The 72,089-nt window shown below is 35.4% G+C and overlaps 1 protein-coding gene across 2 annotated transcripts; it reads right to left on the minus strand.

Moving 5' to 3' along the window:
- Positions 1 to 6,692: 6,692 nt before the first annotated feature.
- LOC117406866 (T-box transcription factor TBX15-like) lies at positions 6,693 to 32,419 on the minus strand. Of its 2 annotated transcripts, none has more exons than XM_059029110.1 (8): positions 31,945 to 32,419; positions 25,929 to 26,136; positions 22,516 to 22,617; positions 20,594 to 20,765; positions 17,898 to 18,065; positions 15,709 to 15,773; positions 10,464 to 10,561; positions 6,693 to 8,556 (listed from the first exon to the last, which is right to left on the minus strand). In XM_059029110.1, exons 1-8 carry the CDS (start codon positions 32,120 to 32,122, stop codon positions 7,775 to 7,777), a joined length of 1,773 nt encoding a protein of 590 aa, XP_058885093.1. In that variant the 5' UTR covers positions 32,123 to 32,419; the 3' UTR covers positions 6,693 to 7,774. The 2 variants fall into 2 exon arrangements, with proteins under 2 accessions (XP_058885093.1, XP_033867116.3); XM_034011225.3 differs by having other exon boundaries at positions 31,921 to 32,419.
- Positions 32,420 to 72,089: the final 39,670 nt, after the last annotated feature.

Consider the following 72,089-nt stretch of genomic DNA (forward strand, 5'->3'; position numbering starts at 1 on the left):
CATCTTGTTATTGTGCTCTTGAAGGAAGGAAGGACAGTTGCTATTTTGCTTGAAATTAGTTAAGTCAAGGTATTGTTTAATTTAAAAAGCATGCTCTGCTACTTTTTATACTCACATACACACATGCACACAGCAGATTTATTACAGACTAGCAGATCTATAGAGAGATAAATAGGCAACATAACTAAATTAAGTATCCGTAGCAGCACTGAACTTGCACAGTCACATAAACCATATTGCCTAGTTACACTCCTCGACAACCATTATGAAACAGGTTTATTGTATGCATGTGAGGCTCACAGACTTTTTGAATACACATTCACAAGATTATTTATGTATCTAAATATTGTGAATTATGCATTTATGATAGACGGGCTGTTTTCGCTGTTAAGTACAGATCATGGAATTTAGAAGACTTAAAACTATAAGAAACCTATGTCTACTTGACTTCATTTTTTTAAAATTTTTACCTCAGAGTTATTTATTGAGTGTTTATTAATGAATTTATTTAGCACAGATTTTTTACTTTTGTTTTTGCATAGTATTTTCTTACTGATACATTTGCCGCCGCCTAATCAGGATACTGATAATCGCGATGTCTGCTTAAATGAGATGCAACTCTGTGAGACGGTTCTTCCCAATGCTATTTATGTCGTTTATTTGGGACGTCACTTCATTTAATTGGGATACAGTATTTTCAAATGATGAATGGAGTTTCGCGTAGTACAGTGCAGTGAGTATGTGAGTACAGTACGTGATTACACTGTGACTTACGTAAATTGTGTAAACCACGTTGAACTCGTGAAGGAGCTGGAGTCTCCTGTGGTTTGTCAGGCTGCTGTTGCAACGAAAGTTAGTGTGTCAACATCGCAGGTACCTCGACTTGTGATAAGATGTGATTTCATTCTTTTTCATTTCATTAATTTTGTTTCGGAATAAAAACAAAAAAACAAACAAAAAAATGACTTGTATTTATAATGATATATTTAACATTTAATCAAAATGTGATGTGATTTTATTATTTTTCTTTCATTTAGAAACAAAAAAGTGTGACTAATGTCGTCTCAAATGCCTCTCATTTAATTGAGACAGCCACTTATTTGGGATATTTTTAATTCTCCCGAGGCATTTAGTGTTTCTGATACAAGTTGTAAAACGTTCATGTTTGGTTAATAGTTAAACAAGCTCTTTTCTTACATACGACAAGTCCTTAACACATGATTAATAACAAAAGCCCTATCTGACTGATCCAGTAAGATGCCTTACTCAATGCATATGATTTTCAGCATGAACCTCTATTGACACGCATTAGAATTTGGAAGTTCTGCTCAGCCCTCAATGATGGGCGTGGCAGTGGTCATAGGAATCAAATTTAGCTGCTTTTAAATTAAAAATTAAAAAATTCAAGCCATTTCAGCTTGAATAGGGAAATTTATCAGAGGGACTAGAAATCATGGCATTGCTGCCAACAGCTTCCACGAAGAGCCTAATTTCTGCAATTTTTCTTTTTTGATAGAAGCTTTGAGAATCAGGACAGATTGCCAGTTCCCAATGACATACAGTAACGGTGCTGTGGTGCCTTTGTCGACATCTGTCACCTTTGTCCCATCTTTGTTGGATACGATAAAGTCTTGAGTCTGCATGGTCTTTTAAAGCTAAATATTGTCTCTTTCCATTAATACTTTTGATTCTATAGGCTAGCTTGCTGCACTGCCCTATCCTACATTAAATGCATTGGAAACCAATGTACAAAGTTTGCACATTGTCTAATGTTTTTGACAGTGCATCCATATTTAAATGGACAGTACTGGAAATGGCAGCTCAGCACTATTAGTTAGTGTTTAAACCTGTATGCTACCCAGAGTGCCAAGTGTTGGGTTGTGCTCCACTCACCTGGTGCTGTCAGTAATTTCTGGACCCTCTGCTTTAGCCTCAGCTGATTCATTGAGGGGAATGTTAGTGCTGATGGCCCCCTGGGACTGGCCACTTCCAGTGTGGGCAGTGTATGAGCCTTTTTATTTCACCAGCCTTTTCTCTTTTTGCCACCTCTTTTGACAATCAACACCGTCACACTTTATTGCACTGACAGTGGTGACAGGGTCAGAAATCAGCTGCCAGATTATTAGCAAGGACAATGGTGGAATTTACAAGATAGTGGTACTGATGAGTGTGTCTACACTTTATATATATATATCATTTTTATAAGAGAAAGAGGATTACGTTGCATTTACTGTTGCTTAATAAATATGGGCTGGACAAAAAGAGCATTATAAATTGGCTCTATATTTAATTTCCTAGCCACACTTTTTTTTTTCTATTTCAAAGGTCATGAGCACAATAAGACACACGTGAATGTGTGCGTATCTATTGAGACAACACACTTCTCTGCTATTGCGTATTCATTTGCACATTTAGTAATTAAAATATATCTATTGATCAGATTTTTTCTAAGCCAATTTGGTTCATGTGGATTGCTGAATCTGACAAAGGGATACAGCTATTGTAATATCAAGAGCACAGTGTCTTGGTCAATAACATACTGCACATTGTCGATTGTGCTCTACTATATGAAATCAGATGTGTTCTCTATACTTTGACACCATGGTATGAAAGCGCATATAATTTAATTTCAACAATCTGATTCAGCGTGAGGAAGTCCAGTCCAAAGTCCAGCCACCTACAACGTTCAGTCTTATACCAACCCTGTTTATGCGCCACACAAGATTGACAACCAAAGCAACAACAACAACACAAAGTAACACAAAGCAATGAATTTGGCAGGGACACCTCCCTCAGTGAAGAATCCAATGAACACCCCCAGCTGACAGTGTATGCCTCCATAACACAACCAGCCAGAAACTACTGGGACCAGCAGGACCGATACCCCGTAAATTAGCCACGTTGTTCTAAGGGGGATAGGCGTCAGGATCGCTGTAGTGTGTTCTGATGTGGGAATTGGTAGGGCTGTTGCTTTGAGCAATTGAAGTTCTTTTAATCTAACAGCTTCTTTACAGACCAGCTTGCGGTCTTGAATAATAAGCTTATTGTCTGAATATGTAATACGTTTTAAAGACTTTTTTTAGAGGTTCTTTAAAAGTTCATAGTTCAAGAAAGGAGTTTACACAGCTTAGTTTTACAAAATGTCTATTTTGTTAAACTGTATTGTTTTTTTTTCTCCATTCAACTTACAGCCGCTGTGTTTACATTGACAAATCAAAGAAACCATATTTGAATCAAATTTTATGATGTAATACTTATCCCTTAATCTGTATGAACATTTTATATGGATTTAATACATACCAGAATGAGACACACAGTCACTTTAATATAATATTGTTAAACAAAGTAAGTAGGAGCAGATGGTTACAGGGGCGAATACATACATACATACAGAGATTTTCTTTCTGGTCTCTTATTTATACAGAAATACACTCGATACTCAAATGCACTGTTTTTTTTTTTTTTATCAACTTTGGTATACAAAGAGCCAGTATCTTAACGGTGGCAGCGTTTGGATCTGCCACAAGTTCATTTGAAGTTGCAGGTGAGAAACAAAAAGACCAACATAATAAAAAGTATACAAGGTAGTTTCCTCCTTTCACAACCTCTTAGTAATAATAATAATAATAATAATAATAATAATAATAATAATAATAATAATAATAATAATAGATCATAAGGCTATGCCTTGTTGCTCATAATATTTTCCTCACTTTTGCTACCGATTGTGATTTAAAGCAATGACATATTGTGATCTAGTGGTATTTCTTGTACAGCACTGTCGCTGGTGAAATATCCTCTACTCTTTGAAATACTCTATACAGGTTATCTGATTGAAAAACAGTTTGAACTGTAGTGTGAAAGTTTTGAAACCTTGAATGAAAAATTAGCCGAGTCCTTTCCTCTTGTAGACACCTCGAACAGCTGGGCACAGAGGGGTTCCCCCAACATCTGTATACCATTCAAAGGAGAGTCAAACCTCTTTTCAAGTGCAAATTTCCTCAGCAGCATGGTTCCACAGAGCTGAAATGCAATCCAGGTTTGCAGTGGACACAAGGTCATACCTTCTAGACATCAAGATGGTGGAGTTGATTCAGAAGTATTATGTGCCAGGATACAAGGTGCAATTGTATAGCACTAATAATCTACAGCACTTCTGCATCAGCCACCCTATTTTAATTTACAGGTGGAAATTGCTCTCCATGCAACCTTCATTTGTTCTTTGTACTCAACAGGTACTGTTCATTCAAGAGCAAGTTGTGTTGGACGTGTTATATCAGTTCAACCTGCTCAACTGAAAATGTGCCAAACTAAAACTAATTTTCTAAAAACACTCTACTGAGCAACTCAGTATAATCATGGCTTTAGCCAATGTTTTTATCCTGAAATATAACAAGGTCTCTCCAGAGTTAGAGGAAGTTATGTATCATGTTTAATTTAATATAACATTGTTAAATATACTATATTCATCACTGACTGGTGCATGCCTTGTCATGTGATAACAAAAAAAAAAGTTTGAATTATTGCCCTGAAAGTTATTCAAGTAGGCAAAAGACCACATAAACATGAAACTATGAAAGTAGTGTAAAATTAGATTATCCTAACTCACTCGTTATCTCATGCTAATCACACCCCCTTAAAGAGCAAGTTGGTAGGGATACATAAATACAGGGTTTTATTATGTTGTTCAGCTTCTGTTATTTTTTGTTTCAATGTTGAATTCTGGAAACTATTTGTACTTTCACTTGTTTGCTGCACCAAGGTCTTTTTCAAAGGTCAGAACATGCCTGTCTTTATTACGACAATATACCTTCCCATTTTTAACAAGTTTTATCTGAAACACCACAAATCCCTTTATATCTTACCTACTATACAGAGACTTCTAATATTTGTGAATGAGAGTTTGTGAGAGCCCCACAAATGTATCAGTCACATTATCATAGTTTAACCTCCATAGTGATGTACATACATTTTTTTTTAATTATAAAGAATTTTACTTCACCTGAAAATGTTTTGTGCCATCTTTTGCCGTTCTCTCGTTTTCCCATTTCAGAGAGACCCGCCTCTTGCACAGTTACCTGACTGAATCCTTTAGTTGTTTTTTGATTAAAATAAAGGGAAATAAAATTGCAGCCATCAAAGTGCTACTTGAAATAACACAACATGATTTTAGAACTAGCTGTGAGAGCGGGCCTGTGCCTGTAAATTAAAGACTGTACAATATTTACCTGCTCAACTCAATAGAAGTAACCTGTCATTCAAACACTGCAACCTTGTCAGAGGAAGAGACTCTCAAGTTAGCTTTTTATTTTTAAATGTATAGAGATGATATGGTTTCTTTTAATCATGTTTGTTATGTGGAAACTATTTATTAAGAAGTGTGGTTTAAAGAGCCATGGTCCTGACCACAGTTGAGAATAAAATTATACATATAGGCTAAATAAAATATAAAAGATAATGTCTAGTCTTTGTATTACAATTGGTGTCATCGGGAAACACATACATAACATACACTGCTGCACGTGACGCCAGGCAGACTGCAGCCTAGCCCCCTGAGCAGCTGCTTTATGTAAAAGTTAGCTTGGGGAAACTCTTGAGTGAAATAATGAATAGATGTATCCATTGACTTTTATCAGGGTGCACCGTGCTGACCGGAAAGAATGAACACACTACTTCCAGGACTACTGGCAAAATGTAAACATTACACCACGATTCGGGATTGATCAGAGTTGCCTAAAGCAGTTAACAACTCCAAAAAAGTACCGAAAGTTATTTCAAGTGATCCAGGAAGATAGGAAAAAGCATAACAAAGTCCAATATGTTCCAGGTATTGTTATAACTTTCATAGATGTGACACTGGCTCTTTTAACAAAATGTTTCAATAATGATGCTCTTACCTCAAGATGGCAGAAAAGCCCACTCTTGCTGTGGCAATTTGTCCTGTTCGGACAGATGTTAATTTTGATATTATTTTATTTGTAAGTAATTCAGAAAAAAAAAAAAAAAAAAAAAACAAGAATCGATGGTTGTCAGAGAAGGATTTGAATAAAGATTCAATACAACAATAGCTGCAAATTGAGTTCTGGGATTCTAGTTAGTATTTTAGTTTAAAGAAAGTGTGGTTAGGAACTTCATAATGAACCTAAAATTGAACCTTGGGACAATTTTAGATTTGTTTTGCATTATGGTACTTGTTTGTGGTTTTAATGCGAGTCATTGGCACCACAAAAAAAACTGCTTGTGCTTGCATAATCTCTCACATTTCTATAAACCTTGGTCTATTAATCTACACCTTTGTAGAATGTTGCTAGCCAGTCAGAGTGGAAGTTCCTAATACCAATCACTCTATATGTATTTATTATATACTGTACAATGACAAAAATAATGGCATCAATTAAATACCACTTAGACCAGAGAATAAATAATTTGACCTTATTGATCACAAAAGATACCGTCCATATTAATTATACTTGAGTGTTATTCTCTTCCACTGACAAGATGACAGTATTTTGTTCACTGATTATCTTTGTTGAGAGCAACAGCATCTCTTCTTTGGTCTGCAGTCACAGGTCGACTCCCCCAGATACTTTTGAACAACTAGAACACCATCAGTCTTGCCAAGAAAATAAGTTGTATTTTATACATTGTTAATAACTCATTCAAATCAATCAGAATTATCAAAGTCATTCAGATCCATGCGAATGACTTAAAATGTTTATTGAGCATTGTTTTTGTGCTTTGCCCTTCTATATACAGTTTCTTGCATAGGCCTTTTTTATACATCTGTGTTTTTTTCTTTTTTTTTTTTTTTACATTTTACATACATCTTACTAGCCTTTTTGAATCTATATATTTGCATTAATGCTAGGCACATAAATACATTTATCTACAGCACATCAAAACTTTTATAATTCTGTCTCGTATTACTTTTTGCACACAACTTAAAGCCTTTGCTTTTACCAGGCTGTATTTTAGATAATCCCACAATGCATCTGGTGAAGCAAGAGTTTTAAATATTTCTGGGTACTGGGGAATGGAATGGCATATTTCGAGAATCAATCATATAATTTATCTTAATTACATGATCCTCTGTCTATCTGGTTTCTCAGGACAGTCCCTGTGCAATGCTACTAAATATTTCCATTCCCTTTCTCCCAGTTTTAAATTCAGAAGCTGAAATAGTTAATATACTTTCCACTTATAGTAGAATTATATTCACCCAGATATTCAAACAAGAAACATCTCTTTCCAAAAATGGCTGTGAACCACACTTTTCAATCTTCAGGATCCTAGAATTCACTGTTTGCTTTCTAAACCGAAGACATTTAGTCTATTCTTTTTTAGTTGGTGAGGGTTTCATTTAGAATGATCCATGCAGGGTGATAGTGTCATATATTTAGTTCCCAAGTTTAACAATGTGTCATAAAGGATTGTCCACTTTACAATGGCTCAGGCATGGACTTTTATCATGGCAACAGAAGCAGGTCTATTGTATTGCACATTTGTTGTTATCTGATCTTGCCTTTCCAGTTCCCGGTGGGCGCTGCTGCAGTCCATCACGAAAATTACTGTAAATAGACTTTCCAGCAACAGATTTTCTTCTTATATTTATTTTCATTTCTGTTAATTTAAAAGCGAATCTCTTCAAGGGTTTCAGACAAAGTAGAGGAAAGAGGTTCCTTTTCACCCCTTTGTGTTGCTGCATCACGTATAACAACCATGTTTCCTTCATTTGAGTACATGAAAAAAAAAAAAACCCTAACGACTATCTTGTTTACACCATGTGCACTGACATTTGTGAGGAGGGGCCTGGTACAGTTCCGTACTGACGGCTATCGCAGGCATTTGCGCTTTGCTGGGAAGAAGGGTTGCTGATCATGTGCATCCCATCCATCCCGGTTGATAGGTATTGCCTGTCTCCAAAGGGACCATTAGGGGAAGGCGAGCAGAGTATACTGTTCTGTGATGCTGTCAGTTTCTCTGGACTGGTGGCCAGTCTTGGAGTACCTGGGAAATTATACCCATAGATGTTGTACGGATTGTGCAGGGAGAATGCGTTGTAAGATCCCTGTTGCATGTGGCTTCCGCTGAACATGTGGGAAGAGGAGGAGCTGGAGGCAGAACCTCCTGCCTGCATGACATACTGGAGCTGAGAGGTGGGGAAGGAACCTAATTGGCCACTGTAGGTGTCCATCTTGCTGTTGCCAGGCAAAGCAGCAGGAGAGGCCTGCATTCCAGAAATTAAAGACGGAGTCCTCTGAGGCATGGCATTTTCGAAGGACTGACTGGCAGAAGTGCTTCCGGTTTGTAACCTGCCGTATGAGCTGTCCCCTAAGCCTGGGTAGCTTTGGAGGGCCGCCATGTTGCTCCTGGCACAGGCCGGGTATTCTGAGAGGTTGAGATTGCATAGCTGGCTCTCCCTGCAGCCCACATTAAAGGTGTTGGGTGCCAGGTGAAAGGTGGGAGGAGAGCAGGAAGGAGAAAGGAGATGGGAAGAGGCAGATGGAGATGGAGTACCAGTGCTGGATGTTGTTGGAGATGTTCCTGTGCTTCCCCCTGAAAAAACAAATCAAACATGAATATGTCTCCCGTCCATAAACATCAATTATCAGGAAATCCTATATGTAAGTCAGATTTTAAGATATGTGATAATTAACTCATTTATTCACGCATAATGGGGTATGTTGTTTTTAGCATGGGCCCAAAACCGAAATCGTATTCATATTCTTAATTTGTCCTTTTGCCCTGTACCCCTAAAGTTTACAAGCTGTGTCAGGGGAAGGACTTATTTTGTATTATAGTATAATTAAGTGTTTTGCAGGACTAAGCTAAGAAAAAGGAATAGGAACCTTTAAAAGTATTAAATCATATTGGCTATGCTTTGTATTCAATATGTCAAGTTTTTAGAACCTTGCTAGCATTGTGTGAAATGAGGCACATCTTTGTATTAATGAGATTTTGGCTGAGATTCATTTTTTTGTTTGAAATTTAGTTCAAACTCCTTCGTAAGTAAATAATTCAATCCATTCTTGGCTTGCCTTGCCCTAGCACCATGTGCATTCAATAATAACTATGTGCTGTGTTTTTGCCATGGGTAGGATATTGTGGTGATGTCATGTTGAAAATTTTAAGTTTTTCCTGTATTGTCATGTCTGAACAGAAGAAAGTGCTTTTGAAACTTCAGAAGTCCACATAAAGAGCCATGCACCAGTGTCGAGGCAATTCAGTCTCTGGCCTGCCAGCTTGCCACAAGTTCAAATTGGCTCAGAAGGGCATTCTGGCTCAAAACAGGTAACTGATCTATGCATATTTATCCTTACAAATGAATGTAAAAAATATTTGACTATTGAATTCTAGTCTGAATACCAAACAGCACAGTTTCATGTTCAGGTTTTGGCTATGGTTTTATGCACTATTCTTGGAAGTGTTTAGAAAACATTGCATGTCATTGTTGTATATTTACTGTTATTGGTAATTCAAACAAAAAACACAGCCAAATGTTTGGCTTGTTCAATAAAATGCTACTGTTGATAAAGCAAGGTAGGCTCCATAATGTGAATATTTTCTGTTTACCATGTATATATTCTAGAAATGCAATATGGAATATCAATATTAATGTTACATATTGCAGTGATTGTACTAGACCCGGTCCTGACAAAACCACTTGGGCATAAATTTCAATATAAATTGATCACACAGTTTAAATGGTGTGTGTGCGTGAGTGTGCGCGTGCGTGCGTGTGTGCGTGTGTTTAATTTTACTTGTATTTTAAGTTTTTGGTGATAAATACAATTATACACACTTCAAGGATGTCTCTGTTAGTGTCTTTTCTGCTATAGAATACTGTGAACTAAAACAAGTTTTGATTTAAGTTGAGAAGTCTAAGTTCTAAGTGTTAGTTAGTTTTTTTAGGTAAAGGGTAAAAGCTTACCTCCAAGGAAAAAAACAAAAAAAACAATGTAAATGTTTTAAAACCAGCAAGAAACAGCCCAGAACATCAATTTAGTTTTATATGTAAGGTCTTGCTCAAAAGTAGAAATAAACTCCATAATTCATTGACTGACTGGTGACACAGTCAACATAAAAACCAACATGTGCATAACCATAATCATATTTCAATTTTAGATATGCTGTAACAAACAGGATACAGTATTGAAGTGAGGTCACATAATATATTAGATATTATTTCATACCTATCTGTGACAGATGCCCTGCACATGGAAATGGAAATGGTGCACATACAAAATGTATATATTTGTATTAGGGCAGGAATGTTTGTTTAATAGTTTTGTTTTTATTAAAAATAAAAGTGTGCTCCTCTGTCCTGCCTTTGCTATTCCAGCTGCAAGCCTGCCTTGACTGCAATGCTAACTTTCCACACTATCTATTTATCTATCCAGGAGCTTTATACAACATCAATCAGTAATAAACAGACATTTTAACAATCCCATTGGTTTACACACCTTGTTGTTTCTGCATGGTGGTAAAATCCTCAAAGGTGAGGGTCCGAACTGGGGGTCTCCAAAAAGCATACGTCTCCATGATGGCCTCCAGGCCAGTTCTGTAGGACAGAGAGAGAGAGCGAGAGAGAGCGAGAGGGGGAGAGGGAGAGAGAGTCAGAGGCAGAGCTTTATCCAAAAGGGAGCAATTAACAGGCACAACTTTACTACATGCATAAATCTCCATTATGTTTTATATCTAAACAACTCCCAATTCCCTGTTCCATTTCATACTGATTTATATACTTTGCTGGTCACGTTACTGCAGAAAACACACACTTGAAATGTTTTCTTTTTTTTCATTCAGATGATAATTCACTGGCAATTTGACAAGTTGAGCTCCTGTTAGTTTTAAACGGCTGGGATTGTAATTAGGCAAATTATACTAGCCAATTAGACAAGCATATGCTGCCTCCGTAGACAGTCCCTAGTTTATACAATACACAGCCATGGCCAAAAGATTAGCATCACCCTATAGAATTAAACCTGCTGAATTATGTTATGTTAACATATTGAATTACATAACGCGTTGTAAATTTCCATATAATTAACGAAAAACTGAAATGTGACATTTCTAAATCTAACATGAAATACTGTACTACTATTATGGCTTCCGGTAGACTTTTGCAATACCATTCTGTAGTTTCTTTGATTACATGTTCACACACACACAGAAGTTCTGGCAGCTGTAGACCTCCTGAATAGGACCATACACGTATACATAGACTTAAAGAATAAGGATTGTTTTAAATACGAAGGCACAATAGAAACTATTAAAAATAAGAACGATCCAATTAATCTTTTATACAACAAAAAACATTTCTCAGTTATTGTATTTAAAGACAATGAAACCAGAAGAAAATCTGAATACTGTGGCATAATTAAGAAAGATAATCAAAATAAATCTAAAACAGTAAAAATAAACCAGTTTAAAATAAATAAAATGCAAAATACAGAATTAAACATAAATAGGACAGATAATTCAAAACAGAAAAATAGAAAATGATACCAAATACATTAAAGATAAGACAGAAGACATAGCATTTAATTTATCAAGTAAAACTTTAACCACATCCCAAAAAGCAGTATTGAGTAAAAGATTTAAGCTTATACCAACTAAAAAATACATCGATAAAGATAAACTGGCCACTGAATTAAAGGAGTGGGAGAGACTCATGAGATTAGCAGAATATTTCTTCAATGAAAACATCTCAGATTCAGAGGGTAATTATGAGCATGGGATTAAGGTTAATAGTACAAGCACATGGACTCCTCCGGATGGAAGAGATAAATGGTTAGATATGTATATTGAAGTAGTTAAACAATAAATTATAGTAGGACTAAAGAAAAAATGTAAACTTAATTTAACCAATATTGAAGAACAGGCTATGACTAAGTTGTTAAATAATGATGATATAAGTATAAAACCAGCAGATAAAGGCTCAGGAATAGTGATAATGAACACAGATGACTATATGAAATCTGTAGAATGTGAATTAAATAATACAGATACATATGAAGAAGTTAAAAGCAATAAGATCAATAAATCGGTAAAAGAGGTTAAGGAAATTGCGGAGAGACTATACTATAAAGGAATTATATCAAAATAATTTTAAAAAATACATGCAGCCACATAATGCAAGAACAGGCCTAGCAAGAGGAAATCCTAAAATGCACAAAGAAAATCACCCTATGTGAATGATAGTCAGCACGATTGATAATCCAACACACATAATAGCTGAAATAGCAGAAAAACAACTTAGGTCACACGTTGAGAAATTACCAAGCTATGTTAAGGATACAACACCTTTTTTAAAAAGACTTGAATCATTAAAGGACAACCTTCCAGAGAATACAATTTTATTTTGCATGGATGAAAATTCCTTGTACCCAAGTGTCCCTCGTAAAGGAACTTTAGAAGCTTGTCAAAAAGCACTAGTTAATAGACTAGATAAATCAATACCAACAGCAGAGGTGCTGAACATGATCAGCGTAGTTTTAGAAAACAGTTATTTTACATTTGTTGATAAGAATTACAAATAAAATGATGGTACAGCAATAGGATCTATATTAGGAATGCATTTTGGGGAAATGGGAAGAACAATTACTTTAAAAAAATTAGAAAGAGAACCTTTAGAATACATTTGGTTTGTAGATGATATTTTTGGGGTTTGGACACATGGAGAAGAATCTCTTTTCCAGTTTCATAAAATGGCAAATGAAATGCACAGTAATATTAAGGTGGACCTTCGATGGACAAGAAAAGAAATATAATTTTTAGATACCGTAGTAAAACTTGAAGAAGGTTAAATTGAGACTGACCTCTTCTGTAAACCTACTGACATGCACCAGTATTTGCACATGTCCTCTGCACATCAAATACACACTAAAAGGGCAATCCCAAAGGGTCTAGGAATAAGAATACGAAGAATATGCTCAAAAGAAAGTGTGTGTAAAACAAAGAAATGTATTAAAACAAATCTTTAAAAAAGAGGATACAAAGAAAGAATTATAGAGACAGAGTTAAGAAAAGTGGATAAACTAAAAAGAGATGATCTACAAGATTATAAAAATAGAGATAAAAAGGTAAAAGTCCCATTAGTAATGACTTACTCTAAACTTTTGCTTAATATTTCTAAGATAGTTTGGAATCACTGGCGGATTCTACATAATTCACAAAAATTGAAAAAAGTATTTCTTAAGGCCCAAGTTGTAGCATTCAAAATAGAAGCTAATTTAGGTGATATTTTAGTTCACAGTAAACATAAAAGAATAATTGACAGAATAGGTTCTACAAATACTTGCACTAGTACATGTAAACTGTGTAAATACATGGACAAAAGTAAAAATATAATTAAACATAAGAACAACACATATCCACTAAAAACTAATATCTCCTGTAAATAGCAATGTTGTTTGTGGAATAGCCTGTGGAAAATGTGATGAAATAAAATATGTTGGAGAGACTGGAACAGCTTTATATAAAATAATTCAGAACCAACTTTCATTAATTAGAAATAAAAAACAAAAAATGAAGCAATAGTACAGCACTTCGCCAAGACATGACATAAATGATGTAAAGTTTGTAGTATTAAAACAGCTGAAATTCGACAATGCGACATATAGAAGAATAAAAGAAAGTAAATGGATAAATAGACTGAACACGATTATGCCAGCGGGACTCAACAGAAAAGAATGAACTAATTAACTCCAATAAATATATAACATTTAAATTAATTAATTAATTAATTAATTAACACAATTCATTCAAAAGTTGTGCATGCTGATGCGCTGGGGAGGTTTTGGTTAGTTGAGCTGCCCACGTAGGCACAGTTACAGACACTAAACCTAAAGCCCCTAACGATAACAATAACAATTTTAAAAAATTGTTCCAGTTCAAATGAATGGAGGTGGTCACAACAATAACGATCATTGTAAATGATAACGATAGCTATCATTTTGCCTGTTACAACGATAACGATAAATGTTCCTGGCCAGTCAGGGCTGTATTAAATGTGACATCTTCACCTGCCACATATCATTACAGAAGATGGAAGATGAGAAGATGGAGAAACTAATCTTGGAGGTATATAATGTTATTGCTTTTTCCCCTTTGCTTATAGTGTGCAGTTTTTTCAAGTGAATGAAATCGAAAATATAATTAGGCAGAGGTGTATTTGAATTAAATTGCTCATACTGATGGTACTTTAGCAATACTGTGTTGGGACATGATGGCCTATATTCACAGAGCATTTTCCATAAATTCGCCATCACGTTTTCTGCATTTATAAAGTACCGTCAGTGTGAGCAATTTATTTCAAATACACCTAATAATTCTGTCATTTTAGATTATTTTTTCTGAAGGCTATTAAAATAAGCCGTATCTGCTGTGTTTATAGCCTTCAGAAAAAAAATAAAATAATGCTACCGAATTTGTGGAAAGCGCTTTGTGAATATAGGCCGGTGTGCCAAAGCAGTTAACTTTATTTTCGGGAGCAATGTGGAATCACAAGAACAAAACTTATTGAAAAAAATAAAATAAACTACTGCTTTATCTGTCCTCATGTATCCCATCCTTCTCCTGGAGGTGAGAGGCTCATCACCTTGGAAATGAGGTTAAACAAAACTAATGGCAATAGCAAGGTTCCAGAAACGTGATAATAATAATAATAATAATAAAGCATGTAACTCCACCACGCCTTCTGTTGATCAAATACAACAGGAGTATTTCTTCATGTTCTTCATCACTGTCCCTCCCTTGCTGGAAATACAAGTGGGCATGTACTAAAAAGTTGATTGGCATTTGCTATACAATATATCAGAGCCCTTTTTCATTCTGGTGTGACCGCTCCATAAACGACTTATGGTTATCGTTAAGGTTATCGTTCCAGGTGTGACCGGGGCTTTAGTGATATCCTTATCAACCATATTTTAGAACTTCCTGTATGGAAAATGGTCATAAAGGCTTTTTCAGTTCTATATGCCAACTGCATTTTAATATACTTTTAAAAGTATCAGCTTTTTTTATATATATATCTTTTCATCTGTAGTTTTTTTCTGCAATAAAATGTTCATAATAGTCCATAAATCAGACCCTCTTTTGTTTGAAAAATAAAAAAAAGATGTCTCAAATATCTAATATAATTGGATCCAGATGTATTTTCTTTCATATGCAGAGGGTATGTTTCAGTGCTTCCCTTGTTACTTGATAATTTACAGGCAAAGTAAAGGTCAAGAACTGTGTGTTATCAACCCAAAGATCTGATATTGCAGACAACACATACAGCATATGCCTAACTATGAAACAGTACTGTATACAGTAAAATACCATAATAATAATAATAATAATAATAATAATAATAATAATAATAATAATAATAATAATAATAATAATATCCATTACGTTTTACCATTACTTTCAGAATCATATGTATTATCCTTGATGGTAATCAAATTAAAAATATAATGTAGATGATTTTGTAAGGAAAGATGCAATCAAATAGCAAAAAAAAGAAAAAAAACAACAATATTCAATACATAAATTCATGATTAATGTCTGTATATGTAGGCCTACATACAGTATATGACAGTAGGGGCTAACTACTGTATAAATTAATACAAATCACATGGTAACGTTAGTTAGTACATTATTAGTGCTAATCTAAGTCTGTGAAACCAGCCGTTAGTGTCTGTGGAATATCACAATTACCTGTTTCTTCCAGAGTCCCTGAATCCTTTAGCAAAAGGGTTTCTATCAATTTTTAACCTGGTGATCTGCATGTAAAAGAGAAAACATAATATAAATATTAAATTCATACAGCAATTAACTATAATCACACATGCACTGTGTGACAGATACAAGCATTTTTTTTTTTTGTTCCTGGGTAGTAAGTGTTATTTCCTAATTGCTTATGCCTCAAAAGTATAGAAAATGGCTATTATTCCCCACAAACTTTGCTTTTGTGACCAGGACAGTGATATTTTGAAATTTACCCATTTTCCAGAACATTCCAGTTAGATTCAGTGCTGAGTAAACTTGGAGTAACTTCTAGAACTTTCTAGAACTTTCCAGTAATATAAATAGTAGTATAAATACAGGGGCCTTAAGCCCACCAGTTCAGTTTAGTTCCAGCTGCCTAAGTGGATATATATCTGCATTTTTCTGAGATGGCATCAACAGGCTGCAAGCATCCGGCAGACGCATTTTGCTATGTCTGTGGCCAATTTATCAAGACAAGAGCGAAAAAGTACTCCGTGGAAGCATCTGCTAAGATGTGTGAGGCCTACAAGGCATATTTTGGCATGCCTGTCGGGGATCAAGACAAACCCTGGGCACCTCATTTCACCTGCGAGCACTGCAAAAAAACTCTGGAAGGTAAGATGGACAATTGTTGCTCGGAATTTTATGTTATAAAATTTGTTAAAATTTTTAAAATTGTAAAAGTTTTTAATTTTAAAATGTTTTACAATTTTCAATGTTATTGAAAAAATATATCATATATGAAAAATGTTGCGAGAATCTCTTACACATTAGTCATGGGTGAAATAAATGTATTTTTGTAGGATGGTACAGAGGGGAAAAGAGAGCCATGAAGTTCGCTATCCCAAGAATTTGGCGGGAACCCACTGACCACTCAAGCAACTGCTACTTCTGCATGGTGGACCCTTCCAAACGTCGGACTGGCAAGAATGCACCTGCTATCACGTATCCGGACCTTCCTTCATCCATCGCCCCGGTGCCACACTGCCATGAGCTCCCCGTACCCACTCCTCCGGAGAGAGAGCAGCCGTCTTTAGAAGAGAGCAGCAAGTCAGAGAGCGAGGAAGACGTTGTAGATCCAGATGACAATTTCAGAGGTGGAGCTGAGGAGAGAAACCCATACTACCCCAACCAAAAAGACTACTCACTTCTAAATCTTTTGTAGTCATTTTTGTATTACTTTAGTATAAATACATGTTAATTTGGATTCATATGTTGTTTTTTTCTGACTTTATGTGAACGAAAAGACACAAATTCGCCCATTTTCTCATTGGAAATAGGTAAATTTCAAAATATCACTGTCCTGGTCACAAAAGCAAAGTTTGTGGGGAATAATAGCCATTTTCTATACTTTCGAGGCATAAGCAATTAGGAAATAACACTTACTACCCAGGAACAAAAATTGTGTTACATAGCGTATGGTAGCAGGGATAGTAATTTTCTTAATTTCCCATTTAACATGCAGAGAAAGTTTCTGCTTGGCTTGGCTGAGTTGAAATAATTGCATTTGATGAAACACTGTACATCATAAACGCACGAAAGGAGCAATAAAGTTTAAATCACATCTAACACCCCCCCCCCCAAAAAAAAAGAAAACACCCATACATTATATTATAAAACGTAGTTCCAGATTTAAACTTAAGTAAACTCTTTGAAAATATGAATCAATAAAATAATTTATATGTCTGTGCATCTCTCAGTGTGTATGTGTGTCTGTCTGTCTTACATACCCTGAGGCCATATTTTCAAAGAGTTTACTGTAGTCTTGAATAAACTCTTTTTAAAAAGAGAAAAGCATCTATTGACTACAAATTTAGCATCACACGTCTAAGTAATATAACTGAAGACCTCTTAAGCACTCTCAGGTTGTTTATTTCTGAGTTTTGTACGTTACTGTTGTATTGTTATCTTTCAAAAAGTTAATTAAAACAAATAGCTATTAAAGAGAGCAGTGATGTCTCTTAGAGACTGGATATAAGGATTTTTGCTATTAGGATATTATTACTTTTATATGCATCTGCTGCTTTTTTTAGGGCTTTTTGCGAAGAGTGTAACTTTACTTCAGTGCAATACGAGGTTCCTTCTTCCCTGCTGCTGTGTCCAGAGGTGATGTAAACAGAGACTCTGCAATACCTCACCTGTTGGTTCTGGTAAGCAGTCACAGTGGTGAACACGGTCTCTGGAAAGCTGAATGTTTTCACCCCTTCTCCTGCAGGGACAGGTTTAGTTGGCGAGAGGTCGCTGCTAAAATCCTTCCGAATTACATGAACCCGTGGCTGGTACTTGTGCATGGAGTGAAGAATTATCTGAAATCAAAAACATATAGATCTGTAATAAATGTGGACAGATATGGATAAGCAGCGCCATTATGTTTTCAGTAGTATTTAAAGCTGAATAACATCGTCAGTGTACACAATCAAAGGCTTTCACACCAGTGCAGTCATGTTAGATCTGGATGCTTAAACTTTCCCTGGAGTCTGAACTCTGGTTTTAAATAGTGGCAAAATGAGCGCAGGCCCTTCAGTGCCAGTGGAGACCTCAGGGTCAAAGAGAAAGACATTTTTAAAGCAGTGCAAAAATAGTGACATCAAATGTAATATAGCAGACACTCGGCTGAACAGCTTGCCCTGAGGGACTCCCAATTTGAAGCTTATTCCTCAGCTCAACCTGTAATAAAATGAAGACAATTCTGTATGGACATTTTACTGAACTAGTCCAAAAAGAACCGGATGATCTGAGTGACTGAAGCTTCAAGTGGACTGGTTTTAGAGAGTTATTTTAGCTAATTTTAGCTCATTGCACTCACATGAGTAGCTAAGCTGCATTTTAGTCCAACGGCACACGCTATCAGCCTGATTTTCAGTAGGTAATTCTTCTTTACAGGGAAAATTGAGGTTGTAATGCATTTGCATGGCAAAGGTCTTTGCAACTTTAACAGTATACGTAGACATGCAACTTCTATTTATGATCACCTGAACTGAAACAAACACACACACGACCTGTAGAAAACATACATATAAAAACGGGGGGAAAGGATATTGTGCAAGCCTGTGCAAAACTCTTATGTTCAATGTAATTTTATAGAAGTACAGTCAAGCAGACAGTGATTACATGATAAAGCCTTTGAAATGGCAATTTATTTTGTTCAATAATATTTCAAACATCTCCCACTTCTCAAATATTTGTAGTGGTTCTATATTAAAAAATGCAAAAGTAATGTCTGGGCAAATGTGTAAATATGTAATGCTACCAAAATTAAAATGTTGCCATTATAAATGATTGAGGTCCTGTTGAAAAGTGCACCTGTATTTTGCTTCACTTGGTTTCAATGCAAAATTCATATCCATGCATATTTTTCCAAATTAGCAAAAGTGAAATGTATTTAGGCCACGTTTTGGAAAAAAAATGCTTTTGCTACTTATTCTGACAAATTAAGCAGTATACGTATGGTCTATTTGATGTATGGAAAATCAAGTTTGAACTGTAAAACATCCAGACTTCTGTGCCTCCTTATTTTCACATATAGGTCATGAGTTAAGTTCTGCAACATACACAGTAAAAAGTTACAAAGCTTTCCTTGTTTTAGTGTAGTAGTTTATTCATATAATTAAAATAATGAAGGGTTCTTCCTAAATAATTTGCAGCAGCGTTTTAAGGGAATTTGAAAGGGTCATAATAAACATCAATAAGCCGTTTTAAGGGAATTTGAAAGGGTCATAATAAACATCAATAAGCAAGAGTCCAGATTTCTCTGCCTTGGTTTTATGTAGCAGAGAAACCAATCTGACATAACTACAGTATATGATTCTGGCTCGTGAATAGGTCTAATATATAGAAAAACAATGAATAGCCATTAAAGAGTAAGTAGCAGGGTTCTGAAAAATATAGCGTTATACATCCTCACGTGTTGCTACAACTGTTTAAATAACGTACCTGTACACTTTATTTTCATTGTTAACATTCTGACAACTTTGTACACTTTCAAAGCTCTTTTCAAAATGTCCTTGGGGTTGAGATCTGTCCTCTAAATAACTGCAGGACAAATGATTAAAAACAAAACAAGTGCTCTGGGTTTTCTGTTCCGTACCACATCATGGATCGTTATTGCTGTGTTACCTGTTTGACAATGTGGGCAACAATCCTTACACTATCAGTGCACTGGAGCGGACATTTTTTGAGAGCTTTGAAACAGACTTTAAAGTTATGTGTAAAAAGTTATCAGGATGTTAACAATGAAAAGAAAAATTACAGGTATGTTATTTAAACAGTTGTAGCAACAGTGTAACGCTATATTTTATGGAACCCCATAACTTCCGCTTCAAGGTGCTTCTGAAACATAGATTTTGAAGGCCATTTTCCCAGTGTCACTTCATCTTTAAAAGTCACTTTACTGGAATATAAACTAAAATGAAAGAAAAGTCAAAGGGCCGTGGCTGCAGACCTAGTTATTAAATGACTGCATGTAATAACTATGTCTCTTTCTGCTTCAGATACCATATGTGGACCTCTGTTTAGAGTTAATCACAAGACTCCAGGTCAGGATCATTAAGGAAATAATGCAAATAAACTGAGTTTGGGCACCCGTAAATTATTTTAAATGAGACTGAAAATTCCCTGTATACAGAATAGACAGAGGTGATTTTCATATGTGCAGCAATCATGAGATGTATTTAATGTGTATGAAAGCATAAACAAACCAAAAAATCACTATCTATGATAAACCTCGACTGGGCAATATCTATCTAATATATATATTTTTTGGGGGGGAGGGCAGAATGCCATTCTAATCTTTGAATCATCTCCTGCAAGCTGACCAATAGCGGCTTCGACTCACATGTCCTTGATCGTCCAGCTCATTGTTGGTCAGCTTGAGTTTGTCGAAGCTGACCACCTGTCTCATCCAAGTATCTCCTGAGGCCAGTGAGTCGGGATGGATGTAAACCCGAGGAGGGACTGGGGAGTCTGCGTTCCCTGCAACCATCCACTTTGAGCTGTGATACACGTACCTGGCAGGGGAGGGGGGGGATTCAATAGAGAAATTACAACAACTGAGGCACTCAATGCAACGGTTGTATAAATCCCATTTTCATCACAAGATGCAATGTCTTTGTTTTGCAGTGTGAAACTTTATTTTAGAAACTTGCATGATGGAATGATTTGTGTATTGATAGAATAGTGGGAAAGGCCCGGGCGTAATGTCTCATGCAACAATAAATACACAAGCAACTTTTTTTTTCTTTCTTTTTAGAATTCATGCAATGTAATTTAAAACAAATAAAACAGATAAATACATTGCAATCACATAAACAGCCTTGCGAGCCTTATTCTAATCCATTCAGGATATGTATATTTAGAAAAGCTGTTCAGTTCTTATGGAAACTTACAGCTGCCGATGAGGATACAATCATGTCAGCTGAAAATGGGTTTAGTATAAACTTAAAACTTAAAACGCTACCAATAAAGCATTGCTAAGTTCTTGCTTGAAAAATCTAAAAATGTAACCTTTACAAAAAGCACTACTGGTGTTCAAAACTGAAATGCTATTGACAGTAGGCCTACAGTACAGTATATCCTTCCCTGCCAATGCAAAGTGTTCCTCCGCCACGTTATAAGAATGGAACACCACCAAAAATTGCAAAGCAGCTGTTTGACTTTAGCTCTGGCCCTGTTTATAGTTTACCCACTTATCTTTTTGCTTCAGTCCCAGCCATTGCTAAAGGGTAAAACTCACAAAACCCTCACTTCATTTTTTTGTTTGGTTTTGTTATTGCTTGGGTGCATTAAATGCTCTCCTGCTGAGAATCTCAAGCATTTCCATAATTTCCTGTTTAGAGTTCTGTTTATGGTTATGGTCTGCATAGCAGGGAAAGTGTTAAAGGAGAAACCTAACCCTGAAACAGAACTGGAAATTTGATTATCCTCTTTCATCTTCCATAAATCTGCCATCTGGCACAAGCACAATCAATAAAGACAGGCGTTTATATGACACTCTCCTAGACAGATGGAAACTCCTGCTTCCTTATATACACATGCAAAACACGCTGTCCACTCAGGGCGTCTTAATGAGCAGGTAGCAATCCCCCAATATAGCCATGCCAAGACAGCATGTGCACTTGAGCACACATCTTTGTGACTTTGTAAGCAGACTTAAATGTGAATAATTAAGCATATGAGCAGAAGTGTACATGCATATCTGCAAGATCATGCTAATGTACGTAAAAGTGTTTAAGCAAAAGGGCAGGCATTTTTGTCCATGTGCAGCCTTGTGCTTTTGTGCAAAAAAGAGATACTATAATTGTTGTAAAGGTACTCCACGGTAAAAATAAATACATAAATGTATCATTAGAACAGAAGAGTCCATATCACACAATCTCCCATTTTAGAGATGATTACATATACACCTCTGCAAGCATTATAAGACCATATTCATATACACATATATATACATTTGCCTTATGAGAAACTTTTGGAGAATAAAGTTGGTAATTGACAATAACCTGCCTGAAAAATGTAATGCTATCATGCTCAGAATAAGAAATAATCCAGGAAATGAACAGTATGTCCAAGTCATCATAACTGTATTTCATCTTCTTCCACCATTTGCCTGAGAGCCTTGCCAGCCTACAATTATTAGTTCATCACAGTTTGTTTTTGATCAACTTTAACATCATTATATAAATATAACTTAATGAACACTTGATTTGGACTTCATTGCTTTATAACAGGTTTGAAGTACTGAAGAATAGGTTCATTTACCTATATCTCTTGTTGTCCACTGGAACTATATCCATGGCAATGTAGTATTGCTGATGGGGATCTAGGCCCAGGATTTTGACTCTCATCGCTGGAAACATACGCCTGTGAAAAAACAAGACAAAACATAAATAATGTAATATTTGGTTTAAAATGTGATTATATTAACATCGAGACAATAAAATTAATGAAAAAAAAAAACAGCAGCTTATAATTAGATGATCCGATCAGAAAACAAATGTAAGGCTATTAAACTATCAAAAAAGTGTAATAACAAGAACAAACAACTGCAGGAAGGTGAGAGTACTTAATTTAGCGGAGTTTATATGTCTGTTATACGCCATTTCAGTTATTTAATTCCAATGAAAATCTGTCCTCGCAAAGACCTAAAAACCACATGCTATCAAGTGTGTCTCAAGTCTCGAGATGTACAGGATTCATTATGCAATGCTGAGTAACTTATTTGTGTGGCAAGACATGTCACATTAAATGCTGAGTAAACTATAACTTATTTTTCCGGAGAAAAACAATGTTAAATTAAATTCAAAGCACACCGATTTCACTGAGAAAATTATATAATTGTGTTTTTATTTTATTTTATGCTTCATAACATTTTATATTTTGATATTTCGTGATAATAACATGTTAATCGGTGAAATTAAATAAATAAATAAATAAAATACATAAATACATTTTTTAAAAACGGTTTACTTCGCCGATTTTTTTTTTTTTTATTTTTTTTTTGGATCAAACCAAATATATAAATATATTTTTTATGGATACTTTTTGACAAATATAGGCACTTTTATCAAAAAAAAAACAAAAAACTTTAAGGTTCGCATACCCAGCATCTGTATAGATAGATAGATAGATAGATAGATAGATAGATAGATAGATAGATAGATAGATAGATAGATAGATAGATAGGCAGATAGATAGGCAGATAGATAGATAATGCCTATGGATTTAACAGGCCGTCCATCACTGAATCAATATGAGGGGCAAATTCAACATTATCACCGTGACCGTTTGCTTTTCTAATAGGCAGCGCTTATAACCTACGTTTCAAAACTGAACCGGTGGTGCAGGTATAACAGGTTATCCTTACCCCGCTTCAAGCAAGGCTGCCGTTACAAATAATCATTAAAATCAGCACATGCAGCAGCGCCTATTTGTTCAAATCATTCGCCACTAGCATAATAAAACGTACATCTTTGCAACAGATTTCAAACACATTTCGTTTGGGTAAAACTTGGTTTTGTGCTTCTAAAGTATTCTATCAAACTATTTATAAACAAACAAAAATAATCTGATGCCTAACATTTAGATTTGCGCAATTTTTTTTTTTTTTTAAAAAAAGCTCCATGCGTGCTGCTTATAAATGGAGTCATTCAAGTGACTTAAATTAAAAATACATACATTATATATATATATATATATATATATATATATATATATATATATATATATATATATATATGGTTAGGCTGTTAGTGATCTTTTTATCTTCTATATATAAAAAAAAAAAAAATGCCGTAAAGCTTTTTGAGCATGTGTGTGAGTCCAGCTAATTCTTTAAGAATAAGACAAGTTGTGAAGAAATATATTAGACTTCCCCATGTTCCACCGACCCTCTCTTCTTCTGCTGAGAGTGTACCCGCTAGCAGCATTGATTTTATTTGCACTTTTCGGTCCTTTTTATAACATTTCCTATTGACGTGTACTTCTTTTAACACTGTCTGTAAGTTAGCTCTGCTAGTTTAATTCTTCTGACTCCACAACTTGTTCCGCGACAGAACATTTCTGTAGACGGCACATGTCGCATGTGTTCTAACATATTTAATAATTGCACTTATTAAATAACGCTTTATTAGTAGCACCATTATGTGTTTATGGCGCAGTTTGAAACGTGTACAATACGTGGGCGTATATAAAATTGCTTATACAGCATAGATAGAAAATGCGGTGTTTGGTACTTAAACCTATATCTGTCTCGTATATGACTAGTGGTTACGTAAATGTTAATTCCGAGACCATTCAAAATACATTCCTTGTATTGCGTGGTTCATATGTTTGTTTGGTTTTTTTGTGTTTGTTTGTTTGTTTTTAATAGTGTACAGTTTGCTGTCCTAACTGTCCTATAGAAGACACCAACTGTTGGACTGGAATAGAAACAGGTGATAACTGGTCGAAAAGCCTGTCGTATTTGAACATAGGCCTACACAATTTCGCAATATAGAAACGAGCTCCAGAACTCAGTGCAGTTATTTATATATATTTTTTTAATAGTTTAATATGGTTCCAGCAGACTTCCAAGTTTCATTTCATGTGTGCTTTTGAATAAGAGAACTGCAGTGGCTGTATTTTAATACATGTTGATTTTCTTGAAATATGTTGTAGTTAAACTGAATATTCTAGTTAATTACTGTGATTCTTGAAATGTATTTTTATTTACGACTGTAAGTCGTTCTGGATAAGGGTGTCTGCTAAGAAATAAATAAATAAATAAATAAATAAATAAATAAATAAATAAATAATAATAATAATAATAATAATAATAATAATAATAATAATAATAATAATAATAATAATCTCTTATGTTCAGCAAGCCGGATTATCCCTATAAAAGTGTGTTTGTATATTTAAACGACCTCTTGTTTGCATAATGTGTATAAGAACAAGGAAATGAAGGAATCCTGCTACACTTTGCTCCTTGGCTCGCTGGGCTCGCACATTGGTAGTGTCCATTCCTCCAGGGAACATTTTAGGCTGAGCAGCAAACTCAGGGCTAGGCAGCAGGATGTTTCAAAGCAAGTGTTGCCTCTGTGAAATACTTTCAAGACAGGTGGGCTGCCTGGGCCACAATGTTCACATGTAAAATGCATGAACTGCAATTCAAATCATTTATCACTGATAATATGCTTCTGCAATTCAAATGGTGTATCACTGATAACATGCTTTTTATTGACATTTATTTTTGTTCTGCCTATGGCATTTATTCTCCAAGACAAAGATACAAAGATCTGCAAATCACCAGTAAAGAATGTATTTATTTATTTATTTATTTAGTTAGCTATTAATTAAATTGTGCATTTATTTATTTATTTATTTATTTATTTATTTATTTTAGAATAACAAACCGTGGAGCCAATGCTGTACTGCATTTGATAGTTGTCATTGTCATAGTGTATTGGACATTTATCTACTGCAAGTTCACAGAGAACAACGTTTTACTGCAAACCTACAGAATATTTGTGAATAAATTAAAATGCAAAATAAACTCGAATAAACAAACATAGATAGATAGATAGATAGATAGATAGATAGATAGACAGATAGATAGATAGATAGATAGATAGATAGATAGATAGATAGATAGATAGAATTGAGCTCTTACAAATGTTTGTAAATGTTACCTGCCAGCTTTAGTTATGATCATTTCCGTGCCAATCTCATGGAATCTCTTCCAGAGGTCGGAACACTGCAGCTCCACCTGGATCTCTTCCATGGAGGAGGGGGGAGAGGAATCAGAGGGGTTGGGAGCCAGATCTGAGTGGGAGCCAAATGAGCATGATGTCCTTTCAGCATGACCCTCACTGTCAGAACTAGGGCTAGGCTCTGAATCTAACCAGGAGAAAGGAGGAAGAAGCAATTTGAGATTACTTTCGTGTCCTAACTAGGCCATTTCTACTTGCCTTGGTTCATTGTTCCACAAGGGCTTTTGCCATCATTAGTTTGAGACTGAAGGATAGAAAAGAGACAAACTTGATTATTTGTCTGCACCTTCAACCCCTGTGCAAACTTCCTGTAGACAAGTATGCAGTTTTGAGTTAGTAATAACTGCTGTTAATGAAATGGATTGAATTAGGTGTGTTTTCTTTTAATATATTTTAGGGAAAAAATAAATGTCATAAATGTATTACATCTATGCAGTACTGGATCTCAAAATTGCTCTTGTACTTGTTTAGCTCCTATTAAAGAGTAAGTAGCAGGGTTCTGAAACAGTTGGTACAACTGTTTAAACAAAGTACCTGTCATTTTTATTTTCATTGTTAACATCCTGAACCATTTTTACACTTATAATTTTAAAGTCTGTTTCAAAGCTCTTTTCAAAATGTCCGCTCTAGTGCACTGATAGTTATGTTTTTTTTTTTAATTGCTCTTCCTGCAGTGATTTAGAGGACAGATCTCAAACCCCAGTGCACTTTTAAAAATGCAATATTTTTCGGAACCCCACTACTCACTTTTTAATGTCCCCTTTGCAATTAAATATTTTAATAAAAATGAGGACTCAATGCATTTCATTAAGAGTTGCAATTAACTCAACCAGATCAGCTTATGCAGGGAAGCTGTTGAAGTTGACTACTCTAATTGATGATGCAAAAAGCCTTTGTAGGACAATGAACTAAAGCTACCAGAAATGGTCTTCAGGTGTATTTTCAAATGAATTTGTTGAACCAGGATAGAACCCTTGAGCTATACATCTCATGTTCAAGGGGTCCTGTCTTCAGCAGTAAGGCTTGTGGTTATGGATCTTGCTAAGCTTAACATAAACAAGACAAGAATTGGAAACTAAATAACAAGAATGACACGTGGCTAAGAGAAAACTCACTTTTTAAAACCATTTCCATTCTACCTTTAATATTTCCAAGTTCAAGAAGAATAAGACATCACTTTCATTTATAAATGCCGTCAAGCAAATTGATCTGTACACCCAACCTGTTTTTAAATCACATTAAGTGGGACCTTCATGGAAAAATCTAAGAGAAAATAAATGAAAAGGCTCAGTTGTCTTCAGTTCATTTTTATTAGTTATAATAGTACATACAGTATTTCAGCTGTGCCATATGCTATGTGTTAAAAACATAAAAAATGAATCCAAATAAAAAGGCAAAACTAACTTTTAGCAAAAGCAGATTTAACAAAAGACCTTCTGTTACATGAAATATCACTAGCCTGAAATAGGATTTGAAACCAGTTGACTGCAAGTGTATGTTTGAGTTTATAAGGAATCACTAGAAGTATAGATGTGACATGTTTATATGAAAGTTAGCTTTAAAATAGAGAGTTTTATATAATTTATTACACATTACAGAAAAATTAGTACATTTACTGCAGTGAAACTATTCAAGACAAACAGATGCAGGACACAGTAGTAGAGCACAGTTCTAATATATCACATATAACACATATACTAAACGCCCTGCATCTTAAAACTGTCACTGTAACATTGACTTACCAAGCACCCTAATGTGCATCACTAAAAAGCTAAAGATAATTCATTCTTTCTGCACAAAACCACAGTAAGTCCCTCTGCAGCAGATGTTACTTTTCATTTAGCTGTCAATGTATCTGAATTATTTTAACGTCAAGGATTAAATATATCTCTCTTAATAAAAAGTATTAATATGCTGCTAACTAGAGTGAATTCAGCCAACCCCTGTCTGTGTAAACATAAAAAAACTACCTCCACTCACCCATACAAAACCAAGATCTGCTCTTTCCACTCACAAAATTAACACCCCCCTTCTCTCAAAATACCTGTCTTATTTATTTATTTAATTCTAAGTCATGTCTTCACTTTTTTTTAACAGATACTCCTGCCCTTAATAGTTACTTAAAAGCAGCCATCAGAAACTTCAGAGAAGTCAGAAACGCTTTGAGATATCCTCTTTCATAATGGCCTGTGGTGGTCAAACGGTTTGAACGCAGATAAAGCCGGCCCTGAAAACATGTCTACTTTGACATATGATAAGCATTATGTTTGTTTACCTTTCCTGCATTGGACCCTGTACAATGTATTGAGTTGATTATTTGCTTGGCAACTGATATGGGGACCAAGGCAAACAAAAAATATATATATAATAATAAAAAAAGAAACAGTAGACTATTAAAGGCAACCACAATGTGCAAAAGCAACTGCTGGCCGTGTCCCATACTGTAACAAAAAAACATCAGAATGTGTATATTGGAAAGGTTTTCTGCAACTACATTTTTTTTATCATCCTTTAAACAACTTGCAGTATGTACACACAGAATTATTATTTTGTCAATCGTACCTTAGTTAAATGCACACAATATCAATATGACTAGCAGCAATGATGAACAGGTACCCAAGGTCTTCTCATTTACAGTCCTTTAAGTGCACGGAAACAGCACACCCGACATGCCAAAGCCTGTCTCTTTAACCATTTTTTTTTTTTTTTTTTGAGGGGAGCAATCACATTGTTTTGGAGTTTAAGACATTCGGAGGTGCTCTCCAAGTGGACAAAACAAAGAATGTTTCAACACGGCCTTTGTTCACCTTTAAAAACAATGAGACCCCACACCCCCAGCATTGAATGGGTTTCCTTTTTTATGAAAAACGCCGTGGTTTAATCTTGTTATTGAAACACGAGGAATCCTCTGCCACTGTGACTGCTGCCTCCATGCTAAGGACTGCAGATACCAGAGAAGTGCCGAGCTACCCACGCCGGGTTCAAGCTGAGCTCTTCCTGAGGCAGCAGCATAGTCAGTGCATCTCATTTATCTTCCAGCATTACTGCAAGATAATTATTCACAACATGCTAGCATACAGATAGATTACTAATGCATTGCCAAGGCAGTAGGGAAAAAAGAAATTGAGGCAGCTAATATATTTATTGTGCTGAGTGTTGATGTTTTAGTTCCACCCTTTTCATCCATGATGATATTCAGGTTTGCTCGAGAGTTTATGAATGCGTCTATCTAGAAGAATACAATAATCCCACGGGAAGAAGACACATTTGGCTATTTATCAGAGTTCCGTCTGTTGATTTGCATGTACTGTACGCAGTATAAATAAAAAAAAGAAGGGTGATTGTGCATGGAATTATCAATGAAGAAGACAGCGCAGCGGGTTTACATTAAAAAAAAAAACAAGAAAACAAATCGAAGAAGAAGCTTACAAGAAGCAAAATAGGAAATACATCTTTTTTTTTGCTTCTTTTGATCGTATGCCTTTTAAAATGGGTTTAAGTACATTAAACAAAATGCTTTCTAAATTAAACCTCAATGCACCTTCTGAGGCATCGGGAAAAAAATGAGCTGAAATCGTTTCTTATTAGTCCAGACCAGAACGTAACCATTCTGTCCTTAAAATATCACTCAATCTTCAATATGGACAAGATGGACAACATACGGTTATTAATAATCAACAAGATGACCAGATTCTTATAACATTCCTTCCAGTTTTAGTTTTGAAAGGGATTTGAGAGGCAGGGGGCAAGTGAGAAGAGTATTATCACAGTAACCAGTGTATTGAATAATGTTTTCTGGAATTTTTGCAACAGCAAAACAAGGAAAACAGGAGTTTTATATATACAGAGAAAAATTGAAAGCTGTATAAATAATTTAGGACATGAAGGACATGCCTGTAAATTTAAGACATTTTTCAACAGAATTTAATAAAATGTCAGAAAAGTTGTTATAATACATATTATTGTTATAATGTATATATATGTGTGTGTGTGTGTGTGTGTGTGTGTGTGTGTGTGTGTGTGTGTGTCTTACTCTTCTAAATAAAACATATCTAAACAATATAGATTAGGGTTTGTAAAATACAATATTGCAGATGAAATGTATTTAGTAGTTTGGCATAAAAATGTTTTCCAAAATATGTACAGAGAACTGCTAAACAGTTCATTTATTGTAACTTATTATTATTATTATTATTATTATTATTATTATTATTATTATTATTATTATTATTATTATTATTATTATTATTATTTTTATTTTTTTAAACAGATTGTAGCATTTTGCTTTCCATATAACCGCTCATGAAAAAACACAACCTTCCTGTATCTGGTTAAAAAAAAAAAAAGTAGAAATAATAATAATAATAATAATAATAATAATAATAATAATAATAATAATAATAATAATATAAGCAAATAGGCCTCCTGTCAGACACACGTTGAACTACATTAAGAACAAATGCTTAATAAGCAATCTAACATTAACAGACAGGTAAGATAGTGTGTTAAATAGGCTGCATATTATACAGGCCAATTATATTTTTTTTTCATAGGTTTAATTAAAACGAATATGATGTATAGAGCAATACTAAAATAAACTAATTTCAACGTCAACTGAAAGTCTTTAAAGACATCGAAAGGGGCATCTAGTCAAAAAGTCGGTGATTGAATTATATTTAATTTTAGTCGTTCTAAATTCAGCACTATTTAATGTTTAACAATTAGGTGTGTAAACCAAGCTTCTCTGCGTGTGCCAGAGCTAAAGCGAAATGCACTTCTTGTAAGAATATAATTTCTAAATGTATACTATTATGCGAGCACACCAATCGGCGATTTCAAATGATTGCAATTAATTCATGGGTTAAAACCGAACTTAATTCTTAAGATAATTTGGGACTGATCATATATTACCGTATAAATCCCTTTGCTTTCATAAACGAGATTCATTGTGAGATGCTAAATTGAATAGAAAACTATTTTACACCCAAAGTTCCATATATTGTGTAAATATTATAAATAATACAGAGGTCTGTTAGTATTGGTATATTGTGATTTTAATAATTCATAATTGCATTTAACTGAATTATTGTATTGGTGGAATAGACAGCGTTTACAACACCGGCCTAGATTTCAATTCGATTGTATATCAACGCAGCCAGTGCTGTCTCTGTCTGTAGACGCACAGAATTCGTTTCGGTAATAAAGTATATTCATAAACTTTACATTAAAATAAAACTAATATATGTTTAAAATCGGTGGCATAAGATTGTGTTTAATTTTTATGCATTTCATTTTGGGGTGGATAAGGCCTGCATTGTATTGTTTGTTTAGAAGCTATATTTAAAAACGGTATTTCTACATTTGGGATTGGGTTCTTCTTTGAAATTGCATTTACCCTGTAATTTATAATAAAATGGTTATTAAATATGTACCTCGGTCACTGCGTTATAACGTAGAATTAAAGTAAATTCAAGGGGAGGTGATGGTTATTCTGTCTCGTGACGCCGTAGCGGTCATTTACACGCTTCTATTACAAAAAGTAATGCATGCACAGCGATGTTGCTATCCTATAAGATTTTTTATTATTATTATTTAGAAAGTTTTTTTTTTTTTTTTGCATGAATAATAATTATACGGCTTCATTGGAATTTTCTAGGAGAGCTGTTTTCAATGTATGTTTTATTTTGTAAACCTGCCCCTTACTGAAGAATCAAATGTCTGTAAAAATTGTTTAAAATAAGGCTACGTTTAATAAACTTGCTTAATTTACGTCACTGTGGTTGGTTATCTGGTGTTCGCTGTAAAGCTGGGTTAGTCGTAACGTTTGCCTTCTAGGCTTACATTTCTGAACAAGACAAAACTGAACATTAATGACTAAAATATAAACCGAAATCGGCATTTCAGCACTAACCCGGGTTGATATCCAGGCACTGACCCGGGTCGTCGCCTTCCTCTAGCTGCACATTGGGGCTGAGGTTTTCCATGGAAAGATCCAACTCCTTTTCCTCCCAGTCTCTCAGTTTTCTCTTCTTATTTGTCCCAATCAATGCTTCTACTGAAAAAGCATGAGCTCTGGTACTCAGAGCTGCGGCAGATCTTCGCCTGTCACTCATTTTATACAGCGGATCCAGGGAAAGAAAAAAAAAAAAAACACTCCTTCCAAAATCAACCAAAAAAAAACTGCAACAAGTTAAGATATAGAAAGCAGTTTCCAAAAAGCAATCCAGAATACTCGAAGGAAGAGCTGCATCAGCCTTGCTGGTGAGGCGCCATTCCTAATAGGCTAGGTGTTCTAAAACCTGTCCTAGAATTTATTTTCACGCTCTTCGTCCTTTTTGCTCCTCTTCTTCTCTTTCTTTCGGTCTTTCGATCTGTGTCTCTGATTGATACACACTTGTGTGGAACTTTTTTTTTTCTTTCCAAGAGCTAAGGGCAGGCTCGGCGTGTCTGTCAAAATGTTTGTGACCAATGGGGAGTGCGGAAAGCCAGAGAGCCAAAAAATGACATCCAATGGCAAACGAGAGAAACACTTACTCTGAGTAAGAAACGCTTTGGCCAGATGGTAATTCCTGGACATTTTACCCTACATTAACCCCATCAGGACCATAGATGATTTGCAGCATACATACATAAATACATACATAAAGAAACAAAAGTAACTAATAAATGAGCAGAAGCGAATAATTGTGATACTTGTTATTGGGAAAAAACGTTTAACTATGATAACACGTAGGTGATCTTGTTAACTTTAGCTCCTTCAGGTTTTTATGGTAAAATGATGTTTAATCTGCATTCTGCGACAGCAACGAACAAAATGTTTGCCAAACTATTAATAACAACAACAACAACAACAACAATAATAATAATAATAATAATAATAATAATAATAATAATAATAATAATAATAATAATAATAATTTATCTAAGCTAAAACAAATATTTATATTACACAATTTGGATGTTGGCGAGTACATAAACTATAGAAGCTACGTTGAAATTCAATAGCCACATGTTGATTATGTTGATGATCTTAATATTGCTCTGAAGAATACAATTAATGAGGGCAACTATTATTGATTTCTTGAAACAGTACAATTGAAGTTTTCTATGGATATGTTTTTTTTTTATTTAAGAAAACGATTTAAATTTCCCATTTTTTTAAAGTTTATAAATCGCCGACAAATAGTTCATTTTTGAGAGAGAGAGAGAGAGAGAGAGAGAGAGAGAGAGAGAGAGAGAGAGAGAGAGAGAGAGAATACATATTTTGTAATCTTTGTAATTTCTATGCTTCAATGTAACCATGGGTCTGCCTAGCATTAGGTTTTAAAGCAACACAGTGATAATATGCACGTTAAATAGTTTGTACATTTTAAATCAAATGAACAAAATCAATATGTCCATAAAGGCCGATATGATATGAAGAAATGATTGGATCTTTAAATTCTTAAATCCATACGTCAGTTTAAGTTGAAAATGAAAAAAAAAAAAAAAAATGTCGAATAGGAAATTCCAGATCGTGTCTCAGGCTGAATGAATCAAGTCGCTTTGAATAAAAGCGTCTGCTAAATGACTAATTAATAATAATAATAATAATAATAATAATAATAATAATAATAATAATAATAATAATAATAATGTAATTGTTTTGGTTTATTTTAATAAATAAACAAAAAATAATAATAATGCAAGTTAACACCAATTTGAAAGCTGAGCTATATACCGTTAGTTAAACAATTGAAATGCAGGTATGGTATATCCGACTTTGAGGGCTGCATTTTCCATTATTTAATATAATTAGCCTCTTCTTATAAATTAAGTAATATTTATTTTAATTAAATATTATTCTTTTTTTAACAATGCATGACTTTTATAGTGACAAGTGAAATGAAACATCGGTACAACTAATAGAGGACCATAATACAAATAAATGTTAGTTTTATTATAATGATTATTAAGTGCTAACCTAATGTTACAGGTTTGATCCAATGATAATATGGATCTGATTAATTTAATGGAAAAAGCAATACACGTTTCAAAATAGGAGGTATTTGGTTAATTCTGTATTATAGAATATATATCGTTTCACTCTCTCTCTCTCTCTCTCTCTCTCTCTCTCTCTCTCTCTCTCTCTCGCTCGCTCTCTCTCTCTCTGGTTTACATTTATTTGAACTTCTCTAAAATTATAATTGTTATGAATCGAGTTTCTATACACATAGGCTAAACCATATTGAATATAATACATAAGCAATCCATAAGTAGGCCTACAATTTTGAAGCCGTTTCCGTGTAGCTGTTTCCATGCGTTTTACTGCATTTAAAACAATAACAATTCGGCAGGGTTTTTTTCTTTTTTTTTACCTGGTAAGTCATGTTTTAATTAATTCATTAACTTGATGCGTCTAAAAGAAAATGTCACAATACACAAAGGGCCTATTACTTTCCTTAATTAAAGTATAGAAGACGTCGAAATATCTGTAACACAAATACTATGCCACACATTGAAAATACACCCGACACTGTTACAATGTTCCAAAAGTATGGAGCAGGCATTTTTTCTTTTTTGTTCGGTAGGCTATATTTCTGTTAATATACAAAAACAATATTGTAAAGATTGCTTTTGGCATTGTAGAAAAATAAATAAAACGGTTACGGTTAAATTGTTATTTTTTCAGTGGTTTTGCAGTCTATTTGTAACTATTTTTATTACCTGTTAACTGCCCTATAGATTTACTAAAACACAACTTTCAGCTAATAACTGTCTGACTGTTAGGCCTATATTTACTAAAGCCTTCTACTAATTAAGAAACGTAAGCTATATTTAACAACCCTTTCTGTCATCAATCCTTTGCAATTTGTTTGGAGAATGATATCACGTCAAAGCACAGCTGCGGTAAGCTACATTTTATCTGAAAGATCTTTGAATCAACTCGATGTCAAGTAGAAATGGTATCAAACAAGGCTATGCACAAATAATGTACAAATCAGTACGTTTGAGAAAGATCATCCACTAGCTCACGTGACAAAAACTGTTAGCTACGCCTAGTACAGTTAATGTTAACAAACGCTCGCGCCTGCAGCTTCTCTCGCCTATCCTTCCCTGGAAAAGATTCCTGCACAAAGTTTCCACCTGTAATAATTGTAACCATCGGAGGAAGTACGTATCATACGCAGTTATCACACCTATTGCAAACAAGTAAATTACATATTGCGACAAACTGAACTATCCTATACAAAATAAAATGACATTAATGGTGAAGATGGGTGCACCAGTGACGTAAACTAAGATCAGAGCAATACAAATTAATTAAAGCCACAGACTACTGGCAACGTTCGTCTGATTCATTCTTGATTTCACATAAGACGGACTTGTGAATTACTTGCACCGATGGCTTCGATTGTGCTATAAAAATGATAATCTAAAGATCGAATGAAACCAAGCTGTCAGACATTTATCCGAAATCATTAGGACTCACAAAGGTATTTTAAGTGGAGTACCCGTATTTGTAAATGTAACTTCCTTCAAAATAATAGAAATCAGACTATGTAGGTAAGTAATACAACGGATTTTAACAGCATAATTATTTTCATCTTTTTTTTCCTTTTACCATATACAATTGTTTGTTTAAATATTAACACAATTACCCTAAGTATCATCCTTTAAATATGGTAAATTAGCCCTGTCGATAATTTAATGTAACGCGTTTACATGGTAATACATACATAAACAAATAAATACATACATACAAAACACGCACACACGGGATATCCTACAGTGCTATCAGAATATAGTTCCCATTAATGCAACAAGGTATTTTTAATAGGCTACTGTATTATCGTGAAGGATTTATTTGAGGGAGTTGGGAGTCGGGGGTTGGGGGTTGGGGGTTGGGGGGGCGGATATGCCCAAAATATGTGCACCCTATAGAATGAACTAATTTTGCTTCATAAAGTCAAATGAAACCTGTTGAATAATGTTACGTTAACATATTCAATTCACATACCGCTTTGTACTATTCCATATACTTAACTGAAAACAGACAAAAATCGAAAACTCCTGACATTTCGAAATCTACGAAATACTGTACTACTATTATGACTTCCGGTATAATTTTGTGGTATATGTTGTAGTTTCTTTGATTTCATGATGTTAAATAAAATATAAAAACTATGTTAAGATAGTTTTTTTAATTTTTTAATTTTTTGTAATTATGTATCAATCCAGAAATTGTAGGTGATGCAAAACTTTTGACCAGAGCTATAGGCGATAATCGAAAGTGATGAAATATAGTAGATGAGTAGACGGCACGTGGTTAATGACGTCACACAGGTCACACACACAAAATAACTCCTTTCCAAAAACCGCAGCAAGTTGAGTATTTCGTTTGGAACCAAAGCTCTTGAACAGATTTATACCCAAACTCCAATCGAACGAACACATATCCTTTTTTTGGTTGCGCTTGTAGATCCTTTCTGAACACCAGCCACCACCCCTCCCATCAGCATCTTTAGCACAAAACGTGTGATAATATGAGATTACCTCGACACGCTTGTAAAAATAACTGTAGTGCTACAGTACACTAACCTGGCAATCCCTGCAGTGTAACCCCGTTTCACCAGCTAAAGTCACTGCAGCGCTCTATGGGTCCTATTCTCACGTGGTTTACACGCGTTTATGCCCTAAACTAAGTGAGCATAAGGCCTTCTGTCATTTGTGCTGCAGTTTATGAACAGATCCTATTTTTATTCAAACAAATATCATGTATCACTTGGAGTATATACAGTATCCTATTATGTTGTAACCATATCCTGTAAAAAAAACAATAAAACAAAACCAAGTATGTAACACATAAAAGAAAAGAATACATTCCTCCATCATCTCACATGTAACATGACGCATTTTATAAAAGCCAATGTGTCCTGTAGGATGTGTCTTATTTTAACAGGGGTGTTTAAAAACAACAACAAAAAAAGAAATAAAACGTTTTGGTTGGACTGGGCAAATCACTCACACACACACACACACACACACACACACACACACACACACACACACACACACACACATATTTAAACATGATACTAATAGGAGGGCACATACTATGGTAATGCAATTACAAATACATTCAAATTAAAAACAGTATGTAGTTGAATGACCCCTGTGACTGCTATGCTCAAGTCAAATGTTTTCTTTTTTTCAGCACCAAATTTTTTTATTTTTGAAAGTTGATAAAAACATATTCATTAAATCTCTTGAGAAACTTGTGGTCTGTTATGTTGCTTTGAAGGTCACATGGTGTGTAAATCAAGGGGCTCACCATTGATTCCTGACACATTTAAAATTAACAGAGAAGGGCAATTAACTGGGCACGCAAGCTGCGGTAGGAAGTAGTTACCAATTATCTGTCCACACAGAGAAGAGCTACAGAACTGTGGGTATATCCAAAAGATCTGCAATATCTTTACATAACATCTTAATAAAGCTTCTGCAGTTTCCAGCAATTGCATTTGTCATAGAGCAGAGCCATTCAGTTGGTGTGCTTATGAAATAGCACTACTAGCTCTACACCCGTGAACATTTGGAAAAAAAGACCATTAGTCCAGATGGAAAGAATTGTGTTTTTCTTGTTCAAGAAGCCTAGATAAACATTATTAAACAGGGTCTGTGTGGGCAAACTTTGCCACAAGATGGCATAAAATGTTCCAGAAGGAAAAAGAAAACAAACAGAAGACACCTTACAATATTTTACAGCATTTACAGTTAACGGTTATCAAATGCTTGCTATAATTTATACGCAAGTGTACTCTGATATGAAACAATTTTACTAATAGTAGTTCTTTATTATGCATGCATAATTTCCATAGAAAAAATAACAATTCAACAAATTATCTTTGTGTAAACCATAACTGAATTAGACAGAATTAACTTATTTGGAGAACCCAGTTGATTTTATCATTTGGTCCCTTCGGAGTAACACTGGAAAGGTCCATTTCAGTCATCAGTGCCATGTGTTGCTATTCATGATTGTGGAAAAAAAAGGGGGGCTGTCAAATTGCTCCAGTTTACAAAGTCTTTTTGCTTCTAAAGTTTACATACATTGTATAAGGAACTTTAATTCCCTTTCACAGTTTTTGTATGTACTATGAATAGCATGGATACACATTATTTTAGTTTTAAACGCTGACTGAGTTACATGACCAATAATTTAGCAGGGGATTTGAAAATATGCACTCCCACAGAGGCTCCACTATATTCTGGCTGACCTAACGGTCTGTGTATTTCCATGGACTATGTTCTGTGCAATCTGAACCCTGTGTTACTGCTGCAAATATACAGTATGTATCCTGCAAGCATGAAATCTCTCATTGCATTTGTTTACAGCTGTGACATATAAAACTCTCTCTGGAAATTGCTTTACGTCCATCCATAAGATAGCTGTCAGTTACTGATTTGAAACTTTCCTTAATGTCAATTATAGAGATACATTTAAGTCAGAAACAATAACATCTCTTACAGAATAAAACCAAGCAAGTAAAATAATCCCCCGATCAAGATATCTTTACATCTCTGAATGTGCAGCAGCATCTGGAAAGCATCAAGGCTTAGTAACTATACATTACTGTGCCTCGTCTGTAAAACTGGATTCAAGTGCATGCCCACTGGAAATGAGATGTCATATCTCACAGCTTTAACCCTTGATACAGAAAACACAGCAATTGCCTACACATCAACGATATTCCTGTTTTATGTTCAGAAACCACAGGCACCAAAGATGCATGACAGCAGCTTGACATTTTACATTTTTGTTAAATCTCAGATATTCAAAACAGACATACTGCATTACTCAGCAATGAAGCCGAGTCTATAGCATCATATGCAAGTTTATTCTGTACATGTATATTAAGCTGTCCCAATCAGCAAAACCCAATAAGTCTTTGGACATTCCGATACACAGGAATGGCTAGTTCTTTTGCCTTTTCTGCCCTATGGCTTAAGACCTCTTTCAAGTATCCTAGGTCAGCACGGAGTCTCTCTACCTCTTCTCGGATTGGTGAAAATGTCTGTATGACAGCATCAGCCACCACTTGTTTGTATTGGGCAGTGTCCAGTCCTTCGCTTTGGCAAACCACTTCATCCACAGTCACCCCTGAGACAGCGGCATAGATGGCAACCATGTTGGAGACCCCCTGGGCGTCCATCCGGGTCAAAGGTCACTTCAGAAGTGAAGTCTGTCATTGCCTTGCAGAATTTTAGTATAATATCATTTGTAGTGTCAGTAATGATGACAGAGGCTATTTTCTGAGGATCTGACTTTGACATTTTGGCTGTGGGATCCCTCAAGGATTTTATCTTCCTTGTTTCATCTGCATTTACCAAAAAAAAAAAAAATAAATAAAACAAAACAAAACACAACAACATTCTCAACCAGGTGATTTTCTCCATCACAAAAGAGAAAACAGCCTTTTAGCAGAAACATAGAAAATAATTGATTAAAATACTTGCAGCAGGACATATTGTACTGGAAACCTGCGTGTTAGTTAAACATCATTTTACAGATTCTGTAACTATTCAACAATATGGCTCAATGCCTGTGGGCATACTTGTTTACCCTGTGGTGTCAGGTTTGCACTGTCAAATGAAAGTTTAAGATTATATATATATATATATATATATATATATATATATATATATATATATATATATATATATTGGAAAAAAAAAAAAAATTGCCATAGGGAATTTGTAAATCATAAGCAATTTGGATTTAAAACATATTTGGATTATTTATTTATTTATTTAATTAATTAATTTTTGGTTAACTGCAACCGTATGCTTAGATGTTGAAAAATAATTTAAAAAAATGATTAATTTAACCTGTTATGCATTCTGCACCTCTATCAGGTTTTATAATAATTTTCTTTGACAGAAATGACCGGGTTAGAATTTTGTATTTATTTCTTTATTTAAAATACAAGTAAATAAGTGCTGGACCTAATCAGGTTGAATGAAACTATAATAATATTTGACAGTTAGTATCATTTCGGTTTTGTCACACGTACAAATTACTGTTTCTACTATTTTTTCCTTTTTTCAAAAACATATTCTGAATACACTAAATGCTAGAAATCTTAATATAAAAAATAAGTCTAGCACATTATTGTAAGTAATAACCTAGTAAGTTATTTTTAAAAATAACTTTTTTTGGTTGGTGGTTGCCTAACAAATTTCCTTTGAAGTCAATTGTCATTACATCAGCACAACATATGTTACAAGATTAATTTATCCTCAGGCCAACATCATAACAGAGCCTTTAAGAGCGAGCATCATATCTTAATTCATTATAACAATTCCTGCGAGATGTATTACACTTCACAATTGCTTTCTTACCTTCTTGGTTCATTTCAAGTACCGTTCATTGCTGTTTTCAGCAAGAGTTATTTGTGTATTCACACTTGCAAAAAAAATCAGTACAATTAATAGGCCTTAAGCTATGTTTAGTATTTTTATGCCCCAACTGACACTTGGCATTAAAACTATTATTAACATTTCCATACAATACTTAAGCTGAGGGGACACTAGTCTACATGTTGCTAGAAAATGTAGAATGGAAGCTGTTGCTTCTATATTGTTGTTGTTGCTTCAAGATTCAGGGGACACTATTCTACAGTATGTAGAAATTGTAACTAGAATGTTGATGTACCACACAGCGAAGACAATACATAGATGACATTTCCTATCAAAGTTTATTGGTGTTTTTTACTGTCCACATAATTTACCAGCATTTTTTGTTTTCAATATAATAAAATAAACTATTCTTAAGTATGTATATATAGGATTGCATTAGTAATATTTACTATTACCCTCATCATTTCTGTTCTGAATGTGTTATTTTTGGCTTGAATGTTTTTCTGTTTTGTGTGGGTAAATAAATGTGTAAATAAAACTAATTGTAAATAGAGAGCAGTTGAAATGTGATTTTTGTTCAAGTTTTTATATGATATTATTTTGATCAGAATTCCTAATTATGTCAGGTGATTTTTTTTTTTGTTCTTCTACAAAGATATTAGTAACTGTGTGTAATAATATGTGTAAGTTGTGTCTGCTAAACTGCAACGTTCAAAACAGCTTTAAACAAAAAGTAGGACTCACTTTATCCATTACTGTTAAGTTGTATCAAATGAAAGCCTTTATTTGAGACAAAATGATGACTGAAAACACAACTTGGGAGCGTCAGCGCAACACACCGTAAACACACTCCTGCAGTTCAACATGAACGCTCTAATGGTACCGGACCAGCTTTTTAAAAACAAATTTCTAATACTACACTATAATGCCAACACAACATTATGTTTAAAACGGTTCATAATAGCACATCTTTTTTTTTTTTTTCCAAGGAATATAATATTAGTAATTTTGTTGACTTTAATGCCGCTCCACTACATCTCGTGGCAAAACCCCCCCCCCAAAAAAAATCAGTAAGGAGAATCTCCCTCACAATATCCCACACTGGCTCCGCATTCATTTTCTCTGCCAAGTTTTTTTCGCCAGCGAAGAAGCCAGTCACATGACTTTTTACACACTTTCACTGGCTGATTTATTCTACGATGTAATGTTGCTTGTACAAAATCAACAGTCCTTTGATACAGTTACTTGCAACTTCTAGCCTGCACGTCACTTTCTACAAAAAAAGAAGTATCCCTTTCTACATTTTTCTAGCAACATGTAGACTAGTACCCCTCGGCTTTACAGTAATTTAACATTTTCCAGCGCTGAATGCTCTAAATACATTTCTAAATAAATAGCTGTAACAATTAACTAATACATCATTTGCACATGTTTATTACCAACATGATACAAAAGCAAAGTATCATTATTCAAATAGCTAACCCAAAAGTTACTATTCTCCACTGACAAGATGTCAGTATTGGAGTTGCTGGTTCATTTAATTTTTTATCAGCAGGTATATTCTGACCTCTGCATCCTCTATTCCATTACAGCTGCAGCACGGCTCTCTCATCTACTTTTGAAAGCTGTGGGATTGGCTGCAGGATGTGTGCAGGCAGCTGCTTTGTGATGTCATGCATCTAGCCTTAAAGAACAGTAACACTGTTTTTTGACGAACGATAATACAACACTAAAGGCTGGTTTAGAACACAACTACCACAAATCCTGGACTGCCTAATGGTACCTTAGGTAAGGTAGTCAAAGATTACTGTTAATCAGGGTCTGTGAAACCAGCCATATGAAGGTTAACTTATGATGCTACTTTTAGTTCTGTGGATTGACCAAGGATCTGACTTTGACATCTTGCAGTATACTTGTGCAGGGTACTTACCTTAAAATACACAGTAAAAGAGAATAGTATTATTAAAATAACTTACTCAAAAGTGGTTTAGGAACTGGAAAGAAGTCCCCATACTTGTAGTTAAAAATGCGAGCTGTGTCCTGAGCCAGCTCCAAATGCTGGACCTGATCTTCTCCAACTGGCACATGAGTGGACCTTTTACATCCAACCAAAAACAACAAAACAAAACAACAAACAGAAAGGAATTTTCTTTCAGCTCTAACTTGTTAATAGGACTGACATTTTTAATACTGTATATATTATGGTAAACATTACCTAAGTGAAATGGTATTATTCCACTGTTAATACGGACTCAAAGTGCAGTTCATTAAAGTCTTTTCCCTACTTCTGCACTTCCACTTTTTTTTGCATATAATAACACTCATGCCTTGGGTTTATACCATATTGTACTGGAATAAATAAAGGTTTATAACAACTCAGCAGCCTGGGATTAGCCAGTGCTGATGTTGGCAGAAATCATCACACAAGCACTAACTTCAACAATTTACAGAATAAAAACATTGCTGGGCTGTACAATCAAAACAAAAATATAAATTATCTTACATGTTTAGAAGTATATCAGCAGACTGCAGTACTGAGTAGGTGAATAATCCCTCACTGCCTTCATTTTCTTTCTTCACTCTTCATCTGTGAAAAAATAATGACACGGCAGATAACAAGTAAAAATAATGAATAGCAGGTTGTATCACATTACACATCTGCCTTCCCAAGTGGGAGGTTTTCACAGAAAAGACAACTGTGGACAACACCAACATGCTTAGAGGGTGGTGGGCCTCTAAAGTCTTCCTTGTACAGTTCCGCAAGATCCCACTAGAGGCACTCTTTCCACCAAGAAACAGTGAGCTTTTCCAGTATTTTTTACTGAAAAACAGTCAGTAAATGCATAATTAAAAATAGTTAACTTCCACTGAGGTAAATGTCAACAAAATATCAAAATTCTTATAAGGGAGACCTATTTTATATAAATGGCTTTTTAAAAGATTTAGTTTGTGCAAGACTGTTCAAAATATTTTATTCTGAACTAAAAGTGCAGGTATCATCTTAGGTTCGCCTAAAAACAATTTAAAATAAGAGTCTATTTTTCATAAGTCAATAAATACAAAGAAAAAAAAAAGTAGGTTTATAATATTTTTTTTCAAGCCTCTATATACACAGAAAACTCATATCACGTAATTTAAAGAATGCCTTCATAAAATATAGCATTTAAAAAGAGATAAACAAAGGGAAGTAGTTTAGTTTCAGTAACAGCCTATTCATCAAATATTACACCCAGATTTTTCCAGAACCCTAATGTAAATTTCAGGCTACAATGATAAGTAAACGAGTGGCAAAACTGGTCCGGCTGTACGGAATTATCCATTTGATTTTGTTTTGATGGTATTATACTTTCAGTAAGTGCAAGTAAACATTATTTAATCTTGGCACCAATTGTAGAATTTATTTTACCACAAAAAGCCTGTTTCATATTTATTAAAAACATTAAATATAAGGGGCCAGATTTATTAAAGTATTTTCACTAAAATGCAATTTGCATCTTTTTTTTTAATGAAAGTAAAACTTAGTTACATAACTGGTAACAAACACCTTAAGGACTTTTTTGTTACAGACGCTCCTTGACTTACGATGCACGGCACTTACGACCCTTTTGCATTATTATCCTGCTTCGACTTTACGATATCGATACAGCATTTACAACGTGGCGAGACACGAGCCGTGCGTCGTGTGCGCACGCTCGGTGACTGCACCGCAGTACCTGTCGTGGGCGCCCTGACTCAGTCACTTAGCGTTTGTTTGTTTTATGCATGTAACTGTTTTTTTTTTAATATAATTTATTTGCCCTTAATGTCTGATAAGAGCAATGGACTTAAAACAAAACCTTAGCTGTGAACTGTCACATGATGAGGGGCTTAACTTCAGGTGATCGTATTTCCGGCTAGGAGTACCGCATACACACACTGAATTCATCATTGGAAAGTCCCTAGTCTGTACTTTTAAACAAGCCAGGTAGGTACTTGGCATGGCACAGAATATATAGAAAGCCAGGATTTCTTCTTTGTTTTCATATTAGCAGTCCATGGTGTTGATTTGTTATTATCTCAACCCACGGGTTGAAAACTAGAGGTATTTAAATTGTGTCTATTTTTTGTCTACAGTGAATCTAGCCAATTTTACAAAAACAAATCATGCACTACGTTTTGACTAAACTGTTGAGAAGGAAATCCATTTTTTTCTTTATACATATTTCTTTTCAGAAGATTACAGGAGTGGAGGCTGCCAAACGTTTGGAAGCTATACAAAGCTGTGTTATTTTGATGCATTTTTCAAAGTAAATATTTTTCAAGTGTATCCAGTTCTACAGTGCCATTATACTGTGCAGCAGATACACCATGTGGTATAGTTTCTGCATATTTGGTATTTCGGCCAATACTGAAACTGCAGCTAGCTAGTGTTAATGGAGTGTGATTTTTTTACGGTAAATTTGACCCACTTAAACTTGTGATCCAACTGCTATCTGTGCCAAATCCAGAAACGTAACCATTCGACTGATGCATACTGTACCACTAATAAGAATAGAAGAAATATATTTTTATGCCAGCTGAAATTCAGACAGATCTCTTCATTACAGCTGGCAATTCACATACAGTAAAAATGTGGTTTCCTGAAGATTCATGTTCTAATGAGTGTGGAGAGTTCCTCATTTACAACAAAGACATCATCTCCCTCTCCACGGCCCCCCTCAGCTACAATGATCGCTTGTCACTACTTATTTAATCTAGTCACTATGTTTCAATGAAGTAAAGTGTTTTCTTTGGGTACACGTTGTATTTTTACATATGGAATGCACTTCGGTTTGTTTTCAGTTGGAGGTCCCCAACAGTGCCAAGATATGCAGCATGAAGTTAACAAAAAATAAAACCTCAGACATTTCCAGGAACCAGCAACCCTACCAGACTACAATATTCACAACACAATCAATTACCTTATACTGAAATGGTTTTAAATAAGAATTGCTTACAGGCATATGATATTACTCAATTTGGGATGGAACCTGTGTGTTTTTTTTAATTCATATTTTTAATTAATTATTGTTTTTTTTAGCATTTGTATAACAATAGTTTATTTCACATACTGTCGTTTGCCCTTTTCTATTATAGATATCAAATGTTCAGTATTCACTCCAAAAATACAACACATTTTATACAGTTGGTTTGTGAAGAGGAGAAGTGCACCAGCTGACAGGAATATTTCAATATTTCAATAATATTTCAATATTTCAATTCATATCATTTCTTGAAACAGTGATGGGATAGTAGAAAGAAATTGTCAATGGATCAGCTAGAGTAACCATTTGCTCTGACCTGAGATATTTGAAACAAGATGGATCTCTCCGGGTCAATCCCACAGGTGAGGAGGCTGGCTGTCATGTCCAGTATGTTCTGTCACAGAGCTGCAGGATCCTGAAGTAGTGTGATGGAGTGCAGGTCCACGATGCTGTACAGGACACAGCTATATTGCTCCTGAAGGGTGATCCCACTCTTGATAGCCCCCAGGTAATTTCCCAGGTGTGGAATCCCTGTACGCTGGATCCCGGAGAAAACACGACTGCCAGCGCTCTGCAAAAGAGGAAAACAAGAGCAGCATGGGGGTGAAGCGCTTTGGCAACTGTGCAAACCAGGTGGTGTTTGTGTGTCAGGGTTTACTTTGCACCTCAATAGCATCTAGTGTAATGTTGGACTTCAAAACTACCCAACTAAACTAAATTAGGCTGGAAAAATCAAAGCAGGAACAGCAGTTGAGCAAAAGACAGAAAACAACCCCTTGTGGTCATAATTCACTAATGATACCTTTTTCACTATAACACTCTTTTTAACCTGGAAAATGTGTTCACACTTGGCTAACCAGCACTGAAATCTGCACCTTGACAACAACAACAACAACAACAAAAAGCAAGCATTTGTTTGAACAAGGTATGCGGTATTTAGCCAGAATTGCAGGCAATTTATAACTTATAAAGGCAAGTCAGAGTTACAGCCATGTCTGGATAACTGACTAATGTGTGCAGTTGGCCCAGTAAAATCAATCCTGGGGCTGTGTTGAAGTCAAAACTACTGCTGTGCCAGTGGAGAGAGGGAGGCCAAGTAGAGAGGCTCTTTAAATAAGCATTGTGGCACACTGGGAATGTACAAAACACATTATATTATATCTTTTATAGCCATTGGAAAGCCACCCTGTTCTAAACTGGAAATGCACCAGGTTAGAGGATGTGAGCTGCCAGTTGGCAGAGGCAGGAGCACTCATTTAAAGGTTCACATACAGTTCCCACTGCTCTGTTTTAAAATCCTTTCAAAAGGACCTGCAGACTGTGTGGCTCTAGATGTTTCACATGTCTTTAAAACGAATGCTTCCTGACTGTTTCTTAGTTGACTGGCTGCCTGGGCCTACATATAGACACCCTCTGAAAACGGCATGTGGCCCAAAACCCAGAAGCAAAGCAAACTGGCCATTACAAATATTTATATCATGTATTATTGTTTTAGGGAAAACTTTTCTCTTTGCTTTGGGCACAGTTTTAACAAATCCTGAATCTATCTTATACAGTTAATACTAAGTTGTGTGTTGTGAGGAAGAGCAGTAAGAATGGTCTACAGCACACCCTGGAGTGGGATATTTCATTTTTAAATTGGTTCAATTTTCTTTTTGAAAATAATTACACAAAACTAGCTTTTTTAAGGAAAAAAATAAGAAATATATTACTTATCCTTCCACTGAGAAAAAATAGTCCCTGGAGACTGTTTGATTATAACATATATTTTGTACTTTTTTTTTTATTTGCCATAAACATTACATTGAACATTGCCATTTATAGTAACATTTTCGAGATGAAATGGCATTTGGGAATTGAAGGCAGACTGATTTCCCACATCTGAGGGAGGATTCATGGAACAACCAAACACTGTACTTGACATCGAGGGAGGGGCTTCAGTGTTTTCTGGCTTTGCGGTCTTCAAGAGAAGCTGACCAATCATTTTTCACACCGATGGCCGGTAACCGGCAGAATTTCCCTAGATTGTAAACCAGCTTTAGATGATATGTGGACTAAACGACTTCCGTGTCAGTTTGCGCCGGCCTACCCGTCCGCGGCGAGCACAGTGGAATTCTATGCTGAACCTGACCTTGTTTAAAAGCCCAACGTTTGTGTCAGTAGAGAGCAGTAGATATGAAATGTTGTTTTAAATAAATATGTTTCTGAAATTGGAGGGTAGTTGTGAGATGCAGGGACGTCGCTATGCCTATTTTAGGGGGGCTATGTTTAAACCTAAATTAAACAGCTGAATTCTGAGAATTACTTTACTTAGATCATACTCCGCATCTGCTCAGCAACACAGTGTAAATCTGAAACAGCGTGAATTTGAATGAATGCAGATTCCAAAATGGCTTCAAAAGGACATTAAAACTGTCCTGTGTAGCATAACAAACTTGAAGTGTATTTATGGCAGCCATATTAGGTTTGAAGTCAAGGTCCCTGGTAAATTCTGCCATTCTATTTATGCTACACATATTTCTGAGATGCAGACACAGCAGAAGATTTACATAAACATATGCACTGGGATGCTTAATACATTACACTACCTAACTCATTGCAAGCACATCTTACTAGGTGTTGCTCATTCAGCCTGTAAAACAGACATGGCTGCAAAACACTGAACTGCCCTTAAAGACTATTGGCAAGTTCAATCAAGAGGATAGTTCACCCTCTGCTCATCTCTGATTCTCTGGGGAAATCCCTAACCAAGACCAGTTTTTATAAGTCTGTCGGCATGGCACAAAATATACTGTAGATCAGGGGTGTCCAATCACAATCCTGGAGGGCCATTCCACTCCAGGTTTAACCAATAAAATGAGAAGTTAACTACTTCAGGGTCTGGATGGAGGTTTAATTGGTTCAATTAGGTTTGGAACAAAGACCAGGATTCATCCACCAGGGCACCCAATATTTAGTTTCTTTTTATGCGTTGGGGGAGGCGGGGACCCTGGATTCTTCCCCGAACTAAAATTAAATCACAATGCCCTGATATTCGAAAGGTTTGCGCACCGCACAGAGGGTTATGCGCCTCGCAAATGGCCGTTACACGTGAATGCGCAACATGTGCCTACAGTTTGTATTTCCTTATGCGTAAATCAGTTTAAGGGCAGTTTAAATAAGAGCAATTGCAATATCGGAAATGTAGTTGTAAGAGCAAAGTTGTATATGAGCAAGTAGTAGGTGCAGTAGAGTAGAGTATTTAATTATGGATGGACAACACTTGCAGGTCGCCACTGGCACACTTTCCAAGAGATCACGGCTAATAGGCTACTGAGAAAGAAAAACAAAAACGGATGGGAACGTAATAGAAAACAAGAAAGAAAAAAAAAGAGATTCATTAAGATTCATTAAATAGGTAAAATGTGCTCATATATTTGAGACGCTCGTCAAAATGAAGAACGCCAATACAAAGGCATCGATAGCTCACCCCTCTTCCCAGCTTCCTGGTAGGTAAATCTGTTTGAATTCCGTATAATCTGTGATGGTCCTTTAACTATTTAGCTTATTAGCCATGCTTATGCCTATGATAATGATAAACAATAGATTCAAATGTATGCATGTGGACAAATTTCATATGCTTAAGCACAAAATTATTTGAATTGCTCTAAAGGCCTAATTTGAATGAAGATGGCAAAGTTTGCGAGAAGCGCTAGGGTTTTGCAATGCGCAGAATGGTTCCATAAAATGCGCGCAGCTAAATGCCTACCCTCAGCATCATTAGTTTTGACAAAGCACTAGTTTACATTGCAGTGCCCACGGGGCTCAACCCGTAAAATAACCCTGTAGTTGCATTCACCAAAGGCTCCCTTTCCTTTTCAAGCCCCGAACCCGGTAATTCTACAAGGTACAGTATAAGGACACAGCTTTTTTATAGTGTTATTTATTTCTCATTAATAACAGAGGCATACTTTCACATGCTCAATCTGCATTCCATGCCATTACCTGTGTCATACAGGTATGGTAAGGGCAGGGGGCATGGTGAGTGGGGGGCAGTTGGGGGGCGGGACTTTAAGCAGGAGTATAGTGTATAGTGTGGACGGCCAGGACAACAGGTTACAGTGAAAAGAGACCTGGCGTGTTTGTATGCAGTGTAATTCTGAGCTACTAAAAAAAAAACACGACTCATTCTTGTTGACACTTATCCTAGCAAGTCGTTACAATATATGAATATTTAAGTTTATTTAAATTATATGTTGAATGCATGCTGTAAGCTATTGTTTAATTTCTCCATTTAGTAGCTTCTTTCTGTATGTACATGCTGCTGTTCGGGGTGCCATTGCTGCTGATGTGTGTTGAGGTTCGATTCTGCATTCATGTGCAGGTTACATTCATGTGGAGATTATGAGAAATAAGGACACACTGTACACCTATAATAGCTGCTTGGCAGGGTAATGTTAACGGTTGCCATATTGTATTCCAATTCTGTGCATTCTTGATTAGCTCTCTTTTGTGCATTTGTGCTATATTGGTAATGAATGCGCAGGCGGTTTTGTGAGGCACAAACACATTTACAAATTGAACAAAAATGGCTATATTCCAAATTCGCCCAACCAGCTTTGTGCCGTGTTTGAAAATATAAATTTTTGTGCAAAGCACAAATTTTTTGCGAGGCACAAATTTTGCGCGGGGATTGCACGTTGCTTCTAATATCGGGGCCAATGTCTTCTAAGCACTGGACAAATCATTTCTTTTTTTGTGTGTGTGCTGGAAAGCAGCAGGAATCAGACTGGAAGGGATCCAGTCTCTCCCTGGCAGCACAGCAATGCCTGGTACAATGAAATCATGAAACAGGAATGCGGCTAGCAAGGAGGTACAGTAATGCTGCCAAAAAGAACAAGAGAAATTCCCAGGCGATCTAAGACAGGAGCAGTGCATGGCACACACCTCAGCAGTGATGCAATCGCTCAACTGCTCACTTGCATGCAAAACAAACAGAACGGCTTTACTACTGTTTACTATTTAGAAATCCTGAGAGTAATATTCCGATCTGGATAGATGCTCTTAAAACCTGCTGGCAGCAGCTTGTGTGGAGTGTATCGAGGAGCACAGTCACCCTGAAGCCATTCAATTCGGCAGTATGAACCTGTTCCGCCACAAATTCCTGTAGAGCTTTGCTGTTACACTGTCCTTCTGAAGAATGATGGGACCCACTCCATTATTATTATTATATTTCTTAGCAGACGCCCTTATACAATTACCCATTTATATAGTTTTTTTTACTGGAGCAATCTAGGTAATGTATCTTGCTCAAGGGTACAGCAGCAGTGTCCCCCACCTGGGATTGAACCCACGACCCTCTGGTCAAGAGTCTAGAGCCCTAACCTCTACTCCACACTGCTGCCATTAGGGCTGGGATGATAGTGGTTTTTCTTTTACTATCGATGCATCATTTTCGTAAAGACCCAATGCATTGTTTTTTCCTAACACAAAAGAAACGTGTAAATTATTATTATTATTATTTATTTCTTAGCAGACGCCCTTATCCAGGGCGACTTACAGTCGTAAACAAAAATACATTTCAAGAATCACAGTACAGTAAATAATAAGTACATATATTTTCATCAAATCTAATCACAAAAAGTAAACGTTTCTCCAGTTGAACTTCAAAACTACACATTTCTAATTATTTATGTCTAGTCACACTGTCGGCGAGGTGAAATCTGGGTTTGACAAAACGCAATAACTGGCCATTTTAATTCAAGAAGGCAATAAACCTTCCACCTTGTTTGTACATCCTGCATTAACTTGAGTGGTGCTTTTTCTGTGTTCAGCATATCTGTTTTTTTCCTATTTAAACCTCTTGTTGCCATCTCGCTCTTTAAAATCTCCTTGCTGCTGCCACGTATGGACCTGTCGTACATCCTCCAAGCTTTTCTGAATGCAGAGCTTTATATTGTGCCCTGCACGATGCCACGCTACCAAAAAGTAACACAGCACGCTCGCTTGCACAAAGCAAGGACATTGCTCTGCACACGTTGGCCGCGTTGTCATGAACACAGGCTATTACTTTTGTAGCCCCTTCAGACTCTGTGTTTAGCTGATTGATCGCTTCTGAAATTCACAGCTGTGTGTCTCTCGTGTAATTTTCATGTCACTAAAACTTTTGACTTGAGTTCCCAGTCTTACTTAATGTAATGGCAGGTGACTGTTAAAAATGCTTCTTGTGCCATGCTTGTCTATACACCGTTAGTAATGGACATGAATTACACTCCTGACTTAAATCCTGTCAAAGCTTTTCCTTTGTACGTTCGTGATCCAGAGTAATGAATTTGGAGATTGTCTTTCGACAGGGCATTTCACAGCCCGGAGCAAGATTTAAAATCAGATTTTTAAACGCAGCTCCCTCTACTATACTAACAGGTCTGATATCTTGTGTGACAACATGTTTTTTGGATCAACTTTCTTTCCAACATAAGCTGTTGATTCCTTTTGTTTTTTATTTGTGTTCCCGCTGTCGTATTTTGTTGGATGCTTTCTTACTAAATGATCCCGCAGGTTGGTGGTATTGCCACAGAAGCTCATTAAAACGCCACAAACGCATTTTACCTTTACATTTTGTTATTTTGTAAAAAACTTCCAAACGTCTGACGGCATTATTTAAAATGAAATGAAATTGACAATTTAACTAGTTTTTTTTTTATTATTATTATTTAAAGGAACCAAAGGAAAGGCAAGGAATAAGAGTGTAGATTTAAATTTTGCCGGTCCTAATAAAAAACGGTCCTATTAATGAACTGATAGAGGCGTTTTTTTATTTTCAACCATTGATGGTTATTCCAACGATTTGATGCATCGATGCATTGTCCCAGCCCTACATGCCATCAATATGCAAAAATCAAAGAACCTCCCAACCATGTATTTGCAGTTTTCACCAAAAACAAGTAACAAACACCCTACAAGGAAAGATTTTCAAAAGAGAAGAACATGCATTAGAAATTTAAATAGTGAAAACAGTACAGAAGCCAATAAGCTAAAGTGTAACATTAGAGACAGCTGTTTTCAGACACACAGCACACATAACCCCACATTATGATGCACTCAATAACATGCTTTAAAGATGGTCCTTAGTAAGTTTAATCACAAATAGACAAGGTAGACACATGCAAATGTTACCCATTCACCAAAGCTGCTACAGTAGTAAAATTATAAAAGATTTCCAGATTTCAAATTTTTACCCGAAGGAATAAGACAGGGTGGACGAATTCAGCAAGAAGCAAAATAACACAAGTAAAACAATTTCTTAGAAAGAAATTACCACTGAGCCTTCAGAGAAACGTGATACTTTACGGTTATAAAACTGAAGATGTCCATGACTGGAATTACCCATGTGTAAGATCACTCTGGATACCTCAAACACCTAGCCGCAAGGTAAACTTTGATGAGGGAAGCCGCAAGTTCACCTATTGCCCACTTGTCAATGCTTGCTGTTTTTGTATTAACAGCATGTGTTCGCCCAACTGTTGGTTTACATGTATGCCAAGCTCAAGTCTCCCCTCTTCCTGCCCCGCAGGGTAGCTGTATAACCTTCCTTACCATTAGTGAGGAGCCCTAGTCCCAACCAAATGTGACTGAGCTCTGAAATGCTTTCAACACTCCCAGTCTCAGTCCCCTGCTGGAACTTGCACACAGCACCACAGTGCAGAGCCATCCTGCCCACTGCAACGAGAGACTAACCTAGGCAATGTCTACTCTTCAAGTTTTCATTAATACAATCCCCACACAATGATAATTATTAGCTGATTGTAAGCTAGTGTGAGATAGATGGAATAATAAATGATGCAGTCTAGGGGGGTGGGGGGGAAGAGAAAGAGAGAGAGAGAGAGAGAGAGAGAGAGAGAGAGAGAGAGAGAGAGAGAGAGAGAGAGAGAGAATGAAGCATTGATCAAATCCATGGTTGACGTCTTAGACAGGGAAGATTGATGATTTTACTCCACACTTCACACTGTGCAGAGAGGGAAAAAAGCGGAAAAATATGCTGTAGGAGCCAGAGCTGAAATCTAATTAATGAGACTGAAATTACATCAAAACAGGATTCCCAGTAGAAAGGTAAGAAACGATTCCAAAAATAACCAAGCCGTCAAGAATAGCCGGTCCGCAGTCCTAGGAATCAGCCAGAAATGAAAATCTACAGGCCTTGCTTTCAGTATCAGAGTATGCTCTGCGTTTCATATACAGCAGCACAGAGAGGGTTTTCTTCACTGAAATTTAAAGATACTTCTACTTATGAAGACGCATTAGAGTGATAAAGGAGTCAATGTCGACCAGACAATGAAATTGCTAGTGTTCATGTTATGGTTCTTTAGTTACTGTAAAGCCATAAATATTTACGAGCCTTTTATTATGCGTTTTTCACGTATGAAAAAACCACAAACATTTTTGGCACGAATATCAAATTCCACCAACAATATATGCTTCGTATATTGCAACAGGTCGCCAACATTTCTGGAGCAAAAAAGGTTTTATGGGTGTGATTCGCCAAATATTTATGGCTTCACAATGTTTTACTTAAAAGAAAGAAAAAAAAAATCTGCAGTAATACAAAAGGTTTCCTAAAAAGTCTGGAATGGTTGCCCTCATTTTAAAGATATATGTATATTTGTTTACCATTAACAGTCATAAAAAACATTTACAAGTGTATAATGTATGTTAGAAGAAACACATTATAGCAAACACTTATTTTCATATTAAAACATGACATCTGGTACTATTCTAGGTTTAAGAAAGTCCTCTGTTTGCTGGCATTGCCTTCCAGGAAGTATGCTAATGCTTTTATTTCTAGGTAATTTCATTCCAGCAGTGTTACTGGAGTCAAAGCATTATTATTATTATTATTATTATTATTATTATTATTATTATTATTTGTTTATTTAGCAGACGCCTTTATCCAAGGCGACTTACAGAGACTAGGGTGTGAGAACTATGCATCAGCTGCAGAGTCACTTACAATTACGTCTCACCCGAAAGACGGAGCAAAAGGAGGTTAAGTGACTTGCTCAGGGTCACACAATGAGTCAGTGGCTGAGGTGGGATTTGAACCGGGGACCTCCTGGTTACAAGCCCTTTTCTTTAACCACTGGACCACACAGCCTCCTATAACCAGCTTACTGGCTGCAAAGCATGTCAGCCATTAGGGGAAGCAGCTGGCTGATTTAATGACAGGAAAGAAGGCTCTGATGGGGTGGGAACAATTTCACTTCCAAGGTGAAATGACCAAGACATCTGAAAGCAAGTCTTGCAAAAAGAGATGCGTTTAACCCTTTGATGCATGAAATATTGAAAATAGCTTAAATATGTATGGAGTACCAATGGAAGTACATTACTGCAAGAAAGAAACATTGCTGTTCATTCAACAGTATTTTACTGGCATTTTTTGCTCCACTACATTACATAAACAAATTGTATATAACTACAGTAACAATAAGTCTACACAACTCACTGTTACAGTAAAACAAGGAGGCTTTAGTTTGTTCTGAACCGGATTGTGCTTTTTCACACCGATTTCATTACATATTTAAATGCTTGAAAAACAAACTCCAAACATTACCAGGAAATTAATTCAAAGATAAAAAAAACTAAATGCAAAACATGTGCTCTTTAATAAATGGCTTTACAAAGGTTTTTCCTAGTTGTCTTGTTAACTCACAGACAAAACAAAGTAGTTTAAAGTTAAACAGCGGTATCCCCTACTACAGGTGAGAAGGGAGAGTCATACAGTGAGGGGAGCGCAGGTTCGAGTCCTGGCTTTGTAAACTTGCTGGTCTTCACTGGGAATTCTGGAGGCAGCATCCCATTGACTTTTGCCCTCCCACAGGTTAGAGTGACAAAACTGGCAGGGCCTGTTTCTCCTAATCGCACTACAGCTGGCCCTACTGGCCAAGTACCTGGTGAACTGAAGCGGTCACCTGCAGGGCTGGCCTTTGTCCTGGCCGACACAAGCTCTCGGGTTCCTGGGTGTCCAAGGCAATTGGCTCGGTCGTGTGTTCGGAGGACAACCTCTGACCTTCAGTTCGAGCTGTTGTGGGCAAACGTAATTGCGCATTCTAAATTGGGAGGAGAAAATTAGGGGTAAAATACAGAAGTAGTTAAACAGTGTCAAATCACCACTATAGGATTTTATTGCTTTCTATTTCATTTTAATCAAAAGCTTTGAAATAGGGATGGAAGTCAGTTATGATCAGCTGTTTTTGACGTCCAGTCCCCAGACTGCATTTGTGCAGCCAAGGGAATGAGACATACCATGAGTCCACACAATGTCTTTGTTTTTCTTTTGGTAACTGTGACAAATAAGCTCAACACAGCGTTATCACATCACTCATACCAATCTATTATACAATTAAACCAGGGTTCTCCCCAGGCAGATCTGTCCGTCTTGCAGATGCTACTGTGCCTTTAACAATAGGGATTGATTGTGCTTCTAGCAGACTAGATCACTTGCATGTTTTTGGGTGAAAAAAAAAATCTTGGAACCACATGACAGCATGAACCCCCAATATTTCTCACAAGCACCTCTCAAAGTGCTTAACACAGAACACCCGCCCCTTCAACTCTCCGATTGGTTAAGTGTTGTGTCCTGACACAACACTTAACCAATCGGAGAGTTGAAGGGGCGGGTGTTCTGTGTTAAGCACTTTGAGAGGTGCTTGTGAGAAATATTGGGGGTTCATGTATAGAGGCTGTACGCCTTTAAGAAGAAAGGCATGATGGGATATCAGCTGAACACTTGTCAGCTGACATACAAATGCTTAAGTGCAGAGGTGCTGGATTATTACACTACAGTTTCTTGCAACAGTTATGATGGTGACCAAACATGAGTAAATGAACATTCCAAAAATGTAGAACAGCGAAAAACAAAAATGGATGTGCATTAACAAAATGCCTATAAAAAAGTGCTCATGGTTGCTGCTCATGGTTTTCGAAACCAATTATTTAACATGTTGCTGTCAAAGTGACAGATGAATGGCCACATTTTAAAATGGTTTCTGCTAAGGAAGCGCTTCTCATTTAAAATGTCACCTAGATTTATGTCAGCAAAAATCTGAAGCCAGCCTCACAAAACACATACGCAAAGTTCTCCTTTAGTATGCTGGTTTATTACAGCCCATTACTATAACACATGCAGTATGACACTATGGATAACTTGAATTCAAATCAATATGCAGATAGAATGCTGCAGCAAAAGTAATCAGACAAACAAAACTCATTTCAATAGATGCATAGTAAATGAAGCTTAATAAAAATAAAGTGACCTTCTCACAGAAGCATCTACTGTAACTTGAAGCAGCTTCCAGATTTTTGTCCGCCGTATCCCTTTCACTTAGCTTGCAGCTTTGCTCAGATTACTACTTTTCCAGTTTCACAATGATTCTGTTTTCATTTATTTTTGTGTAACACATTCTCACTACCTTATGTAGTTCTACTTTTTAACTACGTGTATGCTTAGAAACAGCATACAGTTTTATTTTTTTCATGAACTGTGAAACTATATAAAGTCTCTCAAATGTAAACATCTAACATTATGTACATCCAGCTGTTCATCATTGTGATGCAGAGCACTCTCCATTGCCTGACAAAGTTTATATTTCATTTTTTTTTCCTTTCTCAAAGCCGCATTGTTTATACAGGTTTCGTAACAGCGGTTAGAAAACTACAGTTGCGCAGACACTGCAGACCGAACAACTCATGTGACCACTATCGTAAATCTTCAGCCAGTTTGCCTGAAAATCTATCTTTTGTAACTTTCCCTTCGCTGACTTCACTATGGCGGTATCAAAGCCTCTTGTCTAATTTTGTCTATTAGTCAATAGTGTGTGACCGAGTTCAGTAAAAATACCCTGAATATTTTATATTTTGCCAAATAACCCTTTGTATTTTTTCATTATGAAAGTTTATGTTGTTTTTAAATTTTTATACAATTTTTACCATGGAAAAGTGACCTATATTTTATTTTTGTAACAATTAGTGTGTGAATCACTCAGAAAACATTGATTTGTGTAATCTTGAGGCAGGGAATGCAATTTAAAAGTTTTAAAAAAAAGTGGTCAAAATGTAAAAAAAATAAAAAAAAATAAAAATAAAAATAAAAACAATACACACAAAAAAATAAAAAGTTAATTATGTAACCTTTAATATGAACCATCTACATGTAGCAAAGTGTGTAATGAGCTCCCGAGAATGCAGCTGGCTTAGTGCTGAGACGCATATTTACATTGTACAACATTTTTTGGTTTGTTTTTATTAATGGCAGTTTCAGTTTGGGAAAATCATAATTGCATTCCTCTTTTAAAAGCTATTAGAAATGTCAACTGGCAAGTGTCTAGAACTAACTAAAAAGCACCAGACACTGTTTGGACACAGTTTTGAACAGTGACTTAAACCTACACATTTTTTTTTTTCTTGACGCACATTACACCTCTGGGTACTGTGTGTGTATGTACACTTGGAGCAAATTAATGAAATGAAAACCAACACTTCATTTCCTATGTTATTCCTGGTAATCAACTACTGCTGTGTTGAGAGCCTCAATGTGGCTCCCTGCTCCGGCACGCACCTTTCTCAGAGGGCTCTCACAGACCTCCTCTTAACGAAACACAGACGCCTGGTGGTTAGCTAACATTCCAACAATAAACTTCTACACTGCAGCTTTGAAACTCTCAGCTCATACATCATTTGTGAGAGAAGGCAAATCATAAGCAGCTTACTTGCACTACAGAGCAGGAACGGCCTGATAATTAGTGGCCTTGTTTTCTGCAAATGTTCTAATGATTGTTAGGTGCGCCTTGGGACTCATTGTTTGAGTTAGCACTCCATTAGTTTTCCAACGTTGTTCATGCCATGCTGGGTAATGAGGGGCCCAACTCTATTCCTGAATCGAGAGGGATTGAGAAGTTATTACAACCTTTTTTTCCTACAATGCAAATCATTCCACCACATAATTAGAAAGATTGACTTTTTTGTTGTTGTTGCTGAGGATAGTCTATAGGCAATGTGATAACGCCTATCTGGTGCCTGCACTTGACTGCAAGATCTTGACCAACAGCTACAAAAGCAAACAGCAACTTACACTGAAGGCACAAGCCAAAACATTTATCTAATTGACTTACTTTCTTACATGTTTTTTTTTTTTTATTTACCTTATATTCTAAAATCTGCACAGGTCCTATTGCGATACATTTTGCACTGACAACTGTATATTTATAAAGTGTTTTGTTATGGGGTTTATAGCAAGGCTATAAATTTAACATGAAACCTACAGTGCTCCCTCGAGTGTCAGAACTGTTTGACTGAATCAAACCAATTATTGAAACCAAATGGACTTAATGGAAATGTGGGCACTGGTATTTGTATTTTTTGTTTTTTTAAACCTTGAAATAAATAAAGCAGGACTCCACATTTTAATTTACGAGCAGTAAAATGTCACAGGCCCAGGGTGTGCAGTAACACAGAAACCCAGATAAGGTAAAGCCACTAGTGTGAAAAACTAACCTTCAATAACTCTTATGAATGGCTCCATTGCGTGCAATGCCACCAGCTAATGAACAAACTCAAATTTACTGTTTATGTCACACATAAACGATTGCTGTGTATCGTTACTGAAAATTGTGCCATTTTGTTTGGACACACTTTTGTATCAGGATTGTAGCCAGAACTTGTCATCTTTTTCTGAATATTTTTTTCCCTCTTTTATTGTGTTTTCATTAAAGCTCTTCCAAAAAATCCTCGATTTTCAACTGCAAAAATAGACCTTATCTTTCTAAACCCAACACAATTTCTAAATAAACAAGCATATCAGTTATAATTAATAACCGCAAGTTTAATCTAAAACTAGTCTTATACACAAGACACAAGTCAAAAACTCCGCTCACATAGTGATCGCCAGTTCTGAAAGTAAAAAAGTGAATATGAAACCATGGTGGAGTGCTAATACAATCAGCAATACATGCTAAATTATAAAGCACATGGAGCCCTTCTTTCTATATTCTTAACTTCATTAAGTTGCTACCCGCTAAAGTGAGAGCCCAGAGACCTGTAACACTTTCAGGTTTTACCAACCTGAATAGGATATGTCTCTTATGTACAGATTTGGGCCACTTTGGTATGTTGTTTGTCACAATAGGTTGCAGAACTCAATCTGTGATTACAACTGGAACTGGACTGGAGCTGTGCTTTCTGGTGGTGCTTTTCTACAAATGTCGCGATTACAAGAACACCCCAAAGACAGTCTTCAATGCAGCCACAATGTTGACAGATGAGCCAGTTGCACAGACCTCTTGTGACTGTCTCCGAGATCTTCAGTTTTCCCATACTTGTTGCCGAATAACTGCACACAGCTTTCATAGTGGATAACAAAATATGTCACATAACCACATACATTCGAATACACTGCAGTCAAGGGGATTTGTGTTAAAAATAATTAATTAATTTAATTAATTAATTAATACTCAAACAGTCCACAAAATACTGACTACTTTTTTCAAATTTAGAAATTGATCTCCAACAGTTATTTGTTTTTCCAGAAATCCCACTGTATTGACAAATATCATAACTCAAAAATGGCACAAAACAAAATATAACATGTGGTTTTCCCACAGAGAACGTCCTAACGTAACTGTTCGCCACACAACATCTTGATGAAGTATCTGATTACCAAAGGTCCAAATCAAATACCATAACAGAACTACAGTATACATCTGTCTCGTTCACATTAGCCACAACAAACATATTATTATGGGGCAATTATGCTCATAGGTGAAATATAATCTTTTTGCAAGTCTTTTTTACATTAATGTGCACTTGGGTTCGTATTTCAGTAATGCACAACATATACGTACAAAGAACATTTGACGTGGGAAATGTGTAACTGTAATACTACTTCTGAAGGTATTTCCCATTTGCAAAACTACACAGACTTAGCTCCATGAAGTCTGTGGTGTATAATATCACAAACTATTGGTGTTGTTTCATTGTCTGCAAAAACGTCTCACGAATCACAGTTCTTCATTCATTGCGGAAGTCAGTGCTGTGACCGCTCTCTAATCCGAGAAAAGACCTCTCTAACTGCATCATTCGCACATGAGAGAAACATACATTTAAAGTTTCTTGTAAATCCATTACCTGTTTCTCCGGTTCAAAATCAAATGTTCGTTTTGCTGCTTTTAAATTCTGAATGACACCCCAGATTCTCCTCACGTTATACATGTGCAGCGCCATTTTTCTGTAAACAAGAACATGTCATTCCTCTACGTCACGCTACAGAGCAACACGAGGGTAAAAAAATGTGATGACGGATTTTAAACGCAGAAATAAAACTTTTACGATTTTTTATTATTCAGTGTTAATTTTAATGACATATTTAAATGTGTAACCCAACAGAGATCTGGTTCAATTCCAATTTACAAAACAGGAAAACAAGTGTTTTTGGGTTGTATTTTTATGTGGGTAGCATTTGTACGGTAACCATATGGTAATTAATTAACCCTCAGTAGAAACTGAGAATGCTGACATGAAACTGAAAAGTGTGGAAATACAGAAAGTATAAAAATATGAATTGGTCTACCATTAGCATATAACACAATGCAGTTTTATATGTATGTATGTACACACATATACAGCTGCATTATGTCATATGTATTTATGTAATTATTTGTAATATTCTAGTGTGCACTGCATTTAAATCGTGCATATATATATATAATGTATTTCTTAGCAGACGCCCTTATCCAGGGCGACTTACAATTGTTACAAGATATCACATTATTCTTACATACAATTACCCATTTATACAGTTGGGTATTTACTAGAGCAATCTAGGTAAAGTACCTTGTTCAAGGGTACAGCAGCAGTGTGTGTGCGTGCGTGCCTGTGTGCGTGTTAGACATTTGTTCCACAGCAAAATGGGAACAACAAACAAGTTTAGGTTCAAAACATGAAAAATGAATAACAATGTAATAATTTAAAGCCCCACATGCATTTTGTTAAATGATTATTTTGTCATTTTTTAAATTATTTTTTTTAATGTTGCCAACTTTTCCTTGGAGCAAAAAGTGTAGCAAAAACCCCCCCTTCCAAAATGCAAATCAAACTGTTAAAGAATATGTTTCCTTGCACAGGATAAATTCCAGTGATCTGAATGGCTATTCATTGGCATTTTAAGACCAACATATTTTTTGAATGGCACTCTGTGTGTTGTCCTTAATGATTATACAGGATTTCTTTTTCAGAAAAGATAAACGAGACATATTTTACTCCAGTCTTTGAAGTTATTTTTTACACGTCGAAGCTAGAACCAAACAGCTAAATAATATAATTAATGCAATCTTAGATGCTTTCAGTAGGTTTGTTTCTCGGTTTTATAAAATGAACATGCATTTTTCTCCTAAAATATAGGTGTTAAGGACTTGAGAAAACTTATTGAAAATATGGCCCATGCACCCAATAACGTTACCAAACTAGAAAAATAAATCAAAATGTTATTAAGAGGCTTTTGAGTAATCGTAAATGGATTTGCACTAGTCTTGTTTTTTTGTTTTTTTAAGTGCTAATAGCGATCTGTAGAAAAAGTTTTGAGAAGCTGGTTCATCGTGTATATCTTTACAGTGCAGTAATATAGGGTCCTATTAACAGTTTTATCTCATGCTTATTTAAAGAAATATTTTTTGTAAATAAAATGTATTTCTTGTTTTTATCTAAGAAGATATATAAGACATATTCTTATATTGCAAAGAACGCAATATCAATTGATGTAAAACAGATAGAATAGATACAATTCAGCACATTTCAATTAGTATGTCATGTACAGTGTATTGGAATACCGTACTTCAAATGGCTAAACATATCACTGTGCATGACATACACATTTAAATGTGATGAATTGTATCTTTTGTTTTACATAAACTACCTGTTTTTACAATGAGTTTCCATTCCTATCTGTGAATCAACCTGTGCCTGCTGTATTTATCATGTGTTCATTGTGCTTTCAACATGCTTTTGCAATGCATTTACACCTTCTTATGCATTTACCTTGCTGTATATGCCACAGTAACATATTATTAGTTTGTAGTTGTATCATTTTATAAATACACTTTTCAACAATAATTAATGAAGACAAATACAGCAAATGTTATTTATCTTTTGTTTTTCTAATTATTTACTGGTAGTACTGGTAGACTGCCATGCTAAGATCTAGCCAGTACTGGTAGACTGCCATGCTAAGATCTAGCCAGTACTGGTAGACTTCCATGCTAAGATCTAGACAGTCCTGGTAGACTGCCATGCTAAAATGCTACTGTTGCTTTAGGGGATTACAGTTGCCCCCCCACCTCCCTAACATCTGGATAGGATTTATCTCCTTTGCATCTGGTTGTGTTTGTGCAAATATCATTCCATATTCATTATTATCTCCTGGGGCAATAAGCCCTAACACATAACCTTGTTAATATTCTCTCACGTCTTCTTGAGACTTCTTAGGGCATACTGATTAGAACTCAATCTTTATCCTCGTCTTCTGAATTTGAATTTCTGGCCCCCGTTTCCTGACCACCCACACAAAGTGCGCTCTCTTTCTTCCCTCTCTCAATTTCAAGGAATTTCCTCCCTTCATATTCAAAGTGTGACAGTTTTTTTTTCTGTCTCCTCTTATTGCCTGCTGTAACTACCTCCTTATGCTTCTTTTTTTCCCTGAAGATTGGTAGTCACACTAATGTCTGTTGCCTTTGTGATTTCTATTTGTGTAAATTGAATACATGCTGCTTAAATGTAATCCATATTGGCTATGTAGTGTATTACACTATCTGTCTTTAACAATTTCCCCTATTCTGTATAAATAGTGATCGGGAGATGATATGGTGCATGTACTGAATGGAACTTTAACTGACAAAGCATTAATAAAAACAGATCATATAGCAGTTCAATATTGGGAACTTGATCAAGCTGCTCTGTACTGAAACACATCCAGCATTCTTCTTTAATTTGAATCAAAAAGGGAGAAAAACTTGGACATAAGCATGACCCAACTGACATGCAACATCTACTTCCCACTGAAGCTGCCTCTTTTAAATTGATTGTAGCTTTGAGAGACTGGCAAGCAGGGTAGCATTTGATTTGTGATCCCATTGTCAATCAGTATCAAAGATACACACTCAGATTATACATTATACATTATATATCGACTTTATAAAGCAAAATTTTAAATTCTATAGGGTGATGTAAAACCTTTGGCCATAGCTGGATAGTAAAATATATTTTGGCTTGCTGTAACTGGACTTACCCATAATTTTACCCTTCCCATTGTATATAGATTGATAGACAGACACACATTCACACACACACACACAATTTTCTTCATATTTTTATGACAATCAAAAATAAATACACTAAAATGTCTTCATACAAAAAAAAAGTGTTTAACTTGTTTTTTGTTGAGTGAAAAATATATGAAAAATAGAAAAAAAACATCTTATTCCTTCCCTACTCAGCTTAGAAACCTGAGTTGGGTTACACAAACCAACAATTTATGTTGGTACAGTGCAATATATACTCCATTTAACATATAGTATAATCTAAAACCCACATCTCACAAAAGAACTAACATCAGATTAAATAACACATTCACTGTTTGGCTTTTCAGAAATCTGCTTGCAGGTTTGCAGAATATTATATTACTTAATATAATATATAATATACTTAATATACACCTTCTTTTCAGATATTATTTTAAGAAAAACACATCCCAGAAAATCATCTTCAGAAAATCTGTGGGAGCACACCCATCAGCTGAAACATTAGGAAAACTTAAAATCTAAAATCTCTGTTTCTGATGACATGGGAAAGAGTGCTGCAGCCAGTTAGGAAATCATCAGCCTGCACCCCTGAACCCCTCCTGACAATCTGTTTGTGTGTTGCTGTTTATGCAGTGCCTAAAAAGGTACCACAAAATGTTCCTGTCAGGACAACTGAGGAAGTGAGCACCTCCAGTCACTTTTTTTTTTTTAAAGTAACCAAATAAAAACACTTATTCATTGCCAAACATGAACTACTTTAGATGTGTAATGGCTGCAGTATAGGATACTGACATTAGGTTTAGGGTTTCGGTGTTGGGAGAGGATTATTCATTGTTTTATTAACAATAATATGATAACCAATCAGAGTGCAGTGTCCTGACAGGAACATTTGGTGGTACCTTTGTAAGGACAGCGTTGTTCATACCTCACTTGCCAGTGTGCTTACTTTTGATTGGTGAATTGCAGGACCTGTAGGTTCAACACCTTCCAATACTCCTTTCACCAAATAAGTCAGCCAGGAACCGACATTAAGATATTGTACATGCACATTATGCTATTGGGCTTTTTTTTGACTTACATATTTTTGCACACAGAGAAGCTGCAAATTGTAATTAAATGCTGCTAAACCATTTTCTCAATGTTTTGGTCAAATTGCGGTGCAGTATAAATCACATACCACCTCGGGATTTGATGATGGCTTCACATTGTGGCTAAGTTGTCACTGCCAGTATTCTTCTTTTGTGGATTTTAACAATACTTGATGAGAAAGTGAAAAAATAATTTGCACAATGAATGAATAATTAAGAAAATAAAAAACTGCAATAGAATAAAGGAGGAAGAATAAAATGCCCTTGGAACTTGAACTGAAAGCAACAACAAATTGAACGTGGTAACATTTGGTGAAAAGTGCCCTGCATATTAAAACCAAATAGTCTATTTAATGTAGTTGCTGCTTGTATTATATATTATGGATGTTGTTGAAAAAAAAAACTTTTCAAATAATTTTTAGCCCTACATGTTTTGAATCTTCATGTCAAAAGACGATCCCTTGTCCTGTGGGAGTTTTATCTTTATTTAAACCTTCTAGGCTCCCAACGAGATCTACATGTAAGGGCCAAGGCCTATTGACCCCCTCCCTATATGACAGAAGGGGGTGGTAAAGACTGGGCCCACCTGCAATAACATAACCACCTTCGAGGCTGCCTCTGGTCTGAGAGAACCTGGACCACATACCGTATCAAGGCTCCGGTTTACAGTGTCAGCAGCACAAAGGCGGCCTGCATCCTCTCACTGAAAGATGGGCCTTCCCTTTTACGACTGACTGCTGATGCTGAGTGACACGTCAGACACAAAAGCCACCCAAGAATACCACAAGACAGAGGAAGACTTTGAGCAAATTTAGATCCATGTTTTTGTTTGTTTGTTTTGTAAGGAAACATCAATGGGTAACTTTAGTTTTGGTCAAGAGGTTGCAAGCACGATTTTACAGATTCAAAATAAGGAGTATAGTACATTTAAATGTTCCTATAACTGTAATAAGGTCGGTTCAAATGAATCTGTTCATTGCGTTTGTCTAATGATTTCTGTGCAGCTGATTAGCCTGAATATGATACAATTGTGCGGAAATATGCAGTTCGACAAGAATTTGTTTTTAAGTAAATACCAGATACTGTGCATCTCTCTCAAGGCACATTGCTGATGTTATAATGATCCTTTCTACCCTTCCTTTGATTTTGTATTTCAACACTGGGTTTGTTTTTCAACAGCAGAGTATATATACAAAAAAAATCATTTGGGGAGCAGTAAGGTAGGCGATAACAACACGTCTGCTAATATGCAGCATACGCTGCTTTTGCAAACCTTTGATCTGAAAAACGTGTTTGAGAAAGAAAAAAAACAAGCATTTCAGTGTACTAATCTGTTGCGTTCCTCCGCGGTTGCAGGCTCAACCCAGCTGCCGTCTTTTGCAGCTGGGAACTGCAACCACTTCCGAACCGCCTGTCAAAACCTCCCTGTCTGTCAAAGGAGCTATTTTAGCGATTGCAGGAGAGGGTTGAACCAGCAGCTTCTTCTGAAACTAGCCCATTTCAGCACCTCTCCTCCAGTGCAATGTGTTGATAGCAAAGTGGGATGCAAAAGTTCCTCTCCCCCTCTCTGTCTGTCAGTCTTCCTAATTCAACAACGGAAAAGTCACAATGGAACTCAGTAACACGTGGTGTATATAGTGGTGTATATATGTGTTTGCTCTAACAGAATCAGTATTCATAAATTAATTAAAAAAATAATATATTTTCCAAATAATGTAAACAGTTTTTTTGTTTGTTTTTTTAATGTCCTTAACAAATGTTTAAGAACATTAGGGGACACGGAGTGAATCTTCGGTTGCAGGTTAAATGGACTTCACCTTATTGAAAGTGAAAATAAAATGGAAAACTAAAGAAAAAGAAAAATAAGGGTATGGAAAAGTTGTTTAGGTAAGAAAATACCTCTTTGTGTTTTTAAATCGTTGTTATGATCCTTTTACCAGCTGACAGAATTGGCGAGGCCTCGAATAGGTAATAAAACACATGAAAAGTTCCAAGCGAAATCTGGCGGAACCAAAACAAGCCTTTTTCGCCATTCAAAAAGCAGCTTTCGCTTGTTGACTACAACTTGGGTTGAGAAGGGGGAGTGGTTTGCTATAGCAGCTATAAATCACATTGCAAGCCTTTCGCAGGCCCGGATTTTATAGCTAGTCAACTTCGAAATTGTAAAAAAAAACAAAAAAAAACCTCTTAGTTATATGTTTAATATGTTTAAGTTAAGTAAGAACTGGTAATAATAACTTATTTACAGTATCAAATATTAGTATATGTATTATGTATTATTCCTATTATTACCATAATACATGTTGTGTTTGTTGCACCCTTAAACGAAACACGCACAAGACCGTTTTCTTTTAGTCTAGTTATTATTATTATTATTATTATTATTATTATTATTATTATTATTATTATTCGAGTTAAATGTTTAATAAAGCAATACGTATTATTTATTTAATACGTACAAACAATAAACTATTTTCTACTCACAGCGAGGTTTTCTTGAAGAAGTGTATCTTTCAGCGATGGTAAAGCTTTTCAGATATATTTTCTTTCATTTCTTATCTTTGTAGTAAGCTACAACTACGGACGGTACACTAAAGTACATGGACATATTCACACGTCATCTGTGACGTCCCTTACTTCTGTTAAAATTATTCATTTCTTAAAGGCAAATTGCTCCATTACATTGAACTTCGATCAAACTCAAGGCTAACAAATGTAAACAAACTAGAATACTAATAAAGAACGTGTGAATGTTTTAACCACTTTAAAGATATTAACTTTTAGTTTTAAACGTTTGTTTACTCTCGTAAAGTACTTCAACATGTTGGCCTACACAGAAACATTATGATGTCCAAATTCTCGGCACGTAAGCACGGAGCACATTTGGCTATACCGTGTCAGCATGCCAAGCGGTCCCCCTCGAAACGTATAAATCCGTGTAGATAACAAAATATAGTTATAACTATAATGGTCATCTCAGAAGAATCAAGATGAAGTTTTTAAATTTGCTTTTTGTTTTCGACAGAAATAATAATAATAATAATAATAATAATAATAATAATAATAATAATAATAATAATAATAATAATAATAATACAACTACCCTGCCCGTTTAAAACAAACAAAAAAAAAGATCTGCAATCAAGGTTTTTTTCTTTTTCTTTACGGCACTGGATAGCATTTCATTCGACTTCTTATTGTATATAATATGTACCGGTACTGATCCTGGTGAGTCAGGGTTACGCTGGTTTTTGAATGTTCTATTCACCCCAAGTTTTTTTAAAATTATTATTATTATTATTATTATTATTATTATTATTATTATTATTATTATTATTATTATTTAATCAGCATTTTAATTTTATAATACTCGCACTGAGTTTCCTTATTAACTTTTTACACAATAAAAATAAAAGCAGACAATTATTATTATTATTATTATTATTATTATTATTATTATTATTATTATAAACCTATTTCTATTATTATTACGACTAGTAGTAGTTGTATGTAATAGCATTCATTCACCGATATTCAAACGAAACAGTAGTACGACACAGATCATTATTTTATTATTATTATTATTATTATTATTATTATTATTATTATTATTATTCTACCCTGGCTGCCTGCCTTTTCGCATGGTACCGCCTTGTTTCCGCCCCTTCAAAATGTCACAAATACCGGCTGGTGATTGGTCAACAGCTGTTTTCATGTTGCTTTTGGCGGTCTCTCCTAATCCTGTGAAACTTCTCTCCTCCCCTTTCGCAGATTGGAAATGGCTAGTTTTGGTTTCGAAATAAAGAAAATGCGATATGGAAACTAGCAATATTATCGCATAGACACTCTTTTGCAAGAAAAATCAGGGTTTGATTTGGTCTGGCCCAATGTTTTATTTTGCATTGCGTGTTATTGCCTTGTGTTCTTGCTACAGTATACAATATTTTTCTTGTCCATCACTAAGATAATAATTACCTAAACAAGTATTATAAATAGCTCATCAAATTATTCAGTTAACAATAATTAGTTAAATTAGTACAATATGTTATTGTATGACTAAACTGTAATAATAATAATAATAATAATAATAATAATAATAATAATAATAATAATAATAATAATATGTAAATCATCATCAATAATGGCCAAATCGATGGATATTAAACTGTACAGTAACTATCTGAATAAAGAAAGTATTTTAATGTACTAATACACTATTGTCATGTTAAGATTTTAAAGTCATCATTAATCACATCAGGCAACAATAACATGCATTCGGCTTAACCGTGTAGATTCTGGGTTTTATTTGCAGTGAGCCAAGTCTGGTCAGGCATCTAAAAATAGAATAGAATAGAACAGAATAGAATACAATAGAATAGAATGCATTTTCACTTGGGTAATAACTGTTGGAACCTTTGTAAAGTATATTACTGCATCAATCAAAGAAACAGAACTTTGAGTTTCACGTAGATAGAGCACAGCTACGCTATGCTATGTTGTTTTGTAGAATTAGAAATACGCAGTGGCCCATGTTCAGTGCTGTTCAGTGCAATGGTAACACACATCGATCCCTGCTACTCATTTCCTACCTGCATATGTGCTAAAGAAGTATGTGTTTGTATCAGTACAGCACTAATATTGACAGTGAATCACAGTTTTATCAAAATTATGTGGAACTTGCTTATGTTCTATTTACTTTTTTTTTTAGCATTGTCTGGCTGCCTGTACAAGCTGATCTTTTCCAATCTCAGGTTTTCAAATCTAAATCAGCATCATTTACTGATTTTCTTTGTGTTTTTAAAACAGATCTAGAAATGTTACCAGTAAGTTCTACAACTGAGTCACAAAAAGTTTGTTTACGGGATTCAATTGCAACATGATCCCAGTTCAACAGGACAAAATCTGCTGGGACCTATACTGATTTTACACAAAACAAGCTATCTGAATAGAAAGAAAATACGCTCTTGGTTACAAGAGGTTGCAGTTCTTTGAGCTCTTGCTGTCAACATGGTCCTCATTAGCGGGGAATGGTATCGCTTTACACTGAAGTCATAGTTTTGGACCCCCACTCCACACCAACCCTGCAATTTTAATCTGCATTTAATTTAACTGTAATCTCTTTTAATTCCTAAGGTAAATGTAATTGGGTATTAAAAACAAAAAATCAGCAACAACCATTGCTTCTCAACCTCTTTGACACCCCAGCTTCTGAAGAAATGCACTGTCAGCATTAGGCCTAATTATAATAACTTTAATAAGAATAATCACTGACAATAGTAATTTGGCCAAAACCACAACATGTAGGAGACATAGAAGTATAACACATTTTATTTGATTTGGACACTCAAAATGATTAGTTTATTCAGACATTTAAACAGATAATTACAAGGTTAAACTCAGAAGCCCCAAAGCTTCAACTATTATTGTCGCACAAATTGAGGGATCTATATATTACACAGTACAGTACAATACACTCAGAAAATAAATACCAACAATATTAAACTTGAAAAGTAACCATTGTGATACATATTGAGTTATTACATAACAAAAACGCTCGTAGCAAACAAAACAAATGCTTGCAAGACTCACCAAGTGGTGCATTCAGTTAATAACAACGCTAGACATTGTGCAAACGTACATTGTGCTGTTTTATAATTCGTAATCCTGTTTTTCAAATAGAATGCTGCATATGGAACACTTGATTAAAACAATAGTTACAGTATAAAGGAGGATCTTCTCATCTGCAGTGGTTTTACATGTTATCCTATTCACACTGTCTAAATCATCACAAATTGAAAATGTAATTGTGAATGGCATGAAAGGCAGGGTGGCTCGGGTATTAAAAAAGCATACCGCATACTGCTGAGGCCAGAACAGGACCTCAGTTGAAGCTTGTAATGCCTCTACACAGCTGCCATTGATGTCAGAAGCAGGCACACACAAAATAATTAATAATAATTCTAAATGTTAGAAATTAAATTATTTGGCTTTAGGGATTTCTACTAGCATTTCATGCATTTTAACCAATATTTTAATATTATTTTAAGTAATTATTATTAATATAAGTATGAATAAGTAGCAAATAAAAGTATTCGAATAACAGTAATATCTGTGTAACCCATAGTAAGTATTGGTGATTTGTAAGTTCCTTGGCATGTGTGTCTATGTCTGCAGACATGCTGCACAAGATCTTGGTAAGCTCAAGAGAAGAGTCCCTTTACCCAGACAGATAAGATCAGCAAATCAGCACAGAAATGTTTTGTGCTTTGCCTTTAGTCACAGTATCCACTAATAACAGACTGGCACCAGTTACCGGCCACAGAGCAATACTTCACGAAATCTGCTTGTGATCTCTGTAGAGCAAAATAAGAACTTGCGAGATAGAATAGATGCCCTCCTCACTTATTGCAGATATGTGGCTTTTCCTCAACAGCTATGTAGCAGGTAATCACAGAGTGCACAAAAACCAAATCTAACAATGAAATATTTCAAGACTTAACTATAGTCAATTCAGTTACTCCATCATTATCACATACATCTTAACAGAAAGGTCATCCAAAGCACAGTGAATCCCTTCCATTGCTGAATACCATGTTAACCCCCCCACCACAATTTTGGCAATTTCCCATTTTCTATAAAAATGTAAACAGATTTTATAGTTGCATAGAAATTGTTTAAACTTAGAATCGGTACTTTGCAATTACTGTATATGATTGTAATATTTACTTTATCAAAAATATCAACCTGCAAACAATGGCTCGCACTTTTTTCTTTCCTTAAATGTGATTGATGCATTGAACTGCATGCTAATCCTATCACATACAAACAACTGTTGTATGAAGTAAAACCTCGCTTTAATGCACCTCAGTAAAATACAATTTGTAGACCAGATTTTCTCCAGTGGACTACACTGTAAAGTCTCCTTCAGTGTTTAGGACACCCCTATATTACAGCTGCAAAGTATCAAGCCTCTGTTTAATTACCTCTCTAATAAAAGCAAAAAATAAATTAATAAACAAAACTACCAGCTGTTGAAAATAAATACATCTCAGAACATTTGGATGTAACATTATGTAACTAGACAGTACAGTAAATTTGAAAACGTAAAAAATAAAACAAAAAGTCTTTTTAAATTATCAAATTCCTGTGGTATTGGTTTGTGCCCATTTAAGAGTACATTTTGTAGGTCCCTTTACTGCCCTTAATAACATGTATATCTTTTTTAAATAATCCATAACTATAGTTTTAATGTTTTAAAAAGAGTGAATC

This window comes from Acipenser ruthenus, chromosome 8 (genome assembly GCF_902713425.1).
Source record: "Acipenser ruthenus chromosome 8, fAciRut3.2 maternal haplotype, whole genome shotgun sequence".
Classification (NCBI taxonomy): Eukaryota; Metazoa; Chordata; class Actinopteri; order Acipenseriformes; family Acipenseridae; genus Acipenser; species Acipenser ruthenus.

What these genes read in the sequence shown, in the direction of transcription:
- LOC117406866 (XM_034011225.3), bottom strand. Translation starts at nt 32,122, where the DNA reads ATGAGTGACAGGCGAAGATCTGCCGCAGCTCTGAGTACCAGAGCTCAT. An exon ending in GTGCCTGGATATCAACCCGG is followed by an intron (nt 26,137 to 31,920) that starts GTTAGTGCTGAA and finishes TCTCCTGGTTAG; the next exon opens with ATTCAGAGCCTAGCCCTAGT. An exon ending in GTGGACAACAAGAGATATAG is followed by an intron (nt 20,766 to 22,515) that starts GTAAATGAACCT and finishes CTCCCCTGCCAG; the next exon opens with GTACGTGTATCACAGCTCAA.